General features: G+C 48.4%; 1 protein-coding gene across 1 annotated transcript; it reads left to right on the forward strand.

The window, feature by feature from the left end:
- Nucleotides 1–4,572: 4,572 nt before the first annotated feature.
- On the forward strand, nt 4,573–58,628 carry LOC139234799 (deoxycytidine kinase 2-like). The gene is made up of 7 exons (XM_070865489.1): nt 4,573–5,193; nt 16,594–16,709; nt 27,313–27,506; nt 33,756–33,903; nt 40,162–40,277; nt 48,508–48,607; nt 56,103–58,628. Exons 1-7 carry the CDS (start codon nt 4,983–4,985, stop codon nt 56,139–56,141), a joined length of 924 nt encoding a protein of 307 aa, XP_070721590.1. The 5' UTR covers nt 4,573–4,982; the 3' UTR covers nt 56,142–58,628.
- The last annotated feature ends 13,302 nt before the right edge of the window (nt 58,629–71,930 follow it).

Below are 71,930 nucleotides of genomic sequence, written 5' to 3' on the forward strand. Positions count from 1 at the left end.
CGTGATTGTATGCCAGCAGCAGTCGCGACAGGCGGCCCTGCAGCGTGGGACCTTGGATTTTAAGCATGCCTTGTTTAATGATCTGCACTGCTCTCTCCGCCTGGCCATTGGAGGCCAGCTTGAATGGTGCCATCTTAACGTGATTTATGCTGTGGTCACTTATAAAATCTTGGAATTTTGCGCTGGTGAAGCACGGACCATTATCACTGACCAATATGTCAGGAATGCCGTGCGTTGCGAACATGGTTCCAAGGTGTGGTGGAGGTGGTGCTCGAGTTTAAAATGGTGCATTCGATCCACTTAGAAAATGCATCTACAACTACGAGGAACATTTTGCCCATGAATGGGCCCGCATAGTCTACGTGCACCCGCAACCACGGTTTGATGGGCCAGGGCCAGGGGCTCAAGGGGGCCTCCCTAGGGGCATTACTGAGTTGGGCACAAATGGTGCACCATCGGATGCAGAGCTCCAAGTCCGCGTCAATGCCAGGCCACCAGACGTGGGATCTGGCTATGGTCTCCATGAGAACGATCCCCGGGTGCTCGCGGTGGAGCTCCTAGACAAATGCCTCTGCCTCGCATAACTACTCGGCTGCCCCATGTCACGCAGTCTGCTTGTAGTAACAGCTCATGCATGCACCTATGGAAAGGTTTGATCTCGGGGCAGGCATCGCGAGCCTCTGCCCAGTCACCGGTTAGGACACATCTTTTTACTAGGGATAACGTGGAGTCGCTGGTCGTCCAGGCTCTGATTTGGCGAGCCATCATGCGCGAACCTGTAGACTCAAAGGCGTGGATTGCCATGACTATCTCACAATCCTGTTCGTCAGACCCTTCCGTGGTCGCCAGGGGTAGCCTGCTAAGCGCGTCAGCACAGTTGTCTGTGCCTGGTCTGTGCCTTATGGTATAGTCGTAGGATGCCAGCATGAGTGCCCACCGTTGAATGCGCGCCGAGGCATTGTCGTTTATTGCCTTGCTTTCGGATAGTAGGGATGTGAGGGGCTTGTGGTCGGTTTCTAACGCGAACTTGGCCCCGAAAAGATATTGGTACATCTTTTGATACTGTACACACACGCGAGCGCCTCCTTCTCCACCATACCGTACCCGCGCTCCGCCCGCAAAAGTGACCTGGAGGCATAAGCTATGGGTTGTAATTTACCCGTAATATTGACATGTTGTAAAACGCACCCGACCCTGTACGCTGACGCATCACATGTAAGAACTAGCTTTTTACCTGCATCAAAGAAAGCCAAAACACTGTTGGAACACAGAAGGTTGCGTGCCTTATTGAAGGCACGTTCCTGGACGTCCCCCCAAAACCAATCGCACCCCTTTCTGAGTAGCACGTGGAGAGGCTCCAACAGCGTGCTTAAGTTCTGCATAAAGTTCCCAAAGTAATTGAGTAGCCTGAGAAAGGCGCGCAGTTCTGAGACATTCCGGGGCCTGGGTGCCAGGCGAATTGCTTCTGTTTTGGATTCTGTTGGGCGGATTCCATCAGCGGCAATCCTTCTGCCCAAAAATTCAACCTTGGGCACGAGAAACAGGCACTTGGATTTCTTGACTCGTAGGCCTACCCGATCCAACCGCTTTAGTACTTCCTCCAAATTGCGGAGATGGGAGTCGGTGTCCCTGCCCGTGATAAGTATGTTGTCTTGAAATACAACCGTCCTCGGGATGGACTTGAGCAGACTCTCCATGTTGCGCTGGAATATAGCAGCTGCCGACCTGATGCCGAATGGGCATCGATTGTACATGAAAAGGCCTCGATGTGTGTTGATGGCGGTGAGTAGCTTAGACTCTACAGTCAGTTCTTGCATCATGTACGCAGATGTGAGGTCTAGTTTCGAGAAAAGTTTTCCTTCAGCCAATGTGGCAAATAAGTCCTCCGCTCTGGGCAGCGGGTATTGGTGCTGTAGGGAGACTTTGGTTATGGTAGATTTGTAGTCCCCACAGATTCGTGCGGATCCATCGGGCTTCATGACTGGGACGATGGGACTTGCCCAATCGCTAAATTCCATGGGTGAGATAATGCCTTCCCGCAGAAGCCTGTCCAGTTCATGTTCAATCTTTTCCCTCATCACATAGGGCACAGCTCTGGCGTTGTGATGGACCGGTCTAGCATCCTGTGTGATGTAGATTTTGACTTTAGCCCCTTTGAAGGTGCCCACACCTGGCTGAAAGAGATGTTCAAATCGACTTAGAACTGTTGAGCAGGAGGTCCGTTCCTCCGACGACATGGCGTGAACATCATCCCATTTCCAGTTTAGTTTTGCCAGCCAGCTTCTCCCCAGCAGTGCTGGGAGATCTCCGGGGACAATCCACAGGGGAAGTCGGTTCACTGTCCCTTTGTGTGTGAAGAGAGCATGGCGCTGCCGAGGACTGGTACGATTTCTTTGGTATAGGTCCTTAGTTTGGTGTCGACCCTTGTGAGTTTTGGTCTGTCTCTTTTGTGCGGCCACAGCTGTTCAAATTGTTGAGCGCTCATGAGAGATTGACTCGCTCCCGTATCCAGCTCCATGTTGATGGGTATCCTGTTGAGTAGGACCCTCATCATTATTGGAGGCGTCTTGTTGTAGGAGCAGTGGCCATTGATCGTGTTGACCCGCTGTACATCAGTGTCCCGTGTACTGTTCCCACCGTCTTCTGGTCCGCTTTCCGACCCTTCCGATTCGTATACCAGCAGAGCGGCTGTCTTTCTGCACATGCGGGCCAGATGCTCTGTATAGTCGCAGTTTCTGCAAACAGCATGCTGAAATCGACACCCCCTTGATGAGTGCCTTCCTCCACATCTCCAGCACAGACCGCTTCCATTGTTTCCAAAGAATGAGCTGCGTCTGGCTGATCTCTCTTGAGCTTCTCTCAGTTTGTGGTTGATTGCTCGCATTGTGAGTTGATGAGGTGTGAACGGCCGTTCATGTGGCCCTTGATGGCTTCTGGTGTTACTGCCTGCTGTTGAGGGCCTGATCTCCTACCTTTGTCTGTGTGTGGGGGTAGCAGCTTGTTTCACGCTGTGAACCCCTTGTTCCGATGTTTTGTTGGTTGTCGTACCCGCAGTGTAGATCAACCTTGTTTCTTCTTCTCCTGCCAAGAATGTCTGTGCGACCAGTGCTGCTGCCTCTAGGGTCAAGTTCTTGGTCTCTATGAGCTTTCGGAATATGCCTGCGTGGCCTATTCCCTCAATAAAAAAGTCTCTCAGTACTTCTCTCCTTAGTTCATCGGAGAACTCATAAGCTAGCCAACCTCCGAAGTTCCGCCACAAAGTCGGGTATGCTCTGGCCCACACAGCGTCTGTAGTTGTAGAACCTGTGTCTGGCCATGTGTAGGCTGCTCGCTGGCTTCAGGTGGTCTCTTACCAGTGTGCTCAATTCTTCAAATGACTTGCTTGCTCGGGTGCCAGCAGGTCCTTCATTAAAGCGTATGTTTTCGAGCCACAGCTGGTCAAGAGATGGGCTTTTCTCTTGTCTGCCTTGTCGTCGCCTAACCAGTCTTTGGTTACAAAGCTTTGCTGGAGCCTTTCTATAAAGTCCTCTCAATTGTCTCCAGCATTGTATTTTTCATCTGAGCTGTTGTTCGCCATTCTGTGGATTCTGTAATCCCGTAACTCGTCACCACTGTAAAGTCCTGTCCTTGCAGTACAGATTCACACGAGGCACATACTGAAGTCAAGGTCACTCAGGACCTGCACCTTTATTACACAGCTCTCGGATGCCACACTTGCCTGAGACCTGTCCTTATATACCTGTCTGGGACAGGTATCTAGTGTCTCCTGCAAGTGCACCCCTGGTGGTAAGGTATGCTTGTGGTTACAGGTCATCTCTAGTTACAGTCATGTATAGCATGGTAAAATACAGTTATATACAGTAGTGTGAGATACATGACAAAAATAGTCTGTGAGACAAACTTCCCACAATATTAAGGCTTTCAGTTGACAGAATACTTGCTCTGGGCAGGATAGCTGGTCAAGAACCACTGCTGAGGACTCGCTTCCAATAACAACAACAACTTGTATTTATATAGCACCTTTCACGTAGTGAAACGTCCCAGGGCGCTTCACAGGAGCATTATGAGATTAAAAATTTGACACCGAGCCGCATAAGTAGAAATTAGGGCAGGTGGTCAAAGAGGTCGGTTTTAAGGAGTGTCCTAAAGGAGGAACGAGAGGTAGAGAGGTTTAGGGAGGGAGTTCCAGAGCTTGGGGCCCAGGCAACAGAAGGCACGGCCACCAATTGAGCGATTATAATCAGGGATGCTCAGGAGGGCAGAATTAGAGGAGCGCAGACATCTCGGGGGGGGGGGGGGGGTTGTGGGGCTGGAGGAGGTTAGAGATAGGGAGGGGCGAGGCCATGGAGGGATTTGAAAATAAGGATGAGAATTTAATGAGAACTTAATTAAACGCTGTGAATTGTTTTATATATATCAAATATAATGTTTTTAAATTATTAAATCCGGTGAGGGTGTAATTCACCTCTTGCAGCGAGTGTGATTACACAGGATTGTCAGACACGCCTTCCTCTGATGATATATATGTGTGTTGTCTGGATCTCGACACTGGGGTTGATAGACAATGGAGTTTATTTATTCCAGTTTCTGCCTGTGGCCAAGATGGGAATCACATGTCGGTGACATTTTACTGCGTTGTTCCAGAATGGCTGCAATACGTGCAGACTGGCATGGATTATATTACAGAGCCTGGACAATTGAGTCTGCAGACATTTGCAACCAGCTTTAGAGGCACTCCAAGATCTTTCTCACTGGACCACACCAGCTGTGAGATAAAGGCACAGAGACTGATGCTAACCCGGAACTGATATGCCGAGGCTGCAGCAGAAAGGAAGCAGGGTGCTTGTGATGGGGAGTGTAATGTGAGAGGGGTCTGTGCAGTGGTGGAACAATTGCAGGTAGTCCCGGGGAGGGGGGGGACTGAGCCACTAACCCTACCCCTGCAGCATGCCTGTGACAGCACTTTGCAAAGTGCAGCGAGAATGTTTGCAGCCCTGCAGTGTGTACGCCGCGGGTTGATGCCAGCGAGCTGCTTTGTGTGGCGCGGCGAGTGTGGGTCCCTCGGGCTGGTCTCTGCGGCGGAGCGCAGCATGGGGACAGAGCCAGCCAGCAAACGCCTGTGCTCCACTGCAGCCAGTGACAAGCACAGCCCAACGCCCAGAGTCACCAGGATTTCCGTGGAGGGAAACATAGGTAAGGGCCAGGCACAGAACTTTCACCAAAAAAAAACATACTTTTTGCAAGCAATTGAATCAGCCTGGGGACGTGAATATTTCATGTTGTGGCTCAGTGGGCAGCACACTCGCCTCTGAGTCAGCGGGTTGTGGGTTCAAGTTCCCACTCCAGGGGCTTAAACACATAAACCTAGGCTGGCACTCCCAGTGCAGTACTGAGGGAGCTCCGCGCTGTCGGAGGGGCAGTACTGAGGGAGCTCCGTGCTGACTGAGGGAGCTCCGTGCTGTCGGAGAGGCAGTACTGAGGGAGCTCCGCGCTGTCGGAGGGGCAGTACTGAGGGAGCCCCGCACTGTCGGAGGGGCAGTACTGAGGGAGCTCCGCGCTGTCGGAGGGGCAGTACTGAGGGAGCTCCGCGCTGTCGGAGGGGCAGTACTGAGGGAGCCCCGCACTGTCGGAGGGGCAGTACTGAGGAAGCATCACACTATCGGAGGGGCGGTGCTGAGGGAGCACCGCACTGTCGGAGGGGCAGTGCTGAGGGAGCACCGCACTGTCGGAGGGGCAGTACTGAGGGAGCGCCGCACTGTCGGCAGGGCAGTACTGAGGGAGTGCCGCACTGTTGGAGGGGCAGCACTAAGGGAATGCTGCACTCTGGGAGGGGTAGTACTGAGGGAGTGCCGCACTGTTGGAGGGGCAGCACTAAGGGAGTGCTGCACTGTGGGAGGGCCAGTACTGAGGGAGTGCCGCACTGTTGGAGGGGCAGCACTTAGGGAGTGCTGCACTGTGGGAGAGCCTGTACTAAGGGAGTGTCGCAGGGGCAGTACTGAGGGAGCGCCGCACTGTCGGAGGTGCCGTCTTATGGATGAGACGTTAAACCGAGGTCTCGTCTGCTCTCTTGGGTGGATGTAAAAGATCCCATGGCACTATTTCGAAGAAGAGCAGGGGAGTTATCCCCGGTGTCCTGGGGCCAATATTTATCCCTCAATCAACATAACAAAAACAGATGATCTGGTCATTATCACATTGCTGTGTGTGGGAGCTTGCTGTGCGCAAATTGGCTACCGCATTTCCCACATTACAACAGTGACTACACTCCAAAAGTACTTCATTGGCTGTAAAGAGCTTTGAGAAATCCGGTGGTCATGAAAGGTGCTATATAAATGCAAGCCTTTCTTTCATACTGGCTGACAGAGAATAATGCAAAAAAAAAGTGTTTTAAAATCTTTTTTTGCAGGGGGTTGTTGAAAAATAAATGCAGAAATATCATGTTTTCCACTATTGTAATCTTCTAAACTCTCAGGATTGTTACAGAATGTCTTCGAAAGTGCCACCCGACCCACTCATCCTCTCCCCCCACGTCTCTGCCGCCTGGAATCTGCGGTCAGGGTGATGGTGAGCTGGCAGGGTTCGCTGTCATTCCGCCTTTGAAAGTGATACTTAGCGCGCGCGCAGCCTAACACGGAGATCCTGAGGGTGCAGTCACTCACTAGCTGCTCCGACACAGACTGTACAAATTGTGGGCCAGTATTTTGAAATCAAATGCACATTGCATTGTTTCCTTCAACTCCATTTATTCAAGGCCACAAAAACTGTGCAACTCCTCCATTTGTCTACTTTGTACAATCTTCCCGGCTTCAAAAAGCAACATTTTTTTTTATTACATAAGAACATAAGAAACAGGAGCAGGAGTCAGCCATTTGGCCCCTCGAGCCTGCTCCGCCATTCAATAAGATCATGGCTGATCTAATCATGGGCTCAGCTCCACTTCCCCGCCCACTCCCCATAACCCTTTATTCCCTTATCGCTCAAACATCTATCTATCTCTGCCTTAAATATATTCAATGTCCCAGCTTCCACAGCTCGCTGGGGCAGAGAATTCCACAGATTTACAACCCTCTAAGAGAAGAAATTCCTCCTCATCTCAGTTTTAAATGGGCAGCCCCTTATTCTAAGACTATGTCCCCTAGTTTTAGTTTCCTCTATGAGTGGAAATATCCTCTCTGCATCCACCTTGTCAAGTCCCCTCACTATCTTATATGTTTCAATAAGATCACCTCTCATTCTTCTGAACTCCAATGAGTATATGCCAAACCTACTCAACCTATCCTCATAAGTCAACCCCCTCATCTCCGGAATCAACCGAGTGAATCTTCTCTGAACAGCCTCCAATGGAAGTATATCCTTCCTTAAATATGGAGACTAAAACTGTACGCAGTACTCCAGGTGAGGCCTCACCAATACCCTGAACAGTTGTAGCAGGACTTCTCTGCTTTGAAACTCTATCCCCCTTGCAATAAAGGCCACCATTCCATTTGCCTTCCTGTTTACTTGCTGTACCTGCGTACTAACTTTTTGTGTTTCACGGGATGTGGGCGTTGTCAGCAAGGCCAGCTTTTATTGGCCATGCCTAATTGCCCCTTGAGAAGGTGGTGGTGAGCCGCCTTATACAACCGAGTGTCTCGCTGGGCCATTTCAGAGGGCAGTTAGGAGTCAACCACATTGCTGTGGGTCTGGAGTCACATATAGGCCAGACCGGGTAAGGGCGGCAGATTTCCTTCCCTAAAGGACATTGGTGAACCAGATGGGTTTTTACAACAAAGTTACCAAAACTGAAAGGAGCTTTGCAATGTAGTTCTATTTAATTCAATTTAAATTCCACAGCTGCCGTGGGGGGATTTGAACCCACATCCCTGGATTACCCGTCCATTAACATAACCACTGTGCTACTGTACCCGATACGTTGCAGACTTGTCTTGTTTACTCTGTGGAACCTTGAGTGGTGTCCAGTGCCTTGATCCTGGGCTCAGTACCTTAGTTTCTCTCTTCAAAAAAAGAATTTCGAGCAGATTGTGTTACTCTACAGTAAGAAAAATAAATCAAAGCTACAATGTGCAACTATAATCATCTCTGTAAATGACCAATCCTGCTTATTGACACTATTTCCTGTCAAGCTGATTGGACAGTTTAGGCTCTGGCTATTTCTACGCACGCAGTCAGTGTTTCTTGTTAGCATGAAATTTGACTTTAGCGTGAGATGGATTTGCTTTGCAATGACATGACCTTCAGAATATAAATACAGCTTGAACTCGGCTTCGGGGCCCAACGTGACACGAGGAGGAAGAGTCCTGGGTCTTAGACTGTGTGTAACACCAATGTGAAGAGCGATCTCATTCATACTCACCCTGAGCGTGTGAGTGAGTGTGAAATGAAGCTTTCGCTGACTGGCTCGGCAGCACTTGGACAGGGAGTGCTATCAGTTCACCAACCATACGCGGATGGGTTGAACATCCAACTCATCCAACGCTACACTGCCCGTATCCTATCCTGCCCCAAGTCTGGTACACCCAGCACCCCTCCCCACACTGATCTGAAATGGCACCCCAACCAACAAATTTAAAATTCTCGTTCCTCCACGGCTTTGTCTCTCCAGAATCCTGTAACAACAACAACTTGTGTTTATATAGCACCTTTGACGTGGTGAAACGTCCCAGGGCGCTTCACAGGAGTATTATGAGACAGAAAATTTGACACCAAGCCACATAAGAAGAAATTAGCGCAGGTGACCAAAAGCTTGGTCAAAGAGGTAGGTTTTAAGGAGTGTCTTAAAAGAGGAAAGAGAGGTAGAGAGGTGGAGAGGTTTAGGGAGGGAGTTCCAGAGCTTAGGGCCCAGGCAACAGAAGGCACGGCCACCGATGGTTGAGCGATTATAATCAGGGATGCTCAGGAGGGCAGAATTAGAGGAGCGCAGACATCTTTGGGGGGGGGGGGGGTGAGATAGTGGGGCTGGAGGAGATTACAGAGATAGGGAGGGGCGAGGGCCATGGAGGGATTTGAAAACAAGGATGAGAAATTTGAAATCGAGGCGTTGCTTAACCGGGAGCCAATGTAGGTCAGCGAGCACAGGGGTGATGGGTGAGTGGGACTCAGTGCGAGTTAGGACACGGGCAGCTGGGTTTTGGATCATCTCTAGTTTACGGAGGGTAGAATGTGGGAGGCCAGCCAGGAGTGCGTTGGAATAGTCAAGTCGCCTCTTGTTGTTCCCCCAAACTTTTAAGTTCCTTGTTTTTTGAATCCTGCTCAAGGGAGTCCAAGCTGAATGTGTGCAACCTATCCCCATTGTTGATCAGTCTGCACAAACCTCCCGAGCACTACGGATAGGGCAGAGGTTCATACCGCAGCATCCACATGTTTTAAAAAGGAACTGACATTGATCATACTCCTAGAACAGCCATTCGGCCCATCGAGTCTGTGCCGGCTCTATCGAAGAGCACTCCAGTCAGTCCCACTTGCCCTGCCCTCTCCATATCCCTGCAATCTTTTCTCCTTCAAGTATTTATCCAATTCCCTTTTGAAGGCTACTATTGACTCTGTATCCACCACCCTATCAGGCCGTGCATCCCAAATCCTAACCACTCGTTGCGTAAAAACGTTTTCCCTCGTGGCCTCTGGTTCTTTTGCCAATCGCCTCAAATCTGTGCCCTCTGGCTATAGACCCTTCACCTATTGGAAACAATTTCTCTTTATTTACTATATCTAAATCCTTTATGATTTTAAACACTCTCTTATCAAATCTCCTCTCAACCTTCTCTGCTCCAAGGAGAACAACCCCAGCTTCTCCAGTCTATCCACGTCACTGAAGTCTTTCATCCCTGGAACCATTCCAGTAAATCTTCCCTGCTCCCTCTCTCAGGCCTTCACATCCTTCCTACAGTGCGGGGCCCAGAATTGGACACAATACTCCAGCTGGGCCCGAACTATACAGGTTTTATACAGGTTCAGCGTAGCTTCCTGGGTTTAGCAATCTATGCCTCTATTTATAAAAGCCCAGGATCCAATACACTTTACTAACTGCCCTGCCACCTTCAAAGATTTGTCCACGATCACCCCCAGGTCTCTGTTCTGGCACCCACTGTAAAATTGTACCCTTTAGTTTATATTGTCTCTCCTCATTCTTTTTACCAAAATGTATCGCCTTACACTCCGTGCATTCCATTTGAAGTCTATCACTATCTTCCTCGCTGTTTACTACATTTCCAAGTTTCGTGCCATTTGCACATTTTGATATTGTGCCCTGAACTCCCAAGTCCAAGTAATCCCTGCCCTTGCACTAAAGTTGCCGAAACTCGCGTTTTGCACCGCAAATGTTTGTGCAACGCCTCCCTTACCGAAGGGCACCTGGTGCAGACATAAAGGCCGAAGGTTCGGGCTGAAAACGGTAAGTTTCGGCGAAAGTTGAAAATCCGTCCCACCGGAAATAGACCAACACATCTCCAGGGGTGTTGCTGTATGTGAAGGTTGAGGAGTGAGCGGGAATATGGGCACAAGGCAGTTGCACACCAGCCACCACACGGGCTGGACAGAGCGAGGTCTTGATCCAGTGGCAAGGGTTAACCAAGACGACTGGAGAACTGCTCTGCTGCACGGACCTAGTGTGCACGCATGCTCCTGCTATCCATAGATCGCAGTGTGGGCTGGCCCGTGCTGCCCCTGGGCCCTTGCCTCTCAATTACTATTCAGTTGGAAGGCAACAGCCGAGAATGGCCAGTGAAAAGTTAACATTTACCAGTAGGTTTTCAAGGAGAACAGAATCTCCATCAATCTGTTAGCTGATGTAATCAACATGTTTTTATTTGGGTTTGTTTTCCATGCTGTCAAGTAATCAGCTGGAGCAATGGTCGCTGACCTCCTGCCTCAGGCTGACAGACGTGGTTCCCGAGCTGTGTGAATCCCATGGCCATGGAGGGAAATTTAAAAAGTAGGGGGGGAAACAGGCTCCTAAGTGCCTGAAAAGTATCTCATAATGATTTCAATTGGGTCCCCCGCCGCTGCAGGTTGGGTCGGCTCCGCGTTGACTGATGCGCCTGCGGGAAAGGCGCACGGGAGTGAGGTGATCGCGGGTTCCTGACAACGGAATTAGATTCTCATCTGTTCATGCTTTAATTGTCTGTCAACACAATAGTCTCGGCTTGCAGCTGAAGAGGTGAGTTAATGAACTATACCCAAGCAGCCAATCATCTCTTTGGGCCTTGGAGAGAGCTGTATTGAAATTGTCCAACATTTCAGGTGGGAAGGAAGACATTTTCTGTTTCAATTTCTGCCATCATTCCATATCCTCTGAAGGATCCATGCCCCGAACTTAACCTTCTGTCAAATTGTACAGCTTCTTGATTTTCATCCATTACAGGTCAAGTCACAAGCTAGCAAAACATCAGCATTTTTTTGTGCGCAATGGAACTTGGTGTCAATCCAGTTAGTTTGCAATAAACTCTTCAATAATTTAATGGTGGTAAGTTGCTGCAATGTGCACGGTGCTGTGAGCGGGCAGAATGTGTTATATGTGTCACTTACCAGCCTCAGCCCACAGTGTGTCCTCGTTACCCTGGCAACCCGATCCTTTTGGCGCACATCTTGGGCTCCACCCCCAAAGCTAAAGGACAGGCTCGGTGGTACCAAAATCGGCAATTCAAACGGGGGAAGGGGGATGGTTTTTTTGGCGTAGTTGGGCCCCCAAAATGGGCATAACTCTTCAAGTCCGCCAAAAAACAGCTTTGGGGAAAATTGAGCCCTGAATCTTTGAGTAAATTCAAGGCAGAGATCGGTAGGGGAATCGAAGGATATGGGGATTGGGCGGGAAAGTGGAGTTGAGGTCGAAGATCAGCCGTGGTCTTATTGAATGGCGGAGCAGGCTCGAGGGGCCTAATGGCCGACTCCAGCTCCTATTTGTTTTGTTCTTCTAAAACTCCAGTTACACCATTTAATCCCTTTGTGTCTCACTGTTAGTGGGGGATTTAACAGCGTACTTACTGCAGAGGAGCCGAGGTGTTCGTCAGTCTCAATGATTTGATTGATCGCGCAGATTGTCGGCGGGGGACATGGCCTGTTTCGGAGCTGCCATTGACAGGCCGCGACTTTGGGATTTCCACATGCGCTTGTGGAGAAATGTGAAGGTATCCACTTTGGCCGGACAAGTAGAAAAGCAAAGTATTTTTTAAATGGTGAGAGATTGGGAAATGTTGTTGTTCAGAGGGACCTGGGGGTCCTTGTACGTGGATCACTGAAAGTTAACATGCAGGTACAGCAAGCAATTAAGAAAGCAAATGGTATGTTGGCCTTTATTACAGGAGGATTTAAGTATTGGGGTCAAGACGTCTTACTGCAATTATACAGGGCCCTGGTGAGACCACACCTGGAGTATTGTGGACAGTTCTGGTCTCCTTAGCTCAGGAAAAATATACTTGCCATTGAGATGAGGAGAAACTTCTTCACTCAGAGTGTGGTGAATCTCTGGAAATTACTAACCCAGAGGGCTGTGGAGGCTCAGTCTTTGAGTATATTCAAGACAGAGATCAATAGATTGCTGGATATTAGGGAATCAAGGGATATGGGGATAGTGCAGGAAAGTGGAGTTGAGGTCGATGATCAGCCATGATCTTATTGAATGGAGGAGCAGGCTCGAGGGGCCCAATGGCCTACTCCTGCTCCTAATTCTTGCATTCTTATGTTTCAAAGGCGGAATGACGGCGAACGCCATTAGTTCGCCGTCATTCCGGCCGCAAATTGCGGGTCCATGCCTGGCCTGATGGTGGCACCCTTGGGTGGGATTCAAATTATGTGGAACGGATTGTGACAGAACGGGACATTTTTGTCTGAAGTTAGTATTTTTTCTCTCCACTGCATTTCTTAACTTACTATGGGTTATTTTCAGAAAGCTACCACCTTCAAAGTAGCTTCTGCATCTCACGAAGAAGTCAGACGTCATAGGCCGTCCCTCGGAATCGAGTAAGACTTGCTTCCACTCTTAAAATGAGTCCTTAGGTGACTGAACAGTCCAATACGAGAGCCATAGTCCCTGTCACAGGTGGGACAGATAGTCATTGAGGGAAAGGGTGGGTGGGGAGTCTGGTTTGCCGCACGCTCCCTCCGCTGCCTGCGCTTGGTTTCTGCATGCTCTCGGCGATGAGACTCGAGGTGCTCAGCGCCCTCCCGGATGCTCTTCCCCCACTTAGGGTGGTCTTTGGCCAGGGACTCCCAGGTGTCGGTGGGGATGTTGCATTTTATCAGGGAGGCTTTGAGGGTGTCCTTGTAACGTTTCCTCTGCCCACCTTTGGCTCATTTGCCGTGAAAGAGCTCCGAGTAGAGTGCTTGTTTTGGAAGTCGCGTGTCTGGCATGTGAACTATGTGGCCTGCCCAGCATCTACATGGTTAGAGAATGACTTCTATGAGTGTCAGCTGTGGCTCAGTAGGCAGCACACTCACCCCTGTGTCAGAAAGTTGTGGGTTCCAGTCCCACTCCAGAGAAGTGACCACATAAATCTAGGCTGACACTCCAGTGCAGTGTTGAGGAAGTACTGCACTGTTGGAGGTGCCGTCTTTCAGTTGAGACGTTAAACCGAGGCCCCGTATGCTCTCTTGGATGTAAAAGATCCCATGACACTATTTCGAAGAAGAGCAGGGGAGTTGTCCCCGGTGTCCTGGGGCCAATATTTATCCCTCAATCAACATAACAAAAACAGATTATCTGGTCATTATCACATTGCTGTGTGTGGGAGCTTGCTGTGTGCAAATTGGCTGCCGCATTTCCTACATTACAACAGTGACTACACTCCAAAAGTACTTCATTGGCTGTAAACACTTTGAGACGTTCGGTGGTCGTGAAGGCGTTATATAAATCCAAATCTCTCTTTATTCTTTTGGTTGTACATGAAGTGTTTAAAGATGAAGCCAGTCAAGTCAATGCAGCTGATTACGGACAGGTGTAGGCATTTGGATAAACAGTCACCGAGCATACCCAGTGCTAGAATGTGATTTACCAGGCTATTAACCGATGACATAATCTAATCGGGCAAGTGCTTACACAGCACTGAATAAACACTACATGTGGTCATCAGTATGTTCTTGATTATGTTGTTATGGCATCCGCTGGCTATTGCTTCAGGAAACATAACTGTGTCTGATAGATGCTTCTCAAAGGCAAAACTGCATTTCAGAGGCTCTTTTGGTGTATCATTTAGGGGCACGGTATTACAATGGTTAAGTTACTGGGCCAGTAATCCAGAGAGTCTGGACTCATGACCCAGAGACGTGAGTCAAACCCTATCACGGCAGCTGGGGAATTTAAATTCTGTTCATGAAATAAATCTGGACTATCCGTTCTGGTGACCATGTCGTTAAAAACCCATCGGGTTCACTAATGTCCTTCAGGGAAGGAAATCTGCCGCCCCTACCCGGTCTGGCCGATATGTGACTCCAGACCCACAGAAATGTGGTTGACTTTTAACTGCCCTATGAAAGGGCCTAGCGAGACACTCGGTTGTACCTAACCGCTACAAAGACTGCAGCGGTTCAATAAAGCGACTCACCACCATCTCAAGGGCAATAGGTATGTGCAGTAAAAGCTGGCCTTTGCCAATGACCCCCACTTCCCATGAGCAAATTTAAAAAGAAAGAGGTGTGATTTTCATCAGGCATAAAAGACACTCCCTTGTTACTGACTCATCCACCCTCTCCGCTTGAACCGGTTTGCTCTCCGTCTTCACAACCTGTTTGACTGTGAGCTGAACTCCAAAGCAACATCGCATCTGTCACCGAGAGCTGAAGCAGCGTGGGACTGCTTCCGCTGGGTGCCGTCTCACGGTAACTGGAAATCCCAATCGCTTTTAATTCAATTAACTTAAATTGCACTTACGCCGTGCTTGTGTTTGATGCTAAACCCACTTTGCACCAACAAAGGATGTGCAGAATTGCTAAAGATTTATTGTGCAATGGCTCGGTTGAATGGAGATGGTAAATAATGTAAAAACTTCGCAGTGATTGTTAGCTAGTGATAGCATTTCTAGATGTAGTGGTCAGTGCATAAATGAAGACTTGCATTTATATAGCGTCTTTCATGACCACTGGCTGTTCCAAAGTGTTTTACAGCCAATGAAGTACATTTGGAGTGTAGTCACTGTTGTAATGTGGGAAGCGTGGCAGCCAATTTGAGCACAGCAAGCTCCCACAAACAGCAATGTGATAATGACCAGATCACACATGTTTTTGTGATGTTGATTGGGGAATAAATATTGGCCCCAGGGACACCGGGGATAACTCCCCTGCTCTTCTTCGAAACAGTGCCATGAGATCTTTTACATCCACCAGAGAGAGCAGACAGGGCCTCAGTTTAACGTCTCATCCAAAAGGCGCAACTCCGACAGTGCAGTGCGCCCTCAGCCCTGCACTATGAATGTAAGCCTAGATTTATGTGCTCAGATCTCCGAGAACATATTCCGCTCAGCAGGAGATCAGCTTCAGCTTCAACATACAACCTGGAATACTGCATGCAGTTACACAGGATATTGGTGAGGCCACACCTGGAATACTGCGTGCAGTTTTGGTTTCCATATTTATGAAAGGATATACTTGCTTTGGAGGCAGTTCTGAGAAGGTTCACTGATTCCGGGGATGAGGGGGTTGACTTATGAGGAAAGGTTGAGTAGGTTGGGCCTCTACTTATTGGAATTCAGAAGATTGAGAGGCGATTTTATCATATAAGATTATGAGGGGGCTTGACAAGGTGGATGCAGAGAGGATGTTTCCACTGATGGGGGAGACTAGAACTAGAGGGCATGATCTTAGAATAAGGGGCCGCCCATTTTTGAGATGAGGAGGAATTTCTTCTCAGAGGGTTGTAAATCTGTGGAATTCGCTGCCTCAGAGAGCTGTGGAGGCTGGGACATTGAATACTTTTAAGACAGAGATAGACAGTTTCTCAACCGATAAGGGGTTATGGGGAGTGGGCAGGAAAGTGGACCTGAGTCCATGATCAGATCAGCCATGATCGTATTAAATGGTGGAGCAGGCTCGAGGGGCCGTATGGCCTACTCCTGCTCCTATTTCTTATGTTTTAACATTTAAGGTTGGCCATTGCATTCCCTGGAAAGGTTAGCTACCTGGTGTCCGAAAAGTAATCACTGAGCAAGTGAAATCGTTTCTCTGCTCGTCAACATGGCCAGGAAAAACTGGTATGAAGGAAAGACGTGGATATATATTCACGACCACCGGACGTCTCGGAGCGCTTTACAGCCAATGAAGTAGTTTTGAAGTGTAGTCACTGTTGTAATGTGGGAAACGCAGCAGCCATTTTGTGCACAGCAAGCTCCCACAAAGAGCAATGTCCAGATAATCTGTTTTTTTTGTTGAAAGATACTCCCATGTATGAGTATCGAGCATAGTAATTTCCCACATTACAACAGTGACTACACTTCAAAATGTACTTCATTGGCTGTAAAGCGCTTTGGGACATCCAGTGGTCATGAAAGGTGCTATATAAATGCAAGTCTTTCTTTATTTCTAATCAAAATGTAGACTAAAGCTATTGAACGCTTCTTTATGACACTATTCATACTGCTGTAAGACTGAACAATGTTTTCTGCTTTTATTTAGCTGTGGGAAAGTCCACATTTGCTCAGCTGTTGAAGCAGACTGCCAGTAGCCAATGGGAAATTATTCAAGAGCCAATAGCCAAATGGTGCAATATTCCTGCTTCAAGCTGCACTGAGGTGGGTATCAAATTCTTACTGTGAGATCAAAAATGGCCAAATGTCACATGGAGCTCCAGTCAGTACATCGCTGTCATCGCTTTACAATCATTTAAAAATATTTACAGTCAGGCTTGGTTTAACTGTGATTCATTGAGCCGAACGTCTGGTGATCAGAACAATTTTCTTCACAACCAGTTTAAGGAAAAAAACAAAGAATCTTGCACTCGAAATCCAAATTGAATCAAGCCAATCAGCAAGATCCCATTGTTCTCTTCTTGTTAAGCCATAATAGCTGCCTGTTGAATCAGCTGGATAACACTTTTCACCCAGCTGTCTAACCCCCTCTGCTATGTATTTATCCCACCCACGTTCTTCACAGTAAGCCCTGTCAGTCCCTTGGGAATCATTCATTTTAGCACGATCGCAGCTTTAAACTGGCCATAGGAACAGGAGGAGGTCATTCAGCCCCCCCGAGCCTGTTCCGCCATTCAGTGTGATCATGGCTGATCTGCGACTGAACGCCATATCTTTCGCCCATATCCCTTAATACCTTTGCTTAATAGAAAGCTATCAATCTCCGATTTAAAATTAGCAACTGATCTAGCATCAATTGCCATTTGCAGAAGAGAGTTCCAAACTTCAAGCACCCTCTGAGTGTAAAGTGTTTCCTAACTTCACTCTTGAAAGGCCTGGCTCTGATTTCTAGACCATGCCCCTAGTCCCAGACTCCCCAACCAACGGGAATAGTTTCTCTCTACCCTCTCTATTCCCCTGAATATTTTCAAAACTTCGATCAGATTGCCCCATTTTGGCCAGAGATGATTTCAGGAGCAATGGCTGCCACAGGTAGGTTTCTTGGCAGAATCGAAGAGTTCCAACATGCTATTGACTGGCAAAGAATGCCTTGCATGCCCAAGACACGGATGCCGTTCATTGTGTTGTCTGTAGTCGCGTTCAGCCGCAGGAATTATTGAGGAGCCACACACTACCTGAATCATCGTTAACCCAGATCAGATTGGGTTTTTTTACCAACTAGGTCCGAATGCTGTTTTAACATCATGGTTGATCACCGGTACAGTTGTACCTCTCCAGTCTGGCACCCTTGGGACCTGACCGGTGCTAGACCACAGGAGGTCACGCTGACCCTAGCGTTGTTAGCAGTACCCTAGACTTACCGGGTGCTGCTGACAATGACCTGGCCGCGTTCTGCGCATGTGCGGCGCAGAAGCCGACTACGCAGAGTTTCTCACGCTCATCGCTTCCTCTCCGCGCTGACCCGACCGAGGAGGGAGCACCGGAGGCAGTGGGGAGAAGAGGAACAGCCAGCCCCAGGACACAGCGCGGGTCGCGACCCCCGCCGGGAATGATGCCGGACTAGGGAGGTTGCCGGACCAAAGAGTCCCGGACTGGAGAGGTACAACCTGGACAAAGAGTTGATGTTATTAGAAGCTGCTACTTTCTGCTATAATGTGGCTCAGTGGGTAGCACTCTCGGAGTCAGAAAGTTGTGGGTTCAAGTCCCACTCCGGGGACTTGAGCACATAAATCTAGGCTGACACTCCAGTGCAGTGCTGCTGCACTGTCGGAGGTATCTTTCGGATGAGACAATAATACCTTTCCGGACATCTGGTGATTTGCAATCCATGATAAAATCAAGTTACCCATACGTTAAACCATATGGGTAACTACTTGAATTGATACAATGGCTTGTTATCTCAGTATATCGCAAAGTGCTTCACAAGATGCTCAAGCAAAGACTTCCAATTACTTTCTTAGAAAAATTGACAGCCTCGTGAGATTAGTTGTGGTGGGTTCACACATAATCATGTATCCAATCCTGTCCCTTTCATGCTACTGTTTGACCAGAATTTTGATCAGACACCACAGCTATTGTAACATTGCTATTACTGAGGTCATAAATATAACAGAGTGACTGCTGCCAACGACCCTCAATAAGATCATGGCTGATCTGATCCTGGACTCAGCTCCACTTCCCTGCCCGCTCCCCGTAACCCTTTATCCCCTTATCGCTCAAAAATCTGTCTATCTCCACCTTAAATATATTCAATGACCCAGCCTCCACAGCTCTCTGGGGCAGAGAATTCCACAGATTTACAACCCTCTGAGAGAAGAAATTCCTCCTCATCTCTGTTTTAAATGGGCGGCCCCTTATTCTGAGACTATGTCCCCAAGTTTTAGTTTCCCCTATGAGTGGAAATATCCTCTCTGCATCCACCTTGTCAACACCTCTCATTATCTTATACATATCGATAAGATCACCTCTCATTCTTCTGAACTCCAATGTGTATAGACTCAACCTATCCTCATAAGTCAACCCCCTCATCTCTGGAATCAATCGAGTTGTTCAGGAACAACCTCCAATGCAAGTATATCCTTCCTTAAAACCAAAACTGTAAGCAGTGTGGCAACACCTAAATATTGGCAACACCAAAATCTTAGGTGTGGCCTCACCAATACCCTGTACAGTTGTAGCAGGACTTCTCTGCTTTTATACTCTATCCCCCTTGCAATAAAGGCCAACATTCCATTTGTCTTCCTGATCACTTGCTGTTCCTGCATACTAACTTTTTGTGTTTCATCCACAAGGACCCCCAGGTCCCTCTGTACTGCAGCACTTAGCAATTTGTCTCCATTTAAATTATAATTTGCTTTTCTATTTTTTCTACCAAGGTGAACAACCGCACATTTTCCCACATTATACTCGATCTGCCAAATGTTTGCCCACTCACTGAGCCTGTCTATATCCCTTTGCAGATTTTGTGTGTCCTCCTCACAATTTGTTTCTTGTCCTCCTCGACCTGTCTGCAGCCTTTGACACAGTTATCCACTCCAGTCTCTTCCACCATCATCCAGTTGGATGGGCCTGCACTCGCCTGGTTCCAATTTGATTTCCCACCATCTTTCAGGGTCAAATATGACGCTTAGGTTCCGGACAGTCTGGTTTAGGCTCAGATAGATGCTAGGGAGAGGGAGGGAGTCAGTGGTTAGGGAACGCACTTTGTGGTGGGGACCAGCGACAATGACTTCGGTCTTCCCAATATTTAATTGCAGAAAATTTCTGCTCATCCAATACTGGATGTCGGACACGCAGTCTGACAAAATAGAGGCCATGGAGGGGTCGAGAGAAGTGGTATTGAGGTAGTGTACATATGGAAACTGACTCCGTGTTTCCGGGTGATGTCGCCAAGCGGAAGCATGTGGATGAGAAATAAGAGGGGACCAAGGATAGATCCTTGGGGGGACACCAGAGGTAACGATGTGGGGCGGGAAGAGAAACCGTTGCAGGAGATTTTCTGGCTGCGATTAGATAGATAAGAATGGAACCAGGCGAGTGCAGTTCCACCCAGCTGGACGACGGTGGAGAGGCGTTGGAGGAGGATGGAGTGGTCAACAGTGTCAAACGCTGCAGACAGGTCCAGGAGGACGGGGAGGGATAGTGTACCTTCGTCACAGTCACAAAGGATGTCATTTGTGACTTTGATGAGAGCAGTTTCAGTACTGGGGCAGGAGCAGGAGCAGATTGAAGGGATTCAAACATTGAATTCATGGAAAGATGGTCAGGATTTGGGAGATGACAAAACGTTCAAGAACTTTGGACAGGGAAGGGAGGTTGGAGATGGGGCGATAGTTAGCAATAAAGTGGGGTCAAGGGTTGTTTTTTTTGAGGAGAGGGGTGATGACGGCAGATTTGAGGGAGAGGGGGGCAGTACCTGAGGACAGCGAACCGTTAACAATGTCGGCTAACATGGGAGCCAGAAAAGGAAGTTGGGTGGTCAGCAGTTTGGTGGGAATAGGGTCAAGGGAGCAGGAAGTGGGTCTGATGGACAGGATGAGCTCGGAGAGATCAAGAGGGGAGATCAGAGAGGAACTAGAGAAAGTTTAGGGCTCGGGCAGGTGGGAGCCTCGGAGGAAGTTTGACCCGGTGGGCTCGGGGAAGGAAGGGAACTGGCAGAGGCAGCTGATCGAATGGTCTCAGTCTTTGAGACAAAGAAGTCCATGAGCTCCTCACACTTGTTGTTGGAGGTGAGTGTGGTGGAGACAGGGCAGAGGGGTTTAAGGAGATGGTTAGCAGTAGAGAATAGGAGACGGGGCTTCCCTTTGCATTCTAAGCGGGGAGGCTTTGTTTAAAGGTAAAATATTATCACCCCTCAGCCAAGTTTTTGTCAGGGCCATGATGTCGATGCAATCATCTGCGATAAGCTCATGGATGGCAAGAGCCTTGTTCGCAAGCGAAGGGACATTCTGCAAGGAGAACCGGAGAGGATTGGCGATGGCTGATGCACTGCTGACATACATAACAACATAAGAACATAAGAAATAGGATCGGAAATCGGCTATTTGGCCCCTCGAGCCTGCTCCACCATTCAATAAGATCATGGCTGATCTGATCTTGGCCTCAGCTTCACTTCCCTACCTGCTCCCCATAACCCTTGACCCCCTTATCGTTCAGAAACCTGTCTATCTCCACCTTAAATATATTCAATGACCCAGCCTCCACAGCTCTCTGGGGCAGAGAATTCCAAAGATTCACGACCCCGAGAGAAGAAATTCCTCCTCATCTCCATTTTAAATTGGCGGCCCCTTATTCTGAGACTATGCCCCCTAGTTCTAGATTCCCCCACGAGGGGAAACATCCTCTCTGCGTCCACCTGGAGCCCCCTCAGAATCTTATATGTTTCAATAAGATCACCTCTCATTCTTCTAAACTCCAATGAGTGTGGGCCCAACCTGCTCAACCTTTCTTCATAAGACAACCTCCTCATCTCAGGAACCAACCTCGTGAACCTTCTCTGAACTGCTTCCAATGCAAGTATATCCTTCCTTAAATACGGAGACCAAAACTGCACGCAGTATTCCAGGTGTGTTCTCACCAATACCCTGTACAGTTGTAGCAGGACTTCTCTGCTTTTATACTCTATCCCCCTTGCAATAATGGCCAATATTCATTTGCCTTCCTGATCACTTGCTGTACCTGCATACTCACTTTTTGTGTTTCAATAACAACAACTTGTATTTATATAGCGCCTTTAACATAGTGAAACATCCCAAGGCACTTAACAGGAGTATTATGAGATTAAAAAATTGACATCGAGCCACAAAAGTAGAAATTAGCACCGGTACCAAAAGCTCCCAGCAGGAAGTTTGTTCGGTGTCATAAATGAACGATTATTGAGTGCTCTGACTTAAAGAATAATTAAACCATTTAAATAATTAACAGAAAAGTGTTAATAAAATTACAAAAGGGACAACATCACTGCTGGGGTTGTTACCCTTGTCAGTCTGTTAAATAGCAAACAAAAGTGAAACACAAATATGTGCTCGCAGTACGTACTTGGTGTCACCTTGGGCTCAGTGGCAACCATCTTGTTCCTGAGCCAGCACATTTCACAAAATCTCGGCTGACACTCCCAGTGCAGTACTGAGGGAGCGCCGCACTATCGGAAGAACAGCCTTTCGGGTGAGAGGTTAAACCGAGGCCCCGTCTGCTCTCTCCGGAGGACGTAAAAGATCCCACGGCACTATTTTGCCGAAGAACGGGGCAGAGTTCTCCTGGTGCCTGGACCACATTTATCCCTCAACTAACATGACTAAAAGAAAATTATGTGGTCATTTATTTCACTGCTGTTTGGGCGACCTTGCTGTGCACAAATTGGTTGTAACATTTTGTGTTTTGTTCTTTACAGTTGTTGAACAAACAAAGTTAAATGGAAATTATTGTTTACAATTAAAAAATGATAAATTGTAGAATCATAGAAATTTACAGCACGGAAGGAGGCCATTCGGCCCATCGTGTCCGCACCAGCCGACCAAGAGCTACCCAGCCTAATCCCACTTTCCAGCTCTCGGTCCGTAGCCCTGTAAGTTACGGCATTTCAGGTGCACATCCAAGTACTTTTTAAATGTGGTGAGGGTTTCTGCCTCTACTACCCTTTCAGGCAGTGAGTTCCAGACCCCCACCACCCTCTGGGTGAAGAAATTTTCCCTCAAATCCCCTTTAAACCTCCCCCCAATAACTTTAAATCTATGCCCCCTGGTTGTTGACCCCTCTGCTAAGGGAAACAGGTCCTTCCTATCCACTCTATCCAGGCCCCTCATAATTTTATACACCTCAATCAGGTCTCCCCTCAGCCAAAGAAAACAGACCCAGCCTATCCAATCTGCGGCCGCAACCGAGACTCCAGGATGGTATTTTGCCTCCCTGGTGCAAGGGTCAAGGATGTCTCGGAGCGGGTGCAGGACATTCTAAAAAGGGAGGGAGAACAGCCAGTTGTCGTGGTGCACATTGGTACCAACGACATAGGTAAAAAAAGGGATGAGTCCTACGAAAAGAATTTAAGGAGCTAGGAGCTAAATTAAAAAGTAGGACCTCAAAAGTAGTAATCTCAGGATTGCTACCAGTGCCACGTGCTAGTCAGAGTAGGAATCGCAGGATAGCGCAGATGAATACGTGGCTTGAGCAGTGGTGCAGCAGGGAGGGATTCAAATTCCTGGGGCATTGGAACCGGTTCTGGGGGAGGTGGGACCAGTACAAACCGGACAGTCTGCACCTGGGCAGGACCGGAACCAATGTCCTAGGGGGAGTGTTTGCTAGTGCTGTTGGGGAGGAGTTAAACTAATATTGCAGGGGGATGGGAACCTATGCAGGGAGACAGAGGGAGACAAAAATGAGGCAAAAGCAAAAGACAGAAAGGAGATGAGGAAAAGTGGAGGGCAGAGGAACCCAAGGCAAAGAACAAAAAGGGCCATTGTACAGCAAAATTCTAAAAGGACAAAGGGTGTTAAAAAAGCAAGCCTGAAGGCTTTGTGTCTTAATGCAAGGAGTATCCGCAAAAAGGTGGATGAATTAACTGTGCAAATAGATGTTAACAAATATGATGTGATTGGGATTACGGAGACGTGGCTCCAGGATGATCAGGGCTGGGAACTCAACATCCAGGGGTATTCAACATTCAGGAAGGATAGAATAAAAGGAAAAGGAGGTGGGGTAGCATTGGTGGTTAAAGAGGAGATTAATGCAATAGTTAGGAAAGACATTAGCTTGGATGATGTGGAATCTATATGGGTAGAGCTGCAGAACACTAAAGGGCAAAAAACGTTAGTGGAAGTTGTGTACAGACCTCCAAACAGTAGTAGTGATGTTGGGGAGGGCATCAAACAGGAAATTAGGAGTGCATGCAATAAAGGTGCAGCAGTTATAATGGGTGACTTTAATATGCACATAGATTGGGCTAGCCAAACTGGAAGCAATATGGTGGAGGAGGATTTCCTGGAGTGCATAAGGGATGGTTTTCTAGACCAATATGTCGAGGAACCAACTAGGGGGGAGGCCATCTTAGACTGGGTGTTGTGTAATGAGAGAGGATTAATTAGCAATCTCATTGTGCGAGGCCCCTTGGGGAAGAGTGACCATAATATGGTGGAATTCTGCATTAGGATGGAGAATTTAACAGTTAATTCAGAGACCATGGTCCAGAACTTAAAGAAGGGTAACTTTGAAGGTATGAGGCGTGAATTGGCTAAGATAGATTGGCGAATGATACTTAAGGGGTTGACTGTGGATGGGCAATGGCAGACATTTAGAGACCGCATGGATGAATTACAACAATTGTACATTCCTGTCTGGCGTAAAAATAAAAAAGGGAAGGTGGCTCAACCGTGGCTATCAAGGGAAATCAGGGATAGTATTAAAGCCTAGGAAGTGGCATACAAATTGGCCAGAAATAGCAGCGAACCTGGGGACTGGGAGAAATTTAGAACTCAGCAGAGGAGGACAAAGGGTTTGATTAGGGCAGGGAAAATGGAGTACGAGAATATTAAGGCGGATTGCAAAAGTTTCTATAGGTATGTAAAGAGAAAAAGGTTAGTAAAGACAAACGTAGGTCCCCTGCAGTCAGAATCAGCGGAAGTCATAACGGGGAACAAAGAAATGGCAGACCAATTGAACAAGTACTTTGGTTCAGTATTCACTAAGGAGGACACAAACAACCTTCCGGATATAAAAGGGGTCAGAGGGTCTAGTAAGGAGGAGGAACTGAGGGAAATCTTTATTAGTCGGGAAATTGTGTTGGGGAAATTGATGGGATTGAAGGCCGATAAATCCCCAGGGCCTGATGGACTGCATCCCAGAGTACTTAAGGAGGTGGCCTTGGAAATAGTGGATGCATTGACAGTCATTTTCCAACATTCCATTGACTCTGGATCAGTTCCTATGGAGTGGAGGGTAGCCAATGTAACCCCACTTTTTAAAAAAGGAGGGAGAGAGAAAGCAGGGAATTATAGACCGGTCAGCCTGACCTCAGTAGTGGGTAAAATGATGGAATCAATTATTAAGGATGTCATAGCAGCGCATTTGGAAAATGGTGACATGATAGGTCCAAGTCAGCATGGATTTGTGAAAGGGAGATCATGCTTGACAAATCTTCTGGAATTTTTTGAGGATGTTTCCAGTAAAGTGGACAAAGGAGAACCAGTTGATGTGGTATATTTGGACTTTCAGAAGGCTTTCGACAAGGTCCCACACAAGAGATTAATGTGCAAAGTTAAAGCACATGGGATTGGGGGTAGTGTGCTGACGTGGATTGAGAACTGGTTGTCAGACAGGAAGCAAAGAGTAGGAGTAAATGGGTACTTTTCAGAATAGCAGGCAGTGACTAGTGGGGTACCGCAAGGTTCTGTGCTGGGGCCCCAGCTGTTTACATTGTACATTAATGATTTAGACGAGGGGATTAAATGTAGTATCTCCAAATTTGCGGATGACACTAAGTTGGGTGGCAGTGTGAGCTGCGAGGAGGATGCTATGAGGCTGCAGAGTGACTTGGATAGGTTAGGTGAGTGGGCAAATGCGTGGCAGATGAAGTATAATGTGGATAAATGTGAGGTTATCCACTTTGCTGGTAAAAACAGAGAGACAGACTATTATCTGAATGGTGACAGATTAGGAAAAGGGAAGGTGCAACGAGACCTGGGTGTCATGGTACATCAGTCATTGAAGGTTGGCATGCAGGTACAGCAGGCGGTTAAGAAAGCAAATGGCATGTTGGCCTTCATAGCGAGGGGATTTGAGTACAGGGGCAGGGAGGTGTTGCTACAGTTGTACACGGCCTTGGTGAGGCCATACCTGGAGTATTGTGAACAGTTTTGGTCTCCTAACTTGAGGAAGGACATTCTTGCTATTGAGGGAGTGCAGCGAAGATTCACCAGACTGATTCCTGGGATGGTGGGACTGACCTATCAAGACTGGATCAACTGGGCTTGTATTCACTGGAGTTCAGAAGAATGAGAGGGGACCTCATAGAAACGTTTAAAATTCTGATGGGTTTGGACAGGTTGGATGCAGGAAGAATGTTCCCAATGTTGGGGAAGTCCAGAACCAGGGGTCACAGTCTAAGGATGAGGGGTAAGCCATTTAGGACCGAGATGAGGAGAAACTTCACCCAGAGAGTGGTGAACCTGTGGAATTCTCTACCACAGAAAGTAGTTGAGGCCAATTCACTAAATATATTCAAAAGGGAGTTAGATGAAGTCCTTACTACTCGGGGGATCAAGGGGTATGGAGTGAAAGCAGGAAGGGGGTACTGAAGTTTCATGTTCAGCCATGAACTCATTGAATGGCGGTGCAGGCTAGAAGGGCTGAATGGCCTGCTCCTGCACCTATTTTCTATGTTTCTATGTTTCCTCATAGCCAAAATTCTCCAGTCCAGGCAACATTCTTGTAAATCTCCTCTGCACCCTTTCCATCTTCCCTGTATTGTGCTGACCAGAACTGCACGCAGTACTCCAGCTGCGGCCTAACCAGTGTTTTACTGGAAGTCAGTCAGCATCTGAAAGAAAGAGGGGTTAACATTTCAAATTCTTTTGGCTATGATCATCTCATCCTAATACTGTGGCCCATCTTTCTCGTTCAGCTGCTGACTGAACTGCTGTGAGTTTGCAGTAACTCCTCCAGACAAGACTATTCCAGCACACTCCTGGCCTGCCCCCCCGCTAATTCTACGCTCCATAAACTTCAGATCATCCAAACCTCTGCCTCTTGTATGCTAACTCGCACAAACTCCCGCTCATCTGCCCTGTGCTCGCTGACCTACATAGGCTCCCGGTTAAGCAATCCCTTCATTTCAAAACTCTCATCCTTGTTTTCAGATCCCTCCATGGCCTCGCCCCTCCCTGTCTCTAATCTCCTCCAGCCCTGTATTCTCCCTCGACCTCTGTGCTCCCCCTATTCTGGACTTTGGAGCAGGGATGCTCCCCCTATTCTGGACTTTGGAGCAGGGATGCTCCCCCTATTCTGGACTTTGGAGCATCCCTGATTATAATCGCTCCACCATCGGTGGCCGTGCCTTCAGCTGCCTGGGCCCCAAGCTCTGGAACTCCCTCCCTAAACCTCTCCACCCCTCTTTCCTCCTTTAAAACCTACCTCTTCGACCAAGCTCTTGGTCATCTCCCCTAACATCTTCTTAATGTGGCTCGGTGTCAATTTTGTTGATAACATTCCTGTGAAGCACCTGTGAACGTGTTAAAGGCGCTATATAAATATGTTGTTGTTGGTGTTTTGGTTTTCAGCATTCGCGGTTTTGCAGTGACAGATGTTTGTACTTCCCCAGGAGCTGTCGTCCACGCAGAAGAGTGTTGGCAACCTACTGCAGATGCTGTATCAGGACCCTCACCGGTGGTCTTACACATTCCAGTCCTACTCCTGCATGAGCCGAATCAAGGCTCATTTGGCACCGATGTCCCCCAGACTACTGAAGGCAACGGAGCCCGTGCAGATTTTTGAACGATCAGTCTACAGTGACAGGTAACCACATGACCACAGTGTTGACTCCGACACTGTCTGTTTTACATAACATCAGAAATAGGAGCAGGAGTAAGCCATTCGGCCCCTCTAGCCTGCTCCGCCATTCAATGAGATCATGGCTGATCTTCTACCTCAGCTCCATTTTCCTGCACTATCCCCACATCCCTTGATTCCCTTAATATTCATAAATTTGCTTTGAATATACTCAATTACTGGGCCTCCACAGCCCTCTGGGGTGGGGGAGGGGGGGGGTGGGTGGGGTTGGGTTGGGGGGGGGGTGGGTGGGTGGGGTGGGGGGTTGGGTTGGGGCGTGGGTGGGGGGTTGGGTTGGGGCGTAGGTGGGGTGGGGCGTTGGGGGGGTGGGAGTTGGGTGGGGTTGGGGGGATGGGTTGGGTGGGGTTGGGGGGATGGGTTGGGGGGGGTGGGGGTTGGGGAGGGATTGGGGGGGTGGGGGGTTTGGGGGGGGGTGGGTGGGGTGGGGGGGAGGTGGGGTGGGGCGTTGGGTGGGGGGGGGGGGGTGGAGAATTCCAAAGATTCACCACCCTCTGAGTGAAGAAATTTCTCATCTCAGTCCTAAATGGCCGACCCCTTGTCCTGAGACTGTGACCCCGGTTCTAGACTCTCCAGCCCGGGGGAAACATCCTCCCTGCATCTACTCTGTCAAGCCCTGTAAAAATTTTGTATGTTTCAATGAGATCACCTCTCATTGTTCTAAACTCTAGAGAATATAGGCCTAGTCTACTCAATCGCTCCTCATGGGACAATCCCCCCATCCCAGGAATCAGTCTGGTGAACCTTCGCTGCACTCCCTCTATGGTAAGTATATCCTTTCTTAGGTAAGGAGACCGACACTGTGCACAATACTCCAGGTGTGTCCCACCAGGGTGCTATATAATGGCAGGAATTGTGTTCATTGAGATGAAGCTTAGTGGGAAATGCAAAACTTGGAATAAAAAGTTAGTATCAGTAATTGTGAGCACGAAACTACAGGATTGTCGAAAAAAACCCGTCTGGTTCACTAATGTCCTTTAGGGAAGGAAATCTGCCACCCTTACCCGGTCTGGCCGATATGTGACTCCAGACCCACATCAATGTGGTTGATTCTTAACTGCCCCCTGAACTGGTGGCTCACCACCTCCTTCTCGAGGGCAATTAGGGATGGGCAATAAATGCCGGCCTTGTCGGTGACGCCCACATCCTGTGAATGAATGAATAAAAACACAATCAATTTCAGAGGAGCACCCCTCACTGCCCCTGTGCAACCTTTCTGTTTCTCGATTCCAACCATCCTTGTGGCCTTTGTGTGAAATGGATAGTTTTGGGTTGTGACGAGCCCACTGAGTTCTCACTGTCTCTAACTCGTATTACAGAAGCAGATTGAATACTTTCATTCTATCAGCCTGAACTAGATTCAAATCTTGGGTCTCAACAGGTAAAGACAAACTACACCACCCGGTTTCTGACTTTTTATTTGACTAACTGATTACATATTACCAGTTTTGTGTGTGATATTAATTGCACAGAATTTCCTTCTGTGAATTTTTTTTCCTCCCTTATTTTCAGCCGTGGCTCAATGGGCAGCACTCTCGCCTCTGGGTCAGAAAGTTGTGGGTTCAAGTCTCACTCCACAGCTGTGAGGACATAAATCTAGGCTGACATTCCCAGTGCAGTACTGAGGGAGCGCCGCACTGTCGGAGGTGCCGTCTTTCAGATGAGATGTCAAACTGAGGCCTCCGTCTGCTCTCTCACTGCACTTTTTCGAAGAAGGGCAGGGAAGTTATCCCTGGTGTCCTGGCTAATATTTATCTCTCAATCAACATAAAAAAAAACAGATTATCTGGTCATTATCACGTTGCTGTTTGTGGGAGCTTGCTGTGCGCAAATTGTCTGCTGCATTTCTCCAACAGTGACTACACTCCAAAAGTACTTCATTGGCTGTAAAGTGCTTTGAGAGGCGCTCTATAAATGCAAGTCTTTCTTTGATCTGAGTTAGTTTTTTGCTCCTCTTTATAGATGTCCTAGGTTGAAGGAGGAGATTGGAACATGTAACCTCCTCCTATTTCTCTTGACCGTGCTGCACATGATCTTTCTGCAGGGAGATGTTCCAGAGCAGCAGTGATGTGCTCTGTCGTTTCTCCCTGTGAACGATGGACTCACCTCCTTTTGCTCCCTCCCCGTCAGATTGTCAAAAGTGGCATCTCCCAGCAGCTGCTGACTTGCTGCACTATTGCACTGATTACAGAGGACTGCTCAATAAACCTGTAGTTTTGACATCACACACTCCATATTAATACGCACTGAAAGTCACCGCCAGCAATTAGCAGATCACAAATTGAACAAAAGTTAAAGTAACTGTGGTTATAGTTGTAATATATTTGCTTAAGCATTCATAGCAACACATTGCTATTAAGAACTAGTTGGATTATTAACAAAGGTTTAACAATCACACTACACATTACCAGTTCATCCAGGCTCACAACCACCTGCCCCATCGTGGATCCCCCTAACCCAACTGGCTGGGGTTTTATTGAGCTGTGTGAACATCACGTGACTGGCTAAGCCACTCCCAATTCAACAGCTCTACAACTATTTTAATTAAACGATAAAGCCGAGACCCTTATTAACATAGAAAATAGGTGCAGGAGTCGGCCATTCGGCTATTCGGCCCTTCACCACCGCTCAATAAGATCATGGCTGATCATTCACCTCAGTACCCCTTTCCTGCTTTCTCTCCATACCCCTTGATCCCTTTAGCCACAAGGGCCATATCTAATTTCCTCGAACATATCCAATGAATTGGCCTCAACAACTTTCTGTGGTAGAGAATTCCAAAGGTTCACAATTCTCTGAGTGAAGAAGTTTCTCCTCATCTGGGTCCTAAATGGCCTACCCCTTATCCTTAGACTGTGTCCTCTGGTTCTGGACTTCTCCAACATCGGGAACATTCTTCCTGCATCTAACCTGTCCAGTCCCGTCAGAATTTTATATGTTTCTATGAGATCCCCTCTCATCTAAACTCCAGTGAATACAGGCCCAGTCGATCCAGTCTCTCCTCATATGTCAGTCCTGCCATCCCAGGAATCAGTCTGATGAACCTTCGCTGCACTCCCTCAATAGCAAGAACATCCTTCCTCAGATTAGGAGACCAAAACTGAACACAATATTCCAGGTGAGGTCTCATCAAGGCCCTGTACAACTGCAGTAAGACCTCCCTGCTCCTATACTCAAATCCCCGAGCTATGAAGGCCAACATGCCATTTGCCGCCTTCACCACCTGCTGTACCTGCATGCCAACTTTCAATGACTGATGTACCATGACACCCAAGTCTCGTTGCACCTCCCCTTTTCCTAATCTGCCGCCATTCAGATAATATTCTGCCTTCGTGTTTTTGCCAGCAAAATGAATAACCTCACATTTATCTACATTATGCTGCATCTGCCATGCATTTGCCCACTCACCTAACCTGTCTAAGTCCCCCTGCAGCCTCTCAGCGTCCCCCTCACAGCTCACACTGCCACCCAACTTAAAGGGGCACTAGAACCTACAAGTTAACAAATAAAACTTTGTGAACCTTAAACGGTCAAATTAAAATTTTGCTCCCGGTGGTGATGCTGCACTCCAGTCCCTCCGGCGCCCACCTCTTGTGGAAGGCCGTGAATGTACCGGTGGACACCACATGCTCCATCTCCAGGGACACCCTGGCAAGAACATAACCACGGAAGAGAGACAAGCAGTGAGGCTGAATGACCCCCTCGACCGTCCGCTGCCTGGACCAGCTGATGGCCCCCTTGGCCAGGCTCAGAAGCAGTCCTACGAGGAGGCCCTCCGACCTGCCCGCTCCCCTCCGCACAGGGTGCCCAAAGCTCAGGAGCGTGGGACTGAAGTGCAGCCAGAATTTGAGGAGCAGCCCCTTTAAATAATGGAATAGGGGCTGCAACCTCACACACTGAACATAGATGTGGGACACGGACTCCTCCAGACCGCAGAAATTGCACGTGGCTTGAGAGTCCGTGAACCAACTTAAAAACTTATTGCATGGGACTGCTCCGTGCACCATCCTCCAGGCCAAGTCCACAATAAATAGAGGGAGGACTCACGCATAGAGTGCACTCCATTGGGAACCGCCGCCTCCTCCAGACGGCAAGATAGTGCACCATGGCGTGTCCAGACAGCAGACGAGGATGGCAACGTGGAGAGTGCAAGAACAGCCCGTACAGGAAACCCTACCGCGCAGAACTGAAGGGCACGGAGGCGATTTTCTCGAGGAGGCTCAAGTTGTGAGGTGCCGGCTCCCGAGGGCGGTTTTGGGGCTTGGCGCCGATGAGGAATTCCATCCGGACAGGGATCAGTTCGGACGGGATCGCCCCACGTGCTTGAGCCTCCTCGACGCACCTAACGGAGTCGGGGCCCAGCGCTGTTTTTAGCGACTCGATGGCAGTGGCCACGCGCCGCACGTTGACCCAGGATAGGCGCTGTGCCAGTTCATCAGGCACCATCCATCCCGCTCCTCCACCATCGAGCAGGTCCCTGACCCTGGTCACCTCGCCAGCCACAGCCCTCTCGTCCGCCTGCCACCTAAAACCGCGGTCGTGGAGGTACGGATTCCTGAGCAGCAGCTCCCAAAGGATAGCCGCCACTCCAGACGGTGGAGAGCTGCACTTGGTGGCGACTCTGTTCCAGACCCTGATGAGTTCTTGGTAAAAGACAGGCAGCCCCTGGACGGCGGTCCGGACGCCCCCAGGCTCACAAACGTAATTGAGGCAGTAATGCTGGCGGAAGAAATACATGGCCAGCGCACATCATCTAGGAGGGGGCTCGACTTAGAGGTATCTCTGCAGGGTCTGAAGACGGAAAGTCACAGCCTAGGGTGCTGACACACACCAACGACTGACCGTCCTCCCTAACCGGGAGACTCAAGACCGCGGCAGAGACCCAGTGCTTCCTGTTGTCCCAGAAGAAGTCGATCAGCTTCTTCTGTATCTTGGTGACAAACGCAGGGGGAGGGGTCAAAGTGACCAACCATTACCACCGCATAGAGGCCACCAGCTGGTTTATGACTAGCGCTCGACCCCTGTAGGACAACATTCGGAGCAACAGCTCACAGGTGCATACCTTACAATGTGTATTTTCATCATGCCAGTTTGTCTCTTCTCTCCTGAAGTGATTAACTCCTTTAATACTGTCTGGTTCCACGGCACAATTGCCCTTTGGCACGTCACCAAACTAGCTATTCTTCATATGTGAACCTCAACACTGATTTGGAAAACCATTTAATCAGTGTTACAGTCAAAGCTGATCGTGTCCTCTTGGCATCCAACATGTGCACGTTTCCATTGTATATTGAACCCGAGATAGAATTGGGGTTGTTTCCCCTCTTCCTAGCCTTGGGGCAATTGAGACCACTTGTACTAACCCGTTCCTGGGATGTGGGCGTCGCTGGTAAGGCCGGCATTTATTGCCCATCCCTAATTGCCCTCGAGATGGAGGTGGCGAGCCGCCTTCTTGAAACTGAGTGTCTCGCTGGGCCATTTCAGATGGCATTTAAAAGTCAGCCACGTTGCTGTGGGTCTGGAGTCACATATAGGCCGGACTGGGTAAGGGCGGCAGATTTCCCTCAGTAAAGGACATTAGTGAACCAGGTTTATGCGACAATCTGGTTCTTTCATGGTCACTGTGCTGTATGCACCTGTTTGTAGGGTGGCTTAGATAGTCACAAGACTCAATAAAACCCCAGCCAGTTGGGTTCGGGGGATCCACGATAGGGCAGGTGGTTGTGAGCCTGGTGGATGAAGTGGTAATGTGTAATGTGAGAAACCTTTGCTAATAAACCAACTAGTTCTTAATAGCAATGTGTTGCTATGAATTCTTCAGCAAAGAACCCATGAAGCAAATATATTATAATATATTTTATTTCAGATTTATTTAATGAACTGAATTTACATTCTCCAGCTGAGATTTGAACTCACATTTCTGGATCATTAGTCCAGTAACATAACCACTATGCTACTGTTCTCACACGTTGCCATGGTATAAATCAGCTCACACAGGTAGGAGGTTGAACCTGAACCTTTACAAACGATCGGGCTCAGTGAATAATGTCACTAAACCATGGAGGAATCTTCAAGGCTTCCAAACGTGTTTCCCAGTCACTAGCTCTAGTCTGCTGACATCAACATTTTTACCAGAAATTTACAAACGCTCTCCAAACCTTGAATTGAGTTAAACTATATTTGTGACTATTTCCACAGGTATATATTCGCTTCCAACCTCTATGAATTGGGTTGCTTGAATGAGACCGAATGGACCATCTACCAGGACTGGCACACTTACCTGCTCAATCAGTTTGGTAATCGGATAGCGTTGGAAGGAATCATTTACCTTCAAGCCTCTCCTGAGGTAAGTGGTATCTGATGTACTAACCAGTATGTAACTAATGAAATGGTGCTGTGACCTGTGAGAGGACATGTCTCGGTTTCGAATGTCACCTATTTGGCGTTGCCCACGTTTCTACAAAATAAATTTGACACAGGCAAATCCGTTTTTTAACCAAGTTACATTTTCAACCGAAAGATTTGCTCTTCGGTAAAACTTTGTTCCTCAGAATCTACTTTTGAAATTTTAGGTCTTTGATCAAATAGGCCCACCGACTCCCACAGCTCCCTGGAGTACACTTCCTCCCACCCCGCATCCTGTAAGGACTCCATTCCATTCTCCCCATTTCTCCGTCTCCGTCGCATCTGCTCTGACGATGCCACCGTTCACACTAGTGCCTCTGACGTGTCTTCCTTTTTCCTCAACCAAGGATTCTCCTCAGCCCGTGGTTAACATGGTCCTCGACCGTGTCCGTTCTGCTCTCACCCCTTCCCTTCCCTCCCAGAACCACGACAGGGCTCCCCTTGTCCTCACCTTTTACCCCACCAGCCTCCACGTTCAACGGATCATCCTCCGCCATTTCCGCCATCTCCAGCGTGATCCCACCACCAATCACATCTTCCCCTCCCCTCCCCTCTCAGCATTCCGAAGGGACCGCTCCCTCCGCAGTCTGGTCCATTCCGCAGTCACCCCCAGCTCCCCCTCCCCTTCCCACGGCACCTTCCCGTGCAAGCGCAGGAGATGCAACACCTGCCATTTTACCTCCTCCCTTCCCACTGTCCACGGCCCCAAACACTCCTTCCCGGTGAAACAGCGATTTACTTGTACTTCTTTCAATTTAGTGTATTGTATTCACTGCTCACTATGCGGTCTCCTCTACTTTGGGGAGACCAATGATTGGGAGATTGCTTTGCGGAACACCTCCGTTCAGTCCGTAAGTGTGACCCTGAGCTTCCGGTTGCCTGTCACTTTAATTCCCCGCTCCACTCCCACTCCGACCTCTCCGTCCTCGGCCTCCTACACTGTTCCAATGAAACTCAACGCAAGCTCGAGGGACAGCACCTCCTCTTTCGTTTAGGCACTTTACAGTCTCCTGGACTCAACATTGAGTTCAACAATTTCAGAGAGTAACCTCTGGCCATCTTTGGCCCCCTCCCCCCCCCTCCCCAAGCCTATACTTTTTCTCTCTTTATCTCTAATGGCAGCTGGTAATTATCCCGCCATTCACACCCGATCTTGACTAATCTTTTTCTAACTCCTGGCATTAACATCTCAAGTCGGCCCATCCTCCCTTTTGTCTCTCTAATCTCTCCTGCCTTCCACCCTTTCATCGACCTTCCCTTTTGTCTTTCCTCCCTTCCCCTTTTCAGTGCTTCTTAAGAATTTGTTCATTTCAAACACTCTCCAGTTCTGACGAAGGGCCATCGACCGGAAACGTTAACTCGGCTCCCTCTTCACAGACGCTGCCTGACCCGCTGAGATTCCCAGCGTTCTCTGTTTTTATTTCAGATTCCAGCAGCCGCGTTATTTTGCTTTTGAAATAGTTCACAGGTGGTAATCAATTAAAGGGCTGTGACTTTGTTCAGGAGAGGTGGACACCTTGGGTCATATTGTGCTGAATCTCTTTCCTTACACACATTATTGGGGGTGTTTGTGGTGTGCGTTGCTTCAACATACTCTGAGTGGGTTTGCTTTTCAAACAATAACTTGTTATTCGTCCTGAGAAGTTTTGCAACTCATACAACATTTAAACAAAATTCTACCACATACTGATAACCCCAGTCGGGCATTGGTCAGCATTGGAAGCAGGTGAATGTTATACTGATCCATAACGGGAGACAAATTCAGTCCGGGCACCTACAGCCTATTACTCTACCTTCTGTACCAGGCAAAGGCAGGACACATTTGGAGCACTCTGCACGGTTCTGGTCTCAATATTACAAAAAGGATATAAGGCACTGGAGAAGGTGCAAGAAAGACGAGCAGGAAAAAACCTAGGCTGGCACTCCAGTGCAGTGATGGGGGAGTGCTGCACTGTCGGAGGTGCCGTCTTTCAGATAAGACATTAAACTGAGGACCCCTCTGCTCTCTCGGGTGGATGTAAAAGATCCCATGGGCACTATTTCGAAGAAGAACAGGGGAGTTATCACCGGTGTCCTGGCCAGTATTATCTGATCATTATCGCATTGCTGTTTGGAGCTTGCTGTGCGCGTTTCCCACATTGCAACAGCGATTACACTCCAAAAATACTTCATTGACTGTAAAACCATTCAGACGTCTGGTGGCCATGAAAGGTGCCATGTAAATCAAGTCTTTCTTTCTAGATATTTGCAGAAAGATTTGGATAACATGTGCAAGTACCTGGAACTGACAAATGCAAAGTGTTCCACACTGAACAGAATGATTTGTGACGTAAGCACAACAGTAATAGAATAAGATCAGCGCAAAGTGACTCAGGGAGGAACCAGTGGACTCATTTCTATCCATGCGTAAGGCATTGTGGTGAGATACTTTTAAAAAAGCTAATGAAATGCTCGGATGTATATTCATAATCGTGGGATACAAATCAACCCGTGCCTGTACAATCACTATTCGGACCAGTGCCTATAGTATTGTGTACAATCATCATTCATAGAATCATAGAAATTTACAGCACGGCGGGAGGCCATTCGGCCCATCGTGTCCACGCCGGTCGACAAAGAGCTATCCAGCCTAATCCCACTTTCCAGCTCTCGGTCCGTAGCCCTGCAGGTTACAGCACTTCAAGTGCACATCCAGGTACTGTTTAAATGTGGTGAGGGTTTCTGCCTCTACCACCCTTTCAGGCAGTGAGTTCCAGACCCCCACCACCCTCTGGATGAAAACATTTCTCTTCAAATCCCCTCTAAACGTCCTACTAATTTTAAATCCATATCCTCTGGTTATTGACCTCTCTGCTAAAGGAATCAGGTCCTTCCTCTCCACTCTATCTAGGCCCCTCATTTTATACACCCCAATTAAGTCTCCCCTCAACAATCCCAGCCTATTATAAGAACATAAGAAATAGGAGCAGGAGTCGGCCATTCGGCCCCTCGAGCCTGCTCCGCCATTCAATACGATCGCAGCTGATCCGATCCTGGCCTCAACTCCACTTCCCTACCCACTCCCCATAACCCTTGGCTCTCTTATCGTTCAATAATCTGTCTATCTCCACCTTAAATATATTCAATGTCCCAGCCTCCACAGCTCTCTGGGGCAGAGAATTCCACAGAGAAGAAATTCCTCCTCATCTCAGTTTTAAATGGGCGGCCCCTTATTCTGAAACATTGCCCCCTAGTTCTAGACGAGGGGAATCATCCTCTCTGCATCCACCCTATCAAGCCCCCTCAGTATCCTATATGTTTCAATAAGTCATCTCTCATTCTTCTAAACTCCAGTGAGTATAGACCCAACCTTTCTTTCCAGTCTTTCCTCATAGCTAAAATTCTCCATTCCTGGCAACATCCTCGTAACTCTCCTCTGCACCGTCTCTGGTGCAATCACTTGCATCCTGTAATGCGGTGACCAGAACTGCACGCAGTACTCGAGCTGTGGCCTAACTCGTGTTTTATACAGTTCAAGCATTGTCATGCTGTAAGAGGAATTTGTAAACAACAGCGTGGTAGAGAAGAACAACAAAGATGCTTCCAAGTGTAAGTGGGATACAGTTCAAGGTAGGGTTAAGCATCAATCTCTACAGCTCGACAGCTTGGTCTCCAGTCGTCCTGGTTAATCCTTGCCACTGGACCAAGACCTCGCTCTGTCAAGCCCGTGTGGTGGCTGGTGTGCAACGGCCACCCCACGTTAAAGAATCCACGCACAGGCATCTTCCACCCTAGCATATGTAGTTCAGGACTTAGATTGTCAGGTCCCTCATTGAAACACCTGTGAACTCATCCCTTTTTGGTGTGGAAGCAAGTCATCCTCGATACGAGGGACTGCCTAATACTATACTAATACAGCTCAGAGAAACAATCCTCACAGGATGACTCATGGAAGTATATTCAACATTAACTGGCTGCGATAATGTAAAACCTGAACGTTGCATCAAACGGTCACTGGTTATACAAAAGTGGGGTGTAATCTGACTCCAGAGCAAATAAATTGTGAGCTCTCCAGTGACCGATCCAGTGTGGTATCAAACCTGGTAGTGAGGGAAAGTGGGGCTGTGTTCATCATCATCATAGGCAGTCCCTCGAAATCGAGGAAGACTTGCTTCCACTCAAAGTGAGTTCTCAGGTGACTGAACAGTCCAATACGGAAATTACAGTCTCTGTCACAGGTGGGACAGACAGTGGTTGAGGGAAGGGGAGGGTGGGACTGGTTTGCCGCACGCTCCTTCCGCTGCCTGCGCTTGGTTTCTGCATGCTCTCAACGACGAGACTCGAGGTGCTCAGCGCCCTCCCGGATGCTCTTCCTCCACTTAGGGCTGTGCTAATTGCATAAGCATGCGCACAACTCTATACCGGCCTTGAGATGCTGGCATCAGAAGGAACATCTTCACGCCAGGTTATGTATAACAGATCTATTATTGGACGAGCAGCCAGAAGTTAGGAGTTCAAGTCCCACACATGGAAAATTGTGAAATTAAATTCAATAAATTTGCTAATCTGTCGGCTGGTGTAATGTATGTACCTGCGAGTATGCTCACAGGTTTGTAGAGCTGTTGCATTGTGAGTGGCTTAGCCCGTCACATGATGTTCACAAGACTCAATAAAACCCCAGCCAGTTGGGCCTAGGTCATCCACGATGAGGTATGCAATTGTGAGCCTGGTGGACGAACTGGTAATGTGTAGTGTGATTGTTAATAAACCAACTAGTTCTGAATAGCAAAGGTTTAACAATGTGTTGCTATGAATTTTTAAGCAAAGAACCCACAGAGCATTACAGCTGGCACCAGAAAAAAAATGGCATTGAAAACTGCTGGATTGTTGTAAGAACCAAACTGATTCAATGATGTCCTTCTGGACAGGTCACCCACCCTTGGTCTGGCCCAAATGTGGCACACTTCATGGTTGACTGTTACCACCTTTGTTACAGTGGTCCATTCAGTTATAGAGGTGGGCAACCAATACAGTTTTGCCAATATTGCACCCATCCCAAGAACAGCTTTATGGCTGAGTAGTGAGTATGTAACTGGACTGGTAATCCGGGGACACGAGTTCAAATCCCACCGTGGCAGCTGGGGAATTTAAATTCAGTTAAATAAATCTGCAGTGAAGAGTTAGTACCAGTAATGTTGACCATAAAACTACCGGATGGTCGTAATAACCTATCTGGTCCATTAAAATCCATTCGAGAAGGAAATCTTCCGTCCTTACCCGGTCTGGCCGACATGTGACTCCAGACCCACAGCAAGGTGCTTGACTCTTGCCCTCTGAAATGGCCCAGTTGTTCAGGGACAATTAGGGATGGGCAATAAATGCCGGCCTTGCCAGCGACGCCCACATCCTGTCAACAAATTTAAAAAAAGAAAACTTCTTTGGGTGGTAAGTGCCTGGATTAATCAGCTAGAAAGTAATAGAAATACAGACTTTAGGGCATTCAATACAGGTGGATGCAAGGCCAGGCAGGAGAGCTGGAATACAATGGGAACAAATGGCATTTTATCGTGTTGACTTGGGTTCTGATCATATTTGCCCATATCTACGATGGGAGATTTTTCCTGAAATACTTTTTTGTAAAATATAGTCTCTTTTAAAGTGATGTAAACTTTTCCCAGAGGAAATTATTACTGCCTCTAACTTGGATCAGTGATGGGTTTAAGAAAGACTTACATTTCTAATGCGCCGTTCAGGGCAACCAGATGTCTCAAAGCATTTTACAGCCAATGAAGTACTTTTGGAGTGTAGTCACTGTTGTAATGTAGGAAACACAGCAGCCATTTTGCACACAGCAAGCTCCCACAAACAGCAATGTGATTGTGACCAGATAATTTAGTGATGTTGATTGAGGGCTAAATATTGGCCAGGACACCGGGGTTAACTCCCCTGCTCTTCTTCGAAATAGTGCCATGGGATCTTTTACATCCACCTGAGAGAGCAGGCGGGGCCTCAGTTTAGCCCCTCCGACAGTGCAGCGCTCCCCCAACACTGCATTGGGAGTGTCAGCCTAGATCCCCTGGTATGGGACTTGAACCCACAACCTTCTGACTCAGAGGTGAGAGTGCTGCCCACTGAGCCACAGCTGACACATAAATGCAATGGTTGAAGTGTGATCTGCCTCTAAAAGGTTTTGTGAGAGCTGTTATTTTTTTCCCCACAGAAATGTTTAGAAAGACTTCAACGAAGAGGTAGAGATGAAGAAAAGGAAGTTCAGCTCGACTACCTGAAACAGCTGCATTCTCGACATGAAAACTGGCTTGTGAAGCACTCCACAGAGTAAGTTTTCTTAAATTTATTTGCTTCTGGGATGTGGGCGTCGCTGGCACGACCAGCGTTTGTTTATTGCCCGTCCCGATAGTGAGAGACCCTGCCTTGAACCACTGCAGTCCTTGTCATAGCGGTTTGGTATAACTGAGTGTCTCGCTGGGCTATGTCAGAGGGCAGTTAAGAGTCAATCACATTGCTGTGGGTCTGGAGTCACATATCGGCCAGACCGGGTAAGGGCAGCAGATTTCCTTCCCTTAAGGACATTAGTGAACCAGATGGGTTTTTATGACAATCCGGTAGTTTCATGGTGCCCATTACTGATATGAGCTTTTTAATTCCAAATTTGCCTTAATTCCTTCTTTTGTGCTCGGTGTCAAATTTATCTGTGTTGTCATGTAACACTGCTGTGAAGTGCCTTGGGACATTTCACTACATTAAAGGTGCTATATAAATAAAAGTTGTTATTATTATTAATAAATTTATTTAATTAACTGAATTTAAATTCCCCAGCTGCCTTGGTGGGATTTGAACTCATGTCTCGGGATCATTAGTCCAGTAACATAACCACTCGGCTACAATACATGGTGCTTCTAATTCTTCAGTTCTTTGGGCTTGAATTTCATTGGGCTGGATTTTCGGCGACTTTGCGACCAGACTTTTGCCGCGATTTGACCCCCCCGCAGTGAAAACCCGGTTGGCGGGAGCCCCAGGTACCTGTTTGCAGCGACGCTTCCACGTATTGCCAGGGAGAGGCGCGCCAATGTGCAATCACGCAGATTGTGTTTGCGTCCTACTTTCGTCTCTCCCGACCCGTACGCCACGCCCAGAATACAGACAGGTCAAACCCGTCGGTGCAACCCTGCCAGCAGTGGTAGGGATGAAGACCGGCAAAAAGGTAAGTTAAAGTTTTTATTTTTAAATTATTTTTCAGCGGTTTAGTAAGTAAGGGTTCTGTGAATGTTTTGTGAATGTATTTAGCAATTTTTGTTGTTGTTTTCCCTCCTCTCCCAAGGCCTCTCTCGCAGCGCTATCGGCCCTGGACTAAAGTTGCCGAAACTCGCGGTTTGCACTGCGAATCCTCGTGCAACACCGCCGTTACCGCAGACGTAAAGGCCGAAAGTTAGGCCTAAAAACGGTACTGCAGCGAAAACGGTAATTCTGGCATAAAACTGCCATTTTCGCCGAAAACCGAAAATCTAGCCGTCCGTTCCAGTGTCGGCTGTTTAATGGGGTGATTTTTTTCCTGAGACTTTTGCTGATTCTAGCTATCCCTTTCGCTATTTTTTCTCCTTTACCCCTCATCAGGCGCCATTCCACAACTGAGGTGCAGAAAGATGACTTAATGCCCGGGCCTCTGTAAAAGGGGGAACCCGAGAATGGTACAGCACAGGAGGAGGACATTCGGCCCATAGCCCTGGGGCAGATGTTTGGTCGAGCTACCCAATTAATCCCACTCCCCTGCTCCTTCACGCAGCAATCAATTAAAAAAGCAGACTGCGTGAATTTACCATCCTGCCTGCAAAGCAAGGAATGGGTGCTGGTCAATCGTGTACCGCCATCCTCATGCCCATTTTCAGGGGTTAGCTAATTTAACCCCCAAGCTTGAAAAACCTGTATGAAGGTACTGCTGAGTTTAACGATGAGCAGCTTCCAAAACTCGGCTGCCCCGTGTCCTAACTCACACCAAGTCCCGCTCACCCATCACCCCCTGTGCTCGCTGCCCCGTGTCCTAACTCGCACCAAGTCCCGCTCACCCATCACCCCCTGTGCTCGCTGCCCATGTCCTAAATCACACCAAGTCCCGCTCACCCATCACCCCTTGTGCTCGCTGACCTACGGTTAAGCAACGCCTCGATTTCAAACCTCTCATCCTTGTTTTCAAATCCCTCCATGGCCTCGCCCCTCCCTATCTCTGTAGTGGGATTTGTGTACAGACCTCCAAACAGTAGTAGTGATGTTGGGGAGGGCATCAAACAGGAAATTAGGAGTGCATGCAATAAAGGTGCAGCAGTTATCATGGGTGACTTTAATATGCATAAAGATTGGGCTAACCAAACTGGAAGCAATACGATGGAGGAGGATTTTCTGGAGTGCATAAGGGATGGTTTTCTGGACCAGTATGTCGAGGAACCAACTAGGGGGGAGGCCATCTTAGACTGGGTGTTGTGTAATGAGAGAGGATTAATTAGCAATCTCGTTGTGCGAGGCCCCTTGGGGAAGAGTGACCATAATATGGTAGAATTCTACATTAGGATGGAGAATGAAACAGTTAATTCTGAGACCATGGTCCAGAACTTAAAGAAAGGTAACTTTGAAGGTATGAGGCGCGAATTGGCTGGGATGGATTGGCGAATGATACTTAAGGGGTTGACAGTGGATGGGCAATGGCAGACATTTAGAGACCGCATGGATGAACTAGAACAATTGTACATCGCTGTCTGGCGTAAAAATAAAAAAGGGAAGGTGGCTCAACCGTGGCTATCAAGGGAAATCAGGGATAGTATTAAAGCCAAGGAAGTGGCATACAAATTGGCCGGAAATAGCAGCGAACCCGGGGACTGGGAGAAATTTAGAACTCAGCAGAGGAGGACAAAGGGTTTGATTAGGGCAGGGAAAATGGAGTACGAGAGGAAGCTTGCAGGGAATATTAAGACGGACTGCAAAAGCTTCTATAGATATGTAAAGAGAAAAAGGTTAGTAAAGACAAACATAGGTCCCCTGCAGTCAGAATCAGGGGAAGTCATAACGGGGAACAAAGAAATGGTAGACCAATTGAACAAGTACTTTGGTTCGGTATTCACTAAGGAGGACACAAACAACCTTCCGGATATAAAAGGGGTCAGAGGGTCTAGTAAGAAGGAGGAACTGAGGAAAATCCTTATTAGTCAGGAAATTGTGTTGGGGAAATTGATGGGATTGAAGGCCGATAAATCCCCAGGGTCTGATGGACTGCATCCCAGAGTACTTAAGGAGGTGGCCTTGGAAATAGCGGATGCATTGACAGTCATTTTCCAACATTCCATAGACACTGGATCAGTTCCTATGGAGTGGAGGGTAGCCAATGTAACCCCACTTTTTAAAAAAGGAGGGAGAGAGAAAACAGGGAATTATAGACCGGTCAGCCTGACATCGGTAGTGGGTAAAATGATGGAATCAATTATTAAGGATGTCATAGCAGCGCATTTGGAAAGAGGTGACATGATAGATCCAAGTCAGCATGGATTTGTGAAATAGAAATCATGCTTGACAAATCTTCTGCAATCTTTTGAGGATGTTTCCAGTAGAGTGGACAAGGGAGAGCCAGTTGATGTGGTGTATTTGGACTTTCAGAAGACTTTTGACAAGGTCCTACACAAGAGATTAATGTGCAACGTTAAAGCACATGGGATTGGGGGTAGTGTGCTGACATGGATTGAGAACTGGTTGTCAGACAGGAAGCAAAGAGTAGGAGTAAATGGGTACTTTTCAGAATGGCAGGCAGTGACTAGTGGGATACCGCAAGGTTCTGTGCTGGGGCCGCAGCTGTTTACATTGTACATTAATGATTTAGACGAGGGGATTAAATGTAGTATCTCCAAATTTGCGGATGACACTAAGTTGGGTGGCAGTGTGAGCTGCGAGGAGGATGCTAAGAGGCTGCAGAGTGACTTGGATAGGTTAGGTGAGTGGGCAAATGCATGGCAGATGAAGTATAATGTGGATAAATGTGAGGTTATCCACGTTGGTGGTAAAAATAGAGAGACAGATTATTATCTGAATGGTGACAGATTAGGAAAAGGGGAGGTGCAACGAGACCTGGGTGTCATGGTACATCAGTCATTGAAGGTTGGCATGCAGGTACAGCAGGCGGTTAAGAAAGCAAATGGCATGCTGGTCTTCATAGCGAGGGAATTTGAGTACAGGGGCAGGGAGGTGTTACTACAGTTGTACAGGGCCTTGGTGAGGCCACACCTGGAGTATTGTGTACAGTTTTGGTCTCCTAACTTGAGGAAGGACATTCTTGCTATTGAGGGAGTGCAGCGAAGGTTCACCAGACTGATTCCCGGGATGGCGGGACTGACATATCAAGAAAGACTGGATCAACTGGACTTGTATTCACTGGAGTTCAGAAGAATGAGAGGGGATCTCATAGAAACGTTTAAAATTCTGACGGGTTTAGACAGGTTAGATGCAGGAAGAATGTTTCCAATGTTGGGGAAGTCCAGAACCAGGGGTCACAGTCTAAGGATAAGGGGTATGCCATTTAGGACCGAGATGAGGAGAAACTTCTTCACCCAGAGAGTGGTGAACCTGTGGAATTCTCTACCACAGAAAGTTGTTGAGGCCAATTCACTAAATATATTCAAAAAGGAGTTAGATGTAGTCCTTACTACTAGGGGGATCAAGGGGTATGGTGAGAAAGCAGGAATGGGGTACTGAAGTTGCATGTTCAGCCATGAACTCATTGAATGGCGGTGCAGGCTCGAGTTTTTTTGGAGCAACTGGTGTAGAACGGAGTATCTTCGAAATTCAAATTCTCGGCATTTAGTTTGCTCCAGTTTTAGTCAGTTCGAACAGTTTCACTTTGGAACAGAATTTTTTTTTCAAAAGGGGGCGTGTCCAGCCACTTACGCCTGTTTTCAAAGTTTAGGCAGTGAAAACTTACTCCAAACTAACTTAGAATGGAGTAAGTGAAGATTTTTGTACATTCGAAAAAACCTTGTCTACACTTTTGTAACCTGCGCCTGATTTTCTAATTAGTCGTAGGGAATGGTGAGGGGGGGGGGGGTTTAAAGGGAAGTTTACAAACATTAAACACTTCAGTTTGACAAATAAAGAGCTATCATCAATAATAAATGATAAATACATCAATAAATCAACCAATAAATCAATCAAAAAAAATTAATAAAAAATAAAAACATTAAAAAAAAAATCAATAAGTAAAACATTTTCTACTTACCGACTGCAGCACTGGGAGTCCTCCAACAGCATGCTGGGATGCCCCCCCCCAGTGTGTCTCTGTCAGTGTCTCTATCTCTCTGTCTGTCTGTCTGTCTGTGTGTGTCTCTCATTCTCTGCCTGTCAGTGTCTGTGTTTCTGACAGCGAGGGGTGGGGGAGGGGGGAGAGGGGGAGAAGGGGAGAAGAAGAGAGGATGGAGGGAGGGAGGGAAGGGGAGAGGATGAAGGGAGGGAGGGAAGGAGAGAAGATGTAGGGAGGGAGGGAGAGAGGGAAGGAGAGAGAGGCGGGGGAAGGAGAGAGAGGTGGGGGGAGAGAAGGAGGCTGTACGGCCGGGCCCAAGCTCTCGGGCTAGATTTGCAGGTAGGTGTCGTCGGGTTTCGGGGGGGGGGGGGGGGGTGCGGGTGCAGTGAGAGAGAGTTGTGGGGGGGGGGGCGGGTGCAGTGAGAGAGAGTTGTGGGGGGGGCGGGCGGGTGCAGTGAGAGAGAGTTGTGGGGGGGGGGGCGGGTGCAGTGAGAGAGAGTTGTGGGGAGGGGGGGGGTTCAGTGAGAGAGAGTTGTGGGGGGGGGGCGGGTGCAGTGAGAGAGAGTTGTGGGGAGGGGGGGGGGTTCAGTGAGAGAGAGTTGTGGGGGGGGGGGCGGGTGCAGTGAGAGAGAGTTGTGGGGGGGGGGGGTGAGAGAGAGTTACGGGGGGGGAGGTGGTGAGAGAGGGGGTGGGTGAGAGAGAGTCGCGGAGTCCTGGGGGGGGGGGAGGGAGAGTGCCGCAGAGGACCGGGGGGAGGGGAGTCGCGGAGGTGCGGGGGGGGTGATGGGGGGGAGAGAGTCGCGGAGGTCGGGTCGCAGGGGGGTGGGGGTAGGTGGGTGGGGGGGGGAGAGGAGCGGGAGTCGAGTCAGGTCGGGCGGAAGCAGGAGCTGGGCGTGGGAGGAGCCTTATTCTTGCAGCCCCAGTGAGGCCATTAGGCCAGGGCTAGGGGCTGCGTGCTTCAGGCCCCTCCCACACAGTTTTGGGCACCTGGAGCTACTGCACATGCGCGGCCACTGTAGCGCGCATGTGCAGAGGTCCCAGCACTGTTTTCAGCGCAGGGACCTGGCTCCGCCTCCTACAGCTCGTGCTGCTCTGTGCCCGGCTGTAGAAGACCTGCAGGGAGCCACAGAATAGGGACGTTTTTTTTAGGCGCACTTTCTGGCGCGAAAAACGGGCGTCCAGGTCCGGGCTGCGCCGTTTTAGGCGCGTCCTGAAACTTGGGCCCCATGTTTCTATGTTTCTATGTTTCTAATCTCCTCCAGCCCCACAACACCCCGAGATATCTGCGCTCCTCTAATTCTGCCCTCCTGAACATCCCTGATTATAATCGCTCCACCATTGGTGACCGTGACTTCAGCTGCCTGGGCCCCAAGCTCCGGAACTCCCTCCCTAAACCTCTCCACCTCTCTACCCCTCTTTCTTCCTTCAAGACGCTCCTTAAAACCTACCTCTTTGACCAACCTATCCTAATTTCTATTTATGTGACTCGGTGTCAAATTTGTTAACTCATAATACTGCTATAAAGCGCCTTGTGACATTTCCCCACATTAAAGGCGCTATATAAATGCAAGTTGTTGTTGTTTATGTATATTCTACCTCTACAGTGGCATCAAACAAGGGAATGGCAAATTCAATACCAGCTTCATAACTTGAGGAAGCGGATTAAGAGATATTGACAAATATCAGTACATTTTCTTGGGCCTAAATATAATATTGAGGATTTGAGATTGCTAATTTGTTTGCCTTTTTAAAAAAATAATTCAAGTGCAGAATCAAGTTTACAAGTACTTGGTGCGTCTGGGCAGCTCACTTCAGACTGATTCCCAAAGGACCTGTAGCCCTGAGGTCCTGGGTGGGAGGCGTGGTGCATAACTACACATCAGTAAAAATAAGGGGTTTCTGAATTAAAAGCAGAAAATGCTGGAAATACTCAGCAGATTTCAGATTTCCAGCATCCACAGTATTTAGCTTTTAATTTTCAAGTATTTTGTCCATTTTAAGTCCTTTCCATGAAGATTGCAATTTTGTAGCCAGATATTCTGTTCCCTAAAATGACTGTGAGCTTCGATATTTCCCATTTCTGTCATTGAAGGTTGGCATGCAGGTACAGCAGGCGGTTAAGAAAGCAAATGGCATGTTGGCCTTCATAGCGAGGGGATTTGAGTACAGGGGCAGGGAGGTGTTGCTACAGTTGTACAGGGCATTGGTGAGGCCACACCTGGAGTATTGTGTACAGTTTTGGTCTCCTAACCTGAGGAAGAACATTCTTGCTATTGAGGGAGTGCAGCGAAGGTTCACCAGACTGATTCCCGGGATGGCGGGACTGACCTAACAAGAAAGACTGGATCAACTGGGCTTGTATTCACTGGAGTTCAGAAGAATGAGAGGGGACCTCATAGAAACGTTTAAAATTCTGACGGGGTTAGACAGGTTAGATGCAGGAAGAATGTTCCCAATGTTGGGGAAGTCCAGAACCAGGGGACACAATCTAAGGATAAGGGGGAAGCCATTTAGGACCGAGATGAGGAGGAATTTCTTCACCCAGAGAGTGGTGAACCTGTGGAATTCTCTACCACAGAAAGTTGTTGAGGCCAATTAACTAAATAGGAGTTAGATGAAGTCCTTACTACTAGGGGGATCAAGGGATATGGCGAGAAAGCAGGAATGGGGTACTGAAGTTGCATGTTCAGCCATGAACTCATTGAATGGCGGTGCAGGCTCGAAGGGCCGAATGGCCTACTCCTGCACCTATTTTCTATGTTTCTATGTTTCTCAAACCTTTTCCGATAGCACAATGTACTAAGGCTCAACTCTGCTTTTTCACATGCTGGTACAACTCAACTTATTTTTATTCGTTCAGGGATGTGGGCGTGGCTGGCAAGGCTGGCATTTTTTGCCCATCCCTAATTGCCCTCGGGGCAAGCCGCCTCGAACCGCTGCGGTGAAGGAAGGTTCCAGTCTTGTTCAGCCACATTTTTTAGATTTTAATGTTAGCCGTGCTATTGGATGGAAGCACAAATGTAGACCGGGCATCTCCCTGCGGCGGGGAGCGGAGGAAGAACATTGTTGGACTCTCGCCCCCCAGGATAGCTTTGTGTCTTCTGTGCTCTAGTCAAGTGCCATTGACTGATGCCTGGGAATAAGCTTCTTGGGTCAGTGGGCCATGTGCAACTTGGAAAGAATAGGACGAGTGGCAGGCAAGAAAATATAAAATAACTTTTGGAGAAAAGATCATGTTTTTTGGTGTAAATTTAACTCCCTTTTCCTCATTTTCAACAGACTCCACTTTGAACATCTGAAGACCATTCCAGTATTGGTGTTGGACGTCAATGAAGAGTTTGAAGATGATAAATCAAGACAAGAAAATCTTTTCGAACAGGTACAGTGCCGTTCTTTCTCTGTACATATCTTTGTGCACCTTTCTTTTATTCTATTTAGTGCCACATCACTGATATAATATTTAATCTAGAATCACAGGACGGTTACAGCACAGGAGGCCATTCGGCCCATCGAGCCCGTGCCGACTCTCTGCAGGAGCACCTCAGCCAGTCCCCCTCCCCCGCCCTTTCCCCGGAGCCCTGCAATTATTTCCCTTCAGGAACTTATCCAACTCCCTTTTGAAAGCCGCAATTGAGTCTGTCTCCCCCACCCTCTCAGGCAGCGCATTCCAGATCCTAACCACTCGCTGCGTAAAAACGTTTTCCCTCGTGTCGCCTTTGGTTCTTCTGCCAATCGCCTTAAATCTGTGTCCTCTGGTTCCCGACCCTTCCACCAATGGGAACAGTTTCTCTCTCTCTACTCTGTCCAGACCCCTCATGGTTTTGAACACCTCGATCAAATCTCCTCTCGACCTTCTCTGCTCCAAGGAGAACAACTCCAGCTTCTCCAGTCTATCCATGTCACTGAAGTCCCTCACCCCGGGAACCATTCTCGTAAATCTTTTCTACACCCTCTAAGGCCTTCACATCCTTCCTAAAGTGTGGTGCCCAGAATTGGACACAGTACTCCAGTTGGAGCCGAACCGGTGTTTTATACAGGTTCATCATAACTATTTATGAAGCCCAGTATCCAGTAAGCTTTTTCAAACCGCTTTCTCAACCTGCCCTACCACCTTCAACAATTTGTGCTCATGTACCCCCAGGTCTCTCTGTTCCTGCACCCCTTTAGAATTGTACCCGTTAGACAATATTGCCTCTCCTCGTTGTTCCTATGATAATGTATCACCAAAATAATGACTGCCACGGCCATACAGCACTTCATGTACGACACATTGTACAGGTATGGTGGAAAACGATCTTAGTTTTGTGGACACAACACACGACATGTAAGGAGTTGATTTAAGCTCATTGGAAGTCATTTTAACTTTTATTGTCAGGTGATTGATATCACCGCTGGGACAGACACATTTCGTTCAGTTGTGTTTATTCAAAGCCTAGAATGGGATTTTCCTCGGAGCTGCTCTCACTCTGCTGCTCTGATTTGGCCAGAAGTGCGACAGAAACTGAGTGTAAGCTCCGCTTGTGACTTTTGACTTGCAAAGTCGGGAAGTTATGCTAAACCTGTATCGAATCTTGGTTAGACCACACTTGGAGCACTGCATACAGTTCTGGTCGCCATATTATAAAAAGGATATAGAGGCACTGGAGAGGGTGCAGAGAAGATTTACAAGGATGACACCAGAAATGCGAGCGTGTATAAATCAGGAAAGGATGAACAGGCTGGGTCTTTTTTCTTTTGAGAAAAGAAGGCTGAGAGGTGACCTAATAGAGGTCTTTCAAATTCTGAAAGGTTTTGATAGAGTGGATACAGAGAGAGTGTTTCCACTTGTGGGGAAGAGCATAACTAGAGGCCATCAATATAAGATAGTTACCAAGAAATCCAATAGTGAATTCAGGAGAAACTTCTTTACCCAGAGAGCGGTGAGAATGTGGAACTCGCTGCCACAGGGAGAGGTTGAAGTGAATAGTATCGATGCATTTAAGGGGAGGCTGACAAGCATATGGGGGAGAAGGGAATAGAGGGTTATGCTGATAGAGTGAGATGGGGAAAGACGGGAGGAGGCTCGAGTGGAGCATAAAAACCGGCACGGACTGGTTGGGCCTATTGGCCTGTTTCTGGGCCGTATATCCGATGTAATTTTGCCTATTTGGGTTAATGTATGTGTTGTGTCTGTAAGCACTCTAGTAATGACTCCACGAGGTAAGGTATTGTACCTGAACTGTTGTGACCTTAGTCCATTTATTGCAGCTCCTGAGTGAGGGTACAATAAGGTGAGCTCCCTTTTATACCTGGTTACCTGTCGTGTACAGGTGACCCCTAGATCTCCACCAGTAGCACCCTCTGGTGGTACAGGCATAGTGTATACAGTGGGAAAATACATCCAGTAGTCAAATGTAACTGAACATACATTATACATACACAACATCACTCCCCCCTAAGTCTTGTGCCATTGGCTTTTGCACTGTGTGCTCTGGCCCTAGACTTGAGTGCCCAAAGCCCTTGCACCTTGGTGCTTGGGAATGGCTCTCTCCTTGTGGACCCCAAGTCCTTATTGCCACGACATTGGGAAATGGTCAGCAGTGGACGTTTGGAGGTTGTAGTGAGAGTTGTATGGGTTCTGGGTGTGATCCATGTGTCCATGGCTACATACATCCATTGCCCCGCCCCCCCATACATAGATCATGTGTGTGGCTCAACATCTGCATGTGCATACATGTACAGAGAATAAAAAATAGGATTAGTTTGGGTTCAGCAGTGGTGGAACGAGTACATATTACAGGTAAGGTACATACGTGGTATCACAGACTTGCCCCTGGGGTGTCGGTGCAGGTGGGTGAAGACGCTAGTTCTAGAGTAACCGGACTGTGTCCAGGTTGTCTGATGGCGGCGCTGTGCCCCCTGCCAGCTGGGTGGGCTCGGATCGCTCACCTGGCTGAGTCTCAGGGCCTTTGCCGTTGTCTAGTGGTGGGCAGAGCCACAGGAATGTGTGGCCTCCCTGTCCTCCTTTGAGGGCTGCAGGGTCTCCTTCAGCGGTAGTGGGAGCCTGGTCATCCCAAGTCCCGTCGGGAGGGCTGGAGGGTGCTGGTCTCTTGCTCCCTGTGCTGGCACTGGTGGCCAGAGAGGTAGGGCCAACCTCGGGCAGGGTGCCAGTAGTGGTGCCTGTGCCATCCGCTGATCGCTGGCCCTGCAGTGGCTATGCTCCCTCTGTGTGTGGCCACGCTCCCTGGGGCATCGCATTGGTCCCGGAGGTGCAGGCTACATGATGGGGTAGCCCGCTGGACCCGGGTGCTTCCGACCGGGCGGTTGCCCTTAGTATTGTCGGCATACATGTAGAACCTGGCATCACACATCATTTCATCATTTACATTCATGATACATTGGCTCCGACCGCAATCACCCAACTCGACATTGTTAGTTGGCTTTACAAATTCGCATTTGTCAATTACATCTTTTCCCTGTGTACTATCGGCTTTGCTGTACAATGTTACATTTAGATACTTGCATTTATTAATTACATCTTTTACATGTGTGTCACTGGCATCACTGTACAAAGAGTGGAACTGTCCCTTTAATTGTGCTGGGTTGCCGGTCTCCTTTAAGAGTGCCTTGCAATCTTTACCCCAATCCGGTTCGCTGCTCGGCATCACATGTTGCTCCCTCAACGCCGCCCCTCGTGGTCTTGTCGCGGCCATCTTGATTTCAGGTGCTTCACCTCGTGGTGCGGGCGCCATCTTCTCTCTCTCCACGAGGTAGGCTGCGGTGATCCTTCTCTCCCCAGGTTCTGCCACGGAAGCCGGGGATTTACCTTCTGCGCCAATCTTCTTCCTTCTGCGTCCTGCCACGGCCCGGAAGGTGAGGTCTGTCCATTCGGGTTGGACCATCTCGCCGTTGGGTAGTGCGGTCTGTGTCGTCGCCGCGCAGTCGAGTCGGACGGTGGGATCTTCAGGCGCTGCGATGGATCCAAATTTGGGGCCGCATAGGACGTCGATCGTTGGGGCCTGGAGGCTTTCCCAGCTCCAACAGATTTGGATTTGCTTCATCCAACTTCTTCCCAGCAGCGTTGGACCATCCCCAGCAACGATCCACAAAGGTAACTTGTGCATGGCGCCGCCGTGGGACACCTGGACATCCACGCTGCCAGCGACTGGGATGGTGTCGTTTGTGTAGGTGAGCAGCTTCGCCTGGATCGGGAGCATTTTAGGTCGTTCGGCGGGATTGTCCCAGAGTTTCTCAAAGGCCGCCTGGTTCATCAGCGATTGGCTCGCCCCTGTGTCGACCTCCATTGAGACTGGAACACCGTTGATTTCAACTTCTACCTTCAACGGGGAGCTCTCGGTGGAGCAGGTAAACACTCCGTTCACCTCTTCCTGGGGCTGAGCTACCTCCTGGACTTTCTCTTCATCTTCATCAGCGCTGGAGCCGGGTGATCGGCAACTCTTCAGCGACTCGGTGAATAAAATTTCTTCTACACATTCGCTGGAGATGGCCTTTAGTGTTACAGCCTTTACAAGTGTTGTCTCTGTATCTGCACTGGTGGGCCCTGTGATTTCCTCCATAGCATGGGGCTGGTCGGTTGGCCCCATGTGGCGGACTCAGGGTTGCGAGACTCGGGGTAGCAGCCTTGCCTCTAAAAGGCGCTAGTCGGTTCATTGTACTTGCCGGATTAGAGTCCTGGGGGTGACTTGTCATCCGCTTGGAATCGCAGGCCAAGGCCATGAATGCCTGACTGACGTTAATTGCCTTCTGCAGGGTGACCGTTGTGTCCGCAGAGGGCAGCCTGTGTAGGAGGCCCTCGTGGCCGATTCCAATAACAAAGTGCTTCGGTGAGGTGGTTGCCAAAATCACACGGTGCAGCCAATCGTCTTGGGTCTGCAGCATATTTTGCGATTTCTTGGCCTTCGGGCCGCTGGTGTGTATAGAACCGGTGTCTGGCTGTGAGGATACTCTCTTTAGGTTTGAGCTGTTCCTGTATCATTGTTATGAGCTCCACGTACGTTTTGGTTGTCGTCTTCGCTGGGGCTAGCAGGTCCCTGACAAGGCCGTAGACGGTGGGCCCACAACTGCTGAGCAGGATAGCTCTGCGCTTTTCAGCCAGCGAGGTCGGGTCATCTCCTGCCAGGTCGCTCGCAATGAAAACGTGTTCGAGCCTTTCCACAAAGGCATCCCAATCTTCCCCATCAGCGAGTTGTTGAAAGTTGCTGAGGTTAGCCATTTTGCGTGTGGAAATTCGTAATCTCGTCGCCAGTTGTTGTATCTGTAAGCACTCTAGTAATGACTCCACGAGGCAAGGTATTGTACCTGAACTGTTGTGACCCTTAGGTCTCCACCAGTAGCACCCTCTGGTGGTACAGGTATAGTGTATACAGTGTGAAGATACATTCAGTGGTCTAATGTAACTGTGTATACATTATACATACACAACAGAATGTAAACGAGGGCCAGTGCTACTGCAGCTTTGAGTTGCACTCACCGTGCATCAGGAGTAAGTGAAGCATTGTGCGCGTGGAGCATTAATTTGGGCATTCCAGCCTGCCCAGCCCTGGACTCGCGTCTCGCAATGTGAGACTGCCCAACCACTGGTGAGGGCTGCACAGAAGCAGGAACAGCAGTCCCTCTGGGCACTATCGAGAAGGAGGAGGAGCACAGGGGTTTGAGGAAAGGAGAGTGAGGCATCATTTGAGGAAGAAACATAGAAAATAGGTGCAGGAGTAGGCCATTCGGCCCTTCGAGCCTGCACCACCATTCAATATGATCATGGCTGATCATGCAACTTCAGTACCCCATTCCTGCTTTCTCTCCATACCCCTTGATCCCTTTAGCTGTAAGGGTCACATCTAACTCCCTTTTGAATATATCTAACGAACTGGCCTCACTGCACCAAATATTCCTCCCTCCAAAGAATATACCGGTGCCCTGAGGACCTGGATGTTGGAGTGTGTATTAGAAGGAGCACACTTTACTCGAGGTTACTGCAGCTCACTCTGCTCTGTCTGTGACTATACAAATGGCAGCCACACCTGTAATGTATGCACCTGTGAGTATGCTCATAGGCTGTTGGGAGTGGCTTAGCCAGTCACATGATGTTCACAAAACTCAATAAAACCCCAGCCAGTTGGGTTCGGGGGATCCACGATGAGGCAGGTGGTTGTGAGCCTGGTGGATAAACTGGTAATGTGTAGTGTGATTGTTAAAGCTTTGTTAATAAACCAACTAGTTCTCAATAGCAATGTGTTGCTATGAATTCTTAAGCAAATAACACATGGAGCAAATACATTACACGGCCAATTTTGTAGCACAGTAATTTCAATCAGAAACAGCCACGGGCATCTCTGCATTATAGGATTACGCTCATCGGGTTACTAATGCATTTTACATTGAGAGCTGGGGCATCAAGATAAGACCATTCAGTTCTACAGGGATGCTACCATTCCCGAGGCCCAGGCTGCAATAGATGGTGTGCACACACATTGCTTTGGCAGCTCCCGACAGGAACATCTTCCAATTCCTGAATATGCAGATTGTGTGTGACAACATACAAAGGATACTGCACGGCAACATGAGATGGGCTGGAGGTTGTCACACTGCATGCATCTGTCACAATTTGGCCCCCCTTTGCCTCTTGGAGGAAGAAAATCAAGTCAACGAACGGCTTGCGGAGGATAACGCCTGCACCAAACTCCCATGGTGCGTGACCTCCATATAGAGTTGCCCCATAAAAGAAAAGAAAGCCTTGCATTTATATAGCGCCTTTCACGACCACTGGACGTCTCAAAGCGTTTTACAGCCAATGAAGTACTTTTGGAGTGTAGTCACTGTTGGAATGTGGGAAACGCAGCAGCCAATTTACACACAGCAAGCTCCCACAAACAGCAATGTGATAATGACCAGATAATCTGTTTTTTGTTTTGTTGGTTGAAGGATAAATATTGGCCCCAGGACACCGGGGATAACTCCCCTGCTCTATTTTGAAATAGTGCCCTGGGATCTTTTACATCCACCTGAGAGAGCAGACAGGGCATTCAGTAGCAGAGAAGTATTACAACAACAGTTTGTATTTATATAGCGCCTTTAACGTAGTGAAATGTCCCAAGGCACTTCACAGGAGTATTATTGAGATTTTAAAAATTTACACCAAGCCGCATTAGTACAATTTAGGGCAGGTGAAAGCTTGGTCAATGAGGTGGGTTTTAAGGAGCGTCTTAAAGGAGGAAAGAGAGGTAGCGAGGTGGAGAGGTTTAGGGAGGGAGTTCCAGAGCTCAGGGCCCAGGCAACAGAAGGCACGGCAACCGATGGTGGAGTGATTATAATCGGATGCTCGAGAGAGAGAGCAGAATTAGAGGAGCGCAGACATCTCGGGTTTGTGGCTGGGGTGGGGAGAGGGGAGGTTGTGGGGCTGGAGGAGATTACAGAGATAGGGAGGGGCGAGGCCATGGAGAGATTTGAAAATAAGGATGAGAATTTTGAAATCGAGGCGTTGCTTAACTGGGAGCCAATGTATGTCGGCGAGCACAGAGGTGATGGGTGAGCGGGACTTGGTGCGAGTTAGGACATGGGCAGCCGAGTTTTGGATCACCTCCAGTTTACGTAGAGTAGAATGTAGGAGGCCAGCCAGGAGTGCATTGGAGTAGTCAAGTCTAGAGTTAACAAAGGCAAGGATGAGAGCAGTGGATGAGCTGAGGCAGGGGCGGAGACAGGCGATGTTACGGAGGTGGAAAAATGCACAGAGTGATAATTGATGCCGACAGCTCTCGAGAACATGGGTAGCTGTTACTTGCGTCTCATTGGCAGAGTCCACTGTGTAGAATTTCCGGATCATGTTCTTAAAATATATCTCGATATGTACTGAAGTGTTCTCTCATCCGCTTCCCTTCCAGGTGAAGAACTTTGTGAACAACCTGAAGTTGGACAAATGAAACACCCGGTTCAGTTTTTGCATTCAGTTTTAGAATGTTTTGGTTCCTTCGGAAGACTGTAGGATAAGAGAAGACTTGGTTCCTGAGGCTGTGTTCCTGGTTATCGTGATCACACCAGGTTCCACGCCTTGTTTCGGAAGGACTGAAACGCCTGCGACTTTGGGTGGGTTGTGCCGAAATGAATGCTAGCAACTCGCCAATAGAGTTGGTGGACCTTTTCCAGAAACCTGCCAACAATAATTTCATGATGGCACACACTTGATTGGAAACCACCTTAGATCCTGTCATTTTTTTTGTCATTGAATTGTTTCCTATTTTTGTAAGGGGCCATCTCATCCGACTTTATTTTTTGACCGATGGACCCTCGCGTGGGCCGCAAGGATGAACACTGCGTTTAATTTGTGCTGTTTATAGTTCATCTGATAACGCGCATTCAGTTTAGAACATAATTACAATGTATTGAATGAAGGTTCATGGTGCAGAAGCTAGAAATAACTTTGTTAGTGTATATTTCTAGAATATTTTTCTATTAGTTTGTAGCCTTATGTATCAGCTTTGATTCAGTTTAAATTTTTGTCTGAACGTTCATGTTGGTTGAGTGACTTTACAATTTGTGATTTGTTTCACTATTTCCATGAAGTGTTGAAGAGAAAGAGACAGTTTGGTCCATGGTGACCATTGCATTGAGTGCAATTTGCATTGTCTCAGTTTACTGTCATTTCTTTCATGATTCCTGACAGGAGGGTCTGGGTCACCTTGGCTCTCCTTACTGCGTGTATCTTTGTCTCCAGTTCTCTGACATGACTCCAGTTATTGGCTCCCCATTCTGCCTCGTGCCCATATTCCCGCTCACTCCTCAACCTTCACATCCAGCAGTCTGAGCAGCACCCCTGGAGATGTATTGGTCTATTCCCGGTGGGACGGATTTTCAACTTTCGGGGTTTGTCGGAGAAAATGGTAGTGATAGGTGAAACTTACCGTTTTCGCGGCTCGAACTTTCGGTCTTTACGGGCACATCGGTAAGGGGACGCTCCACAAGCATTCACGGTGAAAAACGCGAGTTTCGGCAACTTTAGTCTGGGCCAGGAGCACGGCGAGAGAGACCTTGGGAGGGGGGGAAAAAAATTCCCAAAAACATTTATAAGACCCTTAACTAAGTAATCGCTGCAACTAAATTAAAAACTCAAAACCTTAACTTACCTTTTTTTGCAGGTTTTCATACTTACCGCTGCTGGCAGGGCTGCACCGATAGGTTTGACCCTGTCGCTATTCTGGGTCGGGAGAGAGACGAAAGTCTGACGCGAACGCAATTCGTGTCGTTGCACGTCGGCACACCTCTCCCCGGCGGTACGTCCCATCGCCGCCGCCAACAGGTCCCCAAGGATCCCGCCCGGGCTTCGCGACCAGGTTTTCGCCGCGGAGGGTCAAATCGCGATGATAACCCGGTCGCAACCCTGCTGAAAATCCAGCCCTGAGTTTTTACTTTGCAAGCTGTATTCAAAGCCTTCCATTCTCTTCTGTCTGAGTGTCGAATATTCCAGTGGCAGGCAGGCATCGTATATTGTTTCTCCAATGGGTAGTGGAATGGTGGTGGTGACCATATACTATGAGGTCGTAAAAGAAAAGAAAGACTTGCATTTATATAGCGCCTTTCATGACCACCCGACATCTCAAAGCTCTTTACAGACAATGAAATACGTTTTGGAGTGTAGTCACTGTTGTAATGTGGGAAATGCAGCAGCCAGTTGCTCACAGCAAGCTCCCACACACAGCCATATGTGACAATGACCAGATAATCTGTTTTTTGTTGTGTTTATTGAGCGATAAATATTGGCCCAGGACACCGGGGATAACTCCCCTGCTCTTCAAAATAGTGCCATGGGATCTTTTACGTCCACCTGAGAGAGCAGACGGGGCCTCGGTTTAACGTCTCATCCAAAAGACAGCACCTCCGACAGTGCGGCACTCCCTCAGCACTGGATTTATGTGCTCCAGTCCTTGGAATGGGACTTGAACCCACAACCTCTGACCCAGAGGCGAGAGTGTTGCCCACTGAGCCACAGCTGATACATTCAAGATTGTTATCTTGAGATCTCTCACGCACACAACAAATCAGAAGTACAGCTGAAAAGAGAGTTGACCATAGGTTTGGAAGTTAAAATAATGAATATGAATATCCTGCTTTGTGACAGCCCAAAACTGATAATGAAATGACTTGGTGATTATGCCAATGTGCAGTGTTACAATCCTGCGATGATTAGCTGTATCACAGAACTTGGGAACAGCTTACATGAAAGTATATTTGCAAAGTGTATGTTACAGTGTGGAAAAGCTCATTTTGTTGATCAAATCACTTTGACGATTGCAGTACAGTTGAATCTCGTTTATCCGGAACCCTCAGGACCTGGCCTGTGCCGGATAAGGGATTTTTCTGGACTAGGGGTGATCACGTTAAATTGGATGGTACAGGTACTGACCGAGGGGATATCGGGGCTGGCTGCCTTGGGGCTGGGAGCGCGGCAGAGAGATCATGGGGGGTGGGGTGGTGGATCGCGGGGTTGGGCCAGCGATTGCGGGAGTCGGCAGCGAGGAAGAACTTCAATTTGTTCATGTCGGAGTTCTACGCATGCGCCACCCGGTGGCCGGGAATGGTTCTGGACGAGGGGTGGTTCCGGATAAAGGAGTTCTGATAAGGGAGGTTCAACCTGTATTAATTGCTGTATATTAAACGTTCAACACCATTACTCACCTCAAGTTACAAACTCAACGTGCTATACATGGGCTGGGTTTTCCCTCATAAACGCGGGCAGCTTGTGGCGTAAATATAGGTTGATGACTGCCTCATTTTCCACATCCTGCCCAGGCAGCATTGCTCCTGACTGCCTCTTTTGTGCTGCCACATGAACAGTTTTGGTGGGGCAGTGTCCTGACTCATTAATCCTCCAGCCTGACCTTGCGCTACCCAGGACATCTAGAGGCAGTTGGCACTAGGCTCGGGGTAGCGCTGGTAATGGACCCAAGGTCACCTGATGCAGGGAGCAGGCCGAGTAAAGCTCGTCTCCTTCCATTTGAGCCTAATGGACAGCGTTGTAAAAGAAAGGAAGACTTGCATTTATATAGCGCCGTTCACGACCACCGGACGTCCCAAAGCGCTTTACAGCCAATGAAGTACTTTTGGAGTGCAGTCACTGTTGTAATGTGGGAAACGCGGCAGCCAACTTGGGCACAGTAAGCTCCCACAAACAGCAATGTGATAATGACCAGATAATCTGTTTTTGTTATGTTGATATGAGAGAAATATTGGCCCTGGACACTGGGGATAACTCCCCTGCTCTTCTTCGGAATAGTGCCTTTTATCTCCACCCGCGAGGGCAGATGGTGCCTCGGTTTAACGCCTCGACCTCAGCCCCAGTGTCATGTCTCTGGGGTTCTCCTGCTTTGCAGCGTGGTGACTGGGATCCTGCTGGGAGTTGAATCACCCCCTGAGCCAGGTTAATGGGTGAGGGTTGTGGTGGGGACACAAGGATGGGCAGGAGACCTGTCCCAATGCTAACCTTCCTCTTCAAGGACAACCCAGCTGACGATTTTCACTGTGTGTGTTTATGATGGGTGCTGCTGCTTGTACAAGCATGAACAAATAGAACTGTGAAACTAGACTGCAAATTCAAACATTAAATATGGACTGGGTTATTCCCCAATCATTGATACTGGACTATCATTCCGTAAGCCTGCAGTGCTTTTATCACTATTCCATTGATCAATGACTATTTTGGATGATCCACAATTTTTTTTTATTCGTTCCTGGGGTGTGGGCGTCGCTGGCAAGGGCGGCATTTATTGCCCATCCCTAATTGCTCCTTGAGAAGGTGGTGGTGAGCCGCCTTCTTGAACCGCTGCAGTCCGTGTGGTGAAGGTGCTCCCACAGTGCTGTTAGGGAGGGAGTTCCAGGATTGTGACCCAGCGACGATGAAGGAACAGCCGATATATTTCCCAGTCAGGATGGTGTGTGACTGGGAGGGGAACGTGGAGGTGGTGGTGTTCCCATGCGCCTGCTGCCCTTGTCCTTCTAGGTGGTAGAGGTCGCGGGTTTGGGAGGTGCTGCCGAAGAAGCCTTGGCGAGTTGCTGCAGTGCATCTTGTAGATGGTACACACTGCAGCCACGGTGCGCTGGTGGTGGAGGGAGTGAGTGTTGAAGGTGGTGGATGGGGAGCCAATCAAGTGGCTGCTTTGTCCTGGATGGTGTCGAGCTTCTTGAGGGCTCATCCAGGCACAGCGGTAACTTGGATTTGATATTTTCAAATATCCAGCAATATTTTTCACTCGAAGATTTGCTTCATGATCATCGCTTGACTTGAATTTTGTCTTGTGTGGCTGCAGCACTTGTAACGTTACAAACAGCTGCACTTGGTTTCTCCAAAGCTATCGAATGAACCCCTCTGGGATCACAACTGCTGGAGTTTGAATCAGTAAAGCAATGGTTGGTCAGCGCTCTGGCATATTTCAGCATTGTTTTGTTTTTAAGTACTGATGTCAGGCTTGCATGTTACCTTGGTGGCTTTGAGTTTATTTTTGTAACATAATACCTTCATGCTCTGAACTACGGCTCCCAAAAATAAAATGCTCCCCATGTCTCGATGCAAAGTGACCATGTGGAACACAGGGAAAGCCAATTGTAGAGCAAGTGTCGAAGAATTAACATGTTTTGAAGTATAATTTTGATAAGTTTCCAGGCTTTCTGGAACTGCTAACGCAGTGTTTAAAAAATGGCTGTACTTTCAGGCAGTATCTGAGAACAATTAATATAAAAAGAAAGACTTACATTTATATAGCACCTTTCACAACCACCGGACATCTCAAAGTGCTTTACAGACAATGAAGTACTTTTGGAGTGTAGTCACTGTTGTAATGTGGGAAACGCAGCAGCCAATTTGTGCACAGCAAGCTCCCACAAACAGCAATGTGATAATGATCAGATAATCTGTTTTTGTTATGTTGATTGAGGGATAAATATTGGCCCCAGGACACCGGGGATAACTCCCCTGCTCTTCTTTGAAATAGTGCCGTGGGATCTTTTACATCCAGCTGAGAGAGCAAACGGGGTCTCGGCAAGACAGCACCTCCGACAGTGCAGCAATCCCTCAGCACTGCACTGGAGTGTCAACCTAGATTTTTTTTTGTGCTCAAGTCCCTGGAGTGAGACTTGAACATACAACTTTCTGACACAGAGACGAGAGTGCTGCCCACTGAGCTACGGCTGATACGAGAGTTGTCAGTCTGCTTCCAAGAATTAGAAAAGAAAATGCGCATTTAGTTTGTGTTTGTGCACAGCAGTGACCATATTAAGCAGGTAGAGTGGTGCCAGGTATGTGAAAGTTGACCCAACCTTTGGGCTTTGTTGGAGCACTTTAACCCTCTGTGCCCTCGCGCACAGGCTTGCCTTCCACAGATCAACGGTTGTGGAGCAGAACCATAGTGTTGTATTGTTTGAACATTCATATCTTGGCAAAATGTTGAGTAAGATTAGGGCAGCAGGTACGCACAGGTACGCCATTAACTTTTTTTATTCTGCCGATGACCAGTGCTGGCAAATACCGGACAGTAGTGTGGGTTAAATTGCACATTGCTTGTGTCACACCTGTGGTTGTGATCGGGGTGAATTTGGATTAATGTCGGTGCAGACAGGGGTGCGGTAATATTATTGCACCAGAGGCCAAGACTAATAATTCTAGGGAATTCGCTGCCCCAGAGAGCTGTGGAGGCTGGGTCATTGAATATATTTAAGGTGGAGATAGACAGATTTTTGAACGATAAGGGAGTTGAGGGTTATGGGGAGCGGGCAGGGAAGTGGAGCTGAGCCCAAGATCAGATCAGCCATGATCTTATTGAATGGCGAAAGAGGCTCGAGGGGCCAAATAGCCGACTCCTGCTCCTATTTCTTACGTGATCCAGAGACTATGAATTCAAATGCCACCAGTATTTGAAGAATCTGAGTTTTAGAAGTCTGGAAATGTAAAGTCGGTATCAGTAAAAACTATCATGAGGGTCTCAGATTGTCGTACAAACACAACTGGTTCACAAATGGAGTAAGAAAAATCCTTACCCGGTCTGGCCTAAGTATGACTCCAGACCCGCACCAGTGTGGTTGGCTTTAACTGCCCTCTGATATGGCCCGAGCAAGCCACTCCTTTGTAGTTAGTCACCATTTGGGCAACTGGGGATGGACAATAAATGCCAGCCTTGCCAGTGATGCCCACTATTGTATATGCAGACTATGGATGTACTCTCTGTGTAGTCACTGTGTGGTTGCATAAGATGGAGACTGGTTTACCTGATGTACTGTCAAAAAGGTTTACACTGTGTACATACATGCTGACACCACTAGAGGGTACAACTGGTGGAGACCGGGAGTTTCCTGCCCTGGTGGCAGGGCCCTGTATAAAAGGCTGCATACCATGCTTGTACAGCACTCAAGTTGGGAATAAAGGACCAAGGTCATTACAGTTTGAATACAACACATTGCCTCGTGGAGTCATTCATAACAACTGGCAACAAGAATAAGGACTTTCACGCGATTATGGCTACTTTGGCACACAAAAAGACTTTGCAGAGGATAATGATTGGGATGCCATCACAGAAAGGCTTGAGCAATATTTTGTGGCAAACGACCTGACAGGGGAGACGGACACATTGGCGGAGAAGGGCGAGGCTATACTGCTGACCAGTTGTGGGCTCGAGGTCTACCGTCTCGTCAGGGACTTGCTGGCACCCACGAAGGCCAAGGATAAGACATACGATGAGCTGACTGAACTAATTCGTGACCAAGTTAAACCAAAAGAGAGCATCTTCACGGCCAGACACAGATTCTACACTCACCGCAGACCTGAGCGCCAGGAGATTCCAAAATATGCTGCCGACCTCAGGAGACTTGTGGTACCATGTGATTTTGGCATGCACCTTAATGAAGCATTGTGAAACACCCTCGTTATAGAAATTGACCACGAGGGCCTCCTTCACAAGCTATTATCTGCCGACACCACAGTCAACCTGCAGAAGGCCATCAGCATCAGCCAGGTGTTCATGACCTCGACCTGCAGCACCAAGCAAATTATTCATCCTGTGGACTCAAACCCGGCAAGTACTGTACACAGAATGGTGCCTTTCACAGGCAAGACTGTAGAACGTGGCTCTGCCCAGGGCAGAGAGCACAGACCTCAGGGTTCCAGAACTCAGAGTCCGCCGAGAGGTGCTAATCGAGTAGCACCATGCTGGCGTTGCAGAGGAAACCAGAGGGCCCACCAGTGTTGGTTTGCTGAGTACGTATGCAAAGCCTGTAACACGAAGGGCCACCTCCAGCGTATGTGTAAAAGAAATACGACTCGCCGTCTAGCAGAGGAGTCGGTAGTTGACTTTGAATCCAGTGGGGAGTATGATGATTTGGACAGAGAGGCAGCTCAGCCCCAAGAAGAAGTATGGAGTGTATACCTGCACCACCGATTGTCCTCCAGTGAAGGTGGAAGTCGAGATAAATGGCGTTCCAGTCTTCATGGAAGTGGACACGGGAGCGAGCCAGTCAGTGATGAGCCAGGATGTCTTCGAGAGGCTATGGAATGAAAAACGACCCGAGCTGGTTCCAGTATAGGAAAAGTTACACACCTACACCAAGGAGCCAATCCGGATGTAAGTGTAATCCATAATGGCGCGGTGCACAAGTTACCTCTGTGGATTGTTGCAGGTGATGGTCCAACGCTACTCGGAAGAAGGTGGATGGGGAAGATCCAGTGGAAATGGGAAGACCTCTTCACTCCAGCAATCGATGTCCCCCGTGCTCAGAAGCAGAGCAAAACCTCACCTTCGCTTGGGCCAGGCACCAGAGAACAGACCAGCGCAGCACCTGAGGCACAGACCGTCCATCATGACTGCGTGGCAATGATCCGACCGGAACGATCTAAAAATACCTTCCCGGCTCCAATGGCAGGACTCCTAGGGAGTAAGATCGAATTCACAGGTACCCTTCCAGCGTTTGTGGCAGAATCGCGGGAGAGAAGGATCAAGGCAGTCGACCTCGAGGACTGAGGCAAGATGGCGTCCCTGCTGTAGCGAGGGGCAGTGTGGCTGAAAAAAACAATGGCCGTGGCCATATCACGAGGTGCAACGCTGAGGGACCAACACGTGGGGTCCAACAAAGGATCGGATTGGGGTAAAGCCAGCAGGGTTCTCTTAAAGGAGACCTGCAATCAACTGAACTAAAAGAGACATTGTATGGCAATCAATGTAACGAACCGATTAAGATTGTGAACAAGATGTTGTTGCGAGATGTCGGTACTGTAAAGAACAAAATGGTGTTGCGAGATGTCGGGAATAGAGTGTCCCAAGAGTAGCAAGCGAGCGAATTCGGGAGGGTAAAGGCGCTGTCCCCACAAGTTATAGGCCAGCGACCTCAGGAGGATGAAGGCACTGATCCTGATACCCTGCCCCAGGTCTATCCCACGCTACAGGCACCCGATGGCACTATTCGCCACGGACCTGGAAACAAAAATGGCGCCAATACGCGCAGATGGCCGCCATTGCGCACCACCAGGTGGAGATGGTGCAGCCCCCAGACCCAGTCACTACCTCGGCCATGTCCGGGAGCGACAGGTCAGAACCAACGAGTTCCCCAAACGGGATCTGGAACAGCCAGGTTCCCAACACCGTTAGAGAGCAGGCAGAAGATTCTGCAGCCCTCAAAGGAGGACAGGGAGGCCACACACATCTGTGGCTCTGCCCACCACTAGGCAACGGCAAAGGCCCTGAGTCCTGGCTCGGTAAGCGAGCCAAGCCCACCCCGCTAGCAGGGGCACAGCGCCGCCATCAGACGACTAGGACCCCGTCCGGTTGCTCTGGAACCAGCGTCCTCGCATACCTGTACATACCTCAGTACTGACCATGACTAAACCATGAATGCAATCTACCCAATCCTGGCGCACGACCGTAAAGCGTAACGATTATAAGTCACTGAACCATGGTGTCATGATACAAACTGTAAAATAAATTTTTTTTCCTTCCTTTCTTTGTACTTGCTCTGTGTCTGATCCTGTATGTTAATGTAACGGGCCTGCTGCATGATCTCGCTGTGGGGGTGAGGGGGGGGGGGTTGGTAAATGGATGTATGTAGCCATGGACACACACATGGATCACACCTAGAACCCTTTGGAACCTCCACTGCATCATCAAACCATCCAATCTGATAACCACTACCCAATGTTGTGGCAACAGGACTTGGGGTTTAACAGGGAGAGAGCCAAGCCAAAGCACAGCCAAGGTGCAAGGGCTATTGGCACTTAAGTCTGGGGAGAGCTAAGTCAGAGCACATAGTACAAAGGCAATTGGCACAAAGGACTTGGGGGAGAGTGATGTATATGCAGACTATGGATGTACTCTCTGTGTAGTCACTGTGGTTGCATAAGATGAAGACTTGTTTACCTGATGTACTGTCAATAAGGTTTACGCTGTGTACGTACATGCTGACACCACTAGAGGGTGCAACTGGTGGAGACCAGGGTTTCCTGCCCCTGTGGCAGGGCTCAGTATAAAAGGCTGCACACCATGCTGTGCCTCACTGTGGAGTTGGGAATAAAGGACCAAGGTCACTACAGGTTGAGTACAATACATTGCCTCGTGGAGTCATTCATAAGTGCATTACAGACATAACACCCACATACATCTGGGAAATAAATACAAATCCCAGATCATCAAAATGAGTCCTGTTGTAAGGTCCTGCGTGATATTTGTTGACAAATATTTCTGTAGTGCAAGTGCACTGAGCTGTTACATGTTCAACTTCATTATGTTGAAGTCATTGGTGCTGTTTATCTTTACAGTCTGCACTTTAGAGCTTTATAAATCACAGGTTTGGCCTCAGCTGGATTATTGTGGACAATTCTGGGCACCAACCTTCAGGAAAGGTGTAAAGGCCCTAGAGAGGGCACAGAGGGGGTTTACCAGGATGTTACCGGGGATGAGGGAGTTAATTATGAGGAGAGGTTGGAAAAGTTGAGATATTCTCCCTGGAACAGAGAAGGTTAAGAGGTGACCCACTCGAGGTTTTCAGGATGATGAGGGGGTTTTGACAGAGTAGATCGAGATAAACTGTTCCCTCTGGCGAGTGGGTCAGTAACCAGAGGCCGGAGATTCACAATCATTGGCAAACCATCGAGCGGGGAGGGAGGAGAAATCTTTTCACTCAGAGCGTTGTGGGGATCTGGAATGTTCCACCTGAAAATGTGGTGGGAGCTGATCCCATTAATACCTTTAATATTATACAGGTGCTGGAGGGTGAGGAACTTACAGGGTTAAGGACAGAACACGGGGGGGTGGGACTGGGCACGACTGCCCTTTCAATGAGTTAGCACAGGCACGATGGGCCGAATGGTCTTCTGTACGTTTCGATGATTCTACAACTTCTAGTTAGTTTAAAAAATACTGGAGATGTTGGTGATGGTGCAGCCAATGGTGTGATGAGTGTTTTAACGGTTAATAGTAACCCTTAGGCTGTCAATGCTGTAAGTATCCTGTTAGTAATGTGAAGAATTGTGTGCTGTCAGAAGTGAAATGATTCAGTCCATTGTGTTTGTGTGTGTGTGTGTGTGACTTGCCACACTCCAGGCATTGTGGGACCCCCATTGTAGCGCTATCTCTGAGAGCCATAAAGGAAGCAGGTTATCACGGGAGTGTGCTGCAGGATCTTGACGGGTGAATGTTATAAATTACATGTACTTGGAGAGGGTGCGGTATGTTGATTGGCCTTAACGAGGGAGGTTACTGTGTGTTTCTTGTTTGACACACGCTCAGAGAAGGAAATACAGCTTGGTCTGAAGGAGCTTCCACTTAGGCACACAAAGCTTTAGTGGAGAGTTTAGGTTTAAAACAACTTGTCGTGTTGGAGCGGGCACTCGCGGAGAGTACAGAATATCCTGTTCCCCAAAACACGCCATAAAAAAGCTGCGAAATGTGATTACTCATCTTTGGGAGCCACAGAGGTTAACACATATTCTGCGGGAGTGCGATGCTGCCAGTGGGTGCTGTGAGATGGTGATTTTGGGACGAGAGCCCCAGCGGTTGCTTAACGCCCGATAGATATGGGGGTGGAAATTTGGGCGTGCCTCTGCTACGCCGTTAATCCAGGCGTGGCGGTAAATTTTGTGCCGGGAAATGGTTTGCGTCGTCAGCCACACAATTCATCCGCTGGGCCCTGAGTGTGGGGTGGAGCACTAAGGGAGGCATTGCACACCTCTCTCGGGGCGCTCGGCCGGCTGGGCAACTGAGAATCCCGAGCTAAACAGCCGGCCTCGGAGTGGCCTGAGAGAGGCTTCCCCGGGGAAAAACATTCGGCAAATAAAACACCAAAAATATTCCCAATACCTGACTGACCCCACCTCAACGTAAATCACAAAAGTAATAAATGATGACACTTAGCTCAGGTAGACATTCCCTCCCTGACTGCCGCTGCTACAGCTCAGACCGCCCGCTTTCCCAGGCGGTCCCACCAGGGGGCGCTATGGTTCGAGCGCGAAACAAATTTCGAAATGGTATCACAACCGGGGGGCATTGCCCACGGGCTCGCCTCTCCGGGCGGTACTGCTCCGTGCCCCCCGCAAAACCGGCACCGAATGTCCCGGCGGGGTGCTGGAAACTGGCCGCCCGCCCGGAAGTGATTTCCGCCGCCATTGCCGCCCGCGGTAACAGAGGCAGCAATGGGTCCAAAGTCCAGCCCATGATTTCCGCCGGCCTGCAATCCGGTTCGCAGCCGCCGAACATCCGTTATCCAAGACTGGCTGTTGTGTTCAAAGTGGATCCAATATTGGTGTCATAGGGGCTGCTTCTGTCAGATCTCAATGGATATGTTGCCATGGGACGCCTTATAGGGAGCTCTACAATACAGGCAATTGGTAGAAGAAAGAAAGAAAGACTTGCATTTATATAGCGCCTTTCACGACCACCGGACGTCTCAAATCGCTTTACAGCCAATGAAGTACTTTTGGAGTGTAGTCACTTGTAATGTGGGAAGGCGTGTGTGGGGAATTGCAAAGTGGGGAGCATTCTCCAGCACTGAGAAAAGCTATGCCTTCAGTCAAGCATTAAAAAGAAAAGCTACTACTAATTTGTATAATGATGAGCATAGACTGTTATCAACATGCGAGTCGACATAATTGTTTGCTATCAAATGATTCGTCTAAACTAAAGAGCACATGTGCTTTGTGATTTAAATGTGGATGCATATTGGCCTCTTTATACTTTTCTTATTTGAATAAAGTACCCCTTCTACACGCACATGAATGTGGACCATGCATTGCTTCAGCTGCAGGTTCATTTTAACCTATTGGGGGACGGGGGGGTGTGTGTGGGGGGGGGGGGGGCCTGGGGGGGTGTGTGGGGGGGGGCCTGGGGGGCCGGGGGGGTGTGCGAGGGGGGGAAGGGTATGTGTGTGGGGGGGCAGGGGGTATGGTGGGGGGGCTGGGGGGAAGGGTGTGTGTGTGGGGGGGCAGGGGTTATGGTGGGGGGGCTGGGGGGACGGGGGGGTGTGCGAGGGGGTGAAAGGTGTGTGTGTGTGGGGGGGCAGGGGGTATGGTGGGGGGGCTGGGGGGACGGGGGTGTGTGCGAGGGGGGGATGGGCGACAGTCAATACTGAGGAGGATAGCAACAAATTACAGCAGGACATTAATAAACTTGCAGAATGGGCATATAATTGGCAAATGAGCATATAATTGTTCAACACAGATAAATGTGAGGTATTATATTTTGGTAGGAAGAATAGTGAGGTCACTTATTACTGGGAGGGTGGAGTCTGGGTGGGGGAGAGGAACAAAGGGATCTCGGATACAAATACACAAATCACTAAACGTTGTGACACACGTTAGCAAGGCAATAAAAATGCAAACCAAGCACTAGGGTTTATTTGTAGAGGGATAGAATTGAAAAGTAGGGAAGTTATGCTAAACCTGTATCGAACCTTGGTTAGACCACACTTGGAGCACTGCGTACAGTTCTGGTCGCCATATTATAAAAAGAACATAGAGGCACTGGAGAGGGTGCAGAGAAGATTTACAAGGATGACACCACATATCAGGAAAGCATGAACAGGCTGGGTCTCTTTTCTCTTGAAAATAGAAGGCTGAGGGGTGACCTAATAGAGGTCTTTAAAATGATGAAAGGTTTCGATAGAGTGGATACAGAGAGAATGTTTCCACTTGTGGGGAAGAGCATGACTAGAGACCATCAATATAAGATAGTCACCCAGAAATCCAATGGGGAATTCAGGAGAAACTTCTTTACCCAGAGAGCAGTGAGAATGTGGAACTCGCTGCCACAGGGAGGGGGTTGAAGTGAATAGTATCGATGCATTTAAGGGGAGGCTGGACAAACATATGGGGGAGAAGGGAATAGAGGGTTATGCTGATAGATTTAGATGGAGAAAGACAGGAGGAGGCTCATAAGAACAGAAGAAATAGGATCAGGAGTCGGCCGTTCGGCCCTTTGAGCCTGCTCCACCATTCAATAAGATCATGGCTGATCTGATCCTGGACTCAGCTCCACTTTCCCACCCGCTCCCCATAACCCTTCACTCCCTTGTCATTCAAAAATCTATCTATCTCCACCTTAAATATATTCAATAACCCAGCCTCCACAGCTCTCTGGGGCAGAGAATTCCACAGATTTACAATCCTCTGAGAGAAGAAATTCCTCCTCATCTCAATTCTAAATGGGCGACCCCTTATTCTGAAACTATGCCCCACGAGGGGAAACATCCTCTCTGCATCTACCCTGTCGAGCCCCCTCACTATCTTATATGTTTCAATAAGATCACCTCTCATTCTTCTAAACTCCAATGAGTACAGGCTCAACCTGCTCAACCTTTCTTCATAAGACAACCCCTTCATCTCAGGAATCAACCGAGTGAACCTTCTCTGAACTGCCTCCAAAGCAAGTATATCCCTCCTTAAATAAGGTGACCAAAACTGTACATAGTACTCCAGGTGTGGTCTCAGCATAACCCTGTACAGTTGTAGCAGGGCTTCCCTACTTTTATGCTCGAGTGGAGCATAAACGCCGGCATGGACTGGTTGGGCCCAATGGCCTATTTCTGGGCCGTAGCTCCAATGTAATATTTATTTTCATTGAACGGCTTATTTACATGCCTCCTGTATTGTAGTATTGGCTGGTGTGCAATGGCCACCATATGTTAAAAAAAATCCACGCACAGGCATCTTCCACCCTTCAGGATGTAGTTCGGGATCTGGAATATTGAAACACCTGTGAACTTATCTCTTTCTGGTGTGGAAGCAAGTCATCCTCGATAGTAGGGACGGCCTGAGAAGAAGAATTGTTTGAGAATGAATCTGTTTGTCTTTCTGATATGGCCGAAATCTGTCTACGTACTACAGCTGAGCCAACAGGGGGCGCCAACTGCTCTCGCACTAAACGTGCAGCAGTAACTTGACACTAGTTGAACCCGCAGTAAGTGAGCGACACTCCGATCAATTCCGTTACCACATCCCTTCTACTAACTGGTCATTTTTCATGAGGTTCCACTGACTTGTAGAATAAATCCGAACACTTAAATTTCTAACCCCGGCCCTTTAAATTTCACACATTTCCATCATTGTTGTAAAATCTCTATGGACACGGGCTTAGTATCTGGTTCTATCACCGTGCCAGCTAACTGGCTCTCCACACGTGGTCCATATCTTACTGAGGTGGATGACCTCACATGACTTCCGTGGTCAGCTCATTATAATAATTTGTTAATGTTCGCTGAGCACGTCGGCCCGCGTGCAGGGTCGTGTGTGAGCAGGACAGCTGCTGAGCCTGAAACTCTTAAAGGTTGCTATTTGTATTTAAAGGGAACTGCACCGGAGACCATCAACGCAATATTGAAACCTCACGAAAATGAAGGACAGAAGGCAGAACTGCTCCATGATAAAGCGACCCTTGAGAACTGGCTTCAAACTTTCTCTTTGGGGCGGAGAGCACCCTCCAAACAACAGTGTGTATTTTTATAGCGTCTTTAACGCAGTGAAACGTTACAAGGTGCTTTACAGCAGTGTTATAAGACAAAAAACTTGACACCGAGCCGGATAAGGAGAAATTACGGCAGGTGACTAAAAGCTTGGTCAAAGAAGGTAGGTTTTAAGCAGCGTCTTAAAGGAGGAAAGAGAGGTAGAGAGGCGGAGAGGTTTAGGGAGGGAATTCCAGAGCTTGGGGCCCAGGCAACAGAAGGCATTAGAAGTAATTCCATTAGAAGCGGTCGGAAATCTCTGAGTACAGTCTCCCCCACATTGATGGATTGAGAGAGTTGGCAGGAGTCAGGAAGAATGCTAAGATCAATGTACGTAAAATGTTCCTACTTCTTCTCCCATACGGTAATAGCAAAGCAAATCGAACATCAATATCGAGGTCGGATATCCAGGCCCAAGCTCCTGGTGTAACAGCGTGGATATCCCGCAGGCTGCCTGTGAATTCCCTCTGAGGTCAGTGCTCGATGATGTGCTCCAGGGTCTGATTAGGAGCTCCACAGTCACATGATGGGGAGGCTTTAATCTTCCACCAATGGAGAAGGTGCAGCATCGACCGTGACCGGTTCTGAGGCGGTCGATGGTTGTCTACTGTTTGCGAGGAAGGTTTGATCCTTCAGATTGTATTGTGGGCTCCTCGATAAGGAATCCATTCCGTATGTTGCAGTTCTTCCAAACATTTCACCGTCGGTCATCGAGGCTGAGGGGAGATCGCTGAAGGGCTTCGGCAGCGGTCCAG

Source organism: Pristiophorus japonicus, chromosome 22, assembly GCF_044704955.1.
Source record: "Pristiophorus japonicus isolate sPriJap1 chromosome 22, sPriJap1.hap1, whole genome shotgun sequence".
NCBI classification, from domain to species: domain Eukaryota; kingdom Metazoa; phylum Chordata; class Chondrichthyes; family Pristiophoridae; genus Pristiophorus; species Pristiophorus japonicus.

What these genes read in the sequence shown, in the direction of transcription:
- LOC139234799 (XM_070865489.1), top strand. Translation starts at nt 4,983, where the DNA reads ATGTTTGCAGCCCTGCAGTGTGTACGCCGCGGGTTGATGCCAGCGAGC. An exon ending in CGATCAGTCTACAGTGACAG is followed by an intron (nt 27,507 to 33,755) that starts GTAACCACATGA and finishes CTATTTCCACAG; the next exon opens with GTATATATTCGCTTCCAACC. An exon ending in AAGAAAATCTTTTCGAACAG is followed by an intron (nt 48,608 to 56,102) that starts GTACAGTGCCGT and finishes CTTCCCTTCCAG; the next exon opens with GTGAAGAACTTTGTGAACAA.